Source organism: Vulpes vulpes, chromosome 4, assembly GCF_048418805.1.
Source record: "Vulpes vulpes isolate BD-2025 chromosome 4, VulVul3, whole genome shotgun sequence".
NCBI lineage: Eukaryota > Metazoa > Chordata > Mammalia > Carnivora > Canidae > Vulpes > Vulpes vulpes.
In genome coordinates, this window is record NC_132783.1 from 10,960,897 (window position 1) to 11,032,985 (window position 72,089).

Sequence of the window (72,089 nt, forward strand, 5' to 3'; positions counted from 1 at the left end):
CTGTGATTGCAGAATGTGATCCATTAGGGCTTGTGCACTCTTCAATTACTTGGAGTTCATTGATGTTGTAGTATGACTTGGTATCATTCAGCCTAAGTGCAGACTCATGGAAAGAATATATATGATGGTTCAGTGAAAAAGGAAAAGAAAAGAGAATTCTGTATGTAATCCTAGGAAAAATGTAACTATAGGATTAACAAATATGAAAATAGTAAGAGAAATTAAATTTGTCAGGATCTCAGCAAAACCTGGTATTTAAGGGGTATACCAGGAAAGTAAATGCATCTGCAAATGACTTGGAGGAAGGAAAAAAAATCACTACATAAATGCCTTACTCTCAGGACTCACTTTCTACTTGAAAGAGGAAACCACTTGAGAGAAGAACTGTGTTTTCTCTTCCATTCCCACTATTGTACCAGTAGAAAGGTTAGATAAGTAAGTGTATGCACAAAGGAATAGAAGAGATGAAAGAAAGTGCACACTTTTAGATATGTTAATAGAACATTTCAAAGAAATCTGATTTAGAAACCAGAGTCTGATATGGTATATTGATAAATACAAATTTGCAGATTTTAGAAACAAAATGACTCATCATTTCCCACTTCTCTATTTCCAGAAAAATAAGAGACATTTTTCAATTTTTTCTTCATGGTGCTAAAATAAAACCATTTAGGAAAGGAAAATCCATGAAGAAAGAAGTATATGGAGGTAGATGAGACTTAATATATTAGTTTATGTTTTAAGGTTTTGAAGTATTTCATTTTGCCCTGTGATGCATTTTAATTTAAGATAGATCAATGATATAAGAAGTGACCCTTTTGTCTGAAGCAGAGATTTCTAACTTCTCAAAGTAAGGCTGAGGAAGCTTTCTCATTTGGTAACAAATACATGCACATTAACAAAAAATAACAGCTTCTACTATAATTATGATATATTTGTATTTAGGTATAACATCAAAAATTTTTGAGATTATTCATCTTTTAGTAACTGAAAGATTGGCTAATTATAATCTCAAAGCTCTTCCAATAGGTAGAGAGTATAAAAATAATTCTTGCTTAGTCTTCATAAATGAAAAAAATAATACAATTAAAATATAGTTAAATTATATACCCATGTGTTTCACTTCTTCTCATATTTTAATAATCTACTTGTTAAAGAATATTTGAGCAAATATTTGAATATTACAAATTTAGTAATTATATGCATTTATTTATAGTTTTAAATAAATCTACATCTTTTCATCCCCACTGTTACTTACCTGGTCCAGGCCATCATCCTCTCTGTCCTGGAATATCGGATTGGATTCTAATAATGAACACTTTTGATCTACTTACCATATCACAGAGAATACACTTTCTAAAATTGAGGAGCAGTCACTTTAGTCTTTTGCTCCTTGCTTAAAAACATTTACTGGCTTCCTATTAGCTCATGGATTAAGTGTATAAACTCTTGTTAGCATGGACTGCAAGGTCTTGTTCTTCATTGCCAATACCTGGTTGCTGCCCAGGGTTCTCTTTACTCTTCCTACTGGACAGTCCAGTTTCATCAGCACACCTGCTATTGTTAGTATGTTCAATATGCCAGTAATACCTGCTACTTTGGAGTGTTTATTCTGAGCTAAATTCTCCTCTTCCTTGAAAGCTTAATTTAGATGTCATTTTTCTGTGAAGCTTGTGAGCTGTCTCATCTATTCTGGATTGGGATCCTTCTTCTGGGCCCCCATGGCACTTTAGTTGCTTATATATTTCATGGAATTGTCCCACTAGGAAGATTGGGATTGTGTCTGTCATGTACCCTATATGCATATCAGATGACTAGCATAACATAATGAAACTACATCTCATGCTGTAGATGTTTAGTGAGTATTTATGCGACTAGAGACAGTTACTGAAATCGTAAACACTAAAATACAAACTTCAGTTTTTTTCAACTTAACAAGATTAAATTCTAGAATGCTTAATTTATCTTCATCTTAAAATGACCTTTTTTTTTCTTAAAAATTTAGATCTTAAGTTTCTTTCACACAAAAGTCATTTAAAAAGTTCTCTGGTGCTCTAAGTAATACCCAGTACAATCTTGAAAAGGAATAGGTACCCGGCTTTTGACTATATGAAATATATATATATATATATATATATATTTAACATTTAATATTTATTTGTATCAGTCAATTATATCTTTCCTCACCCACTGAAAGTACTTCATTCTATTTTACATGGTTTTTACTATAAACTTCACATCTTTATCTTTTTTTAGGATACTCCTTTTTTTATATACCAAAGTACTTTGAATTGTTTTGCTATTTTTTAAAATGATTTTACATAGGAGAAAAATGGTTCCTCATTTATTGTCATCTTAATTAACTTCTTCACATGAATTTATTCTTAGGCATATTGGATTAATGATGATACAGAAATGGCTTTAAATGTTTTATGAAGTATATAGATTTTTCATAATGATAACTGAGAATTAACAACAAAATTAACTCCAAACAATTCTATAGCAATAAAAAATGGGAGATGCTTATAAAATACATCATACTGAAATCATAAATGGCATAAACTTTACTTTTAGTGTAGTGGGGTCCATGTTTTTGAATAATGTGGTGAGATGAAGAGCATGAAGTTTAAGGACAATTTGATACATTATTAGGGACTTGCCTATGGAACTTCTTATCCTTTTTGATTATAAATATCAACTCAAATAATGTTATTTTGCCATAATATTCCTGCAAGTTTACCAAAATAATGTTATTTTGCTGTAATATTCCTAAAAATTCACCATGTGTTTTCATCAAATAATTTCTGATCTAAACATTTGTATCAATTAAGATAAAAGGGAATAAATTATATTTTCAAGATTATTAAAATGAAACATTATTTTGCCTGCATAACTCAAAGCATACAAAATAACTACGGTCATTTTGCAATTATTCCTGACTTTAAACTTAAACAGAATGAATTATAGAGCATTTTATTTGGAGGCTTCAAAGGAGCTCAAATTGATACCTGGAGCATCTAGATAATTACTTATATTCCCTGTTTAATTGTTCCTGGAAGAGGCATCCTTGCAAAGTTTAAAGTCTAGATATTAGCATGTCTTGGTATACTAAGGGATATGAAGACATATTCTGAGTTTTGCACACAATCTTAATTGAAACTTACCCAATGAAAAATAAGTGTAGGGATCCCTGGGTGGCGCTATTGTCAACACACACACACACACACACACACACACACACACACACACACAGAGGCAGACTTGTCTTCGAATAAACTGATTTTGAGGGATGTGGAAGCTGAGTGAGGAGAAATATATGACCACGAGGTGGCAGTAGCACACAACAAGCTTTGTTTAAATTGTGTTTTGATGAGTTTGCATGGGGTGGGGGGTGCTATCAGCATCAGACCTCCAGAGGCAATAGCATGGGGGCCACTATCCAGAAAAGGAAGAGAACCAAGAACTCCCAGGAGCAAAGAATATCAGAGAAGGGACTCACCTGTCTACATGGTTATCTCTTAACACAATGATAGGGAGTCTCTAGGTCAGAGAATTCAAAGGCAACAGCAGCTTGAGGTCATCAAAGCCCCAGAGTTTGTCATTTCTAAGGCTAGCAGATCTTGGGCACAGTTCCATGGGATATGCAGTACTCATGGTGGTTTCAACATGGCTAAAATATCTGCTAACTTGAGCTATATTTAAAACAACTAGGTGTATAAAATTTTGAGTTTGGCATTAGCAGCCTTTGAACTAATGGGTCCCAGCCTTCTGTGGAGTAGATAAAGGCCAATACACAGGGATCATCTTTGACTCATTTACGTAACAGGTAGCTAATGTCTCAGACCCCCTACAGTTTCTGACTTAAGATACCCTTAACTTAAACGTGGGTCTGCTTTGACCAACAGAAAACAGCAAAGGGGATGCTATGGGGCTTCAGCTACCAGGTTCTAAAAAGCCATGTGCCTTCTCCCTTGGTCTCTTGGGAAGCTTGCTCTATTGACATTCCCACTCAGGATCTCCTTCTCAGAGCCAGTCACTACACTCTAAGAAGCTCAAGTCAAATGGACAAGCCTTATGCAGGTACTCAGGATGGCAGTTTCAACTGAGTCCTGATTTTGAGGCATATCAGGCAATGCAGCCAAATCAGGAATGAAGAAGCCCCCAGATGATCTACCCTTTGGCTATTTGAGTGTTCCAAGTTGTGGCCTCATAAATCATATCACGAAGGGCAGACAAGGCATCTCCATGGTACCTGTCAGGACACTTGCTTCACAGAATCTGTGCATATCATAAAATGGTTGTTTTTGATCCACCAACCTTGAGTTATCATGTTATATAGTAATAGATAACTAGAAAAAAAAAAGGTGCAGATTAAATTAAATCTCTTTCGTGAAACTATGCATAAGAATTCCCTTCAAATATGTTTTTAATGGTTTTTAAACTTCTAAAGCACCTAAGTGTGGTTTCAAAAACCATTCTCCACTTATTATAGCTGCTGTTTTACATGCGCAAATGCCAAATATCTCTATTTATATTATACATTTTCAAAGGCAAGACTATATTAAATAATTACACTGAACTGTACCAATACTAAATTGTAACAGTACTATAGGCTAATTCAAATAACAAGAAAAGACTAGATCATGCATATAAAATACTACGTAGAAAAACAGAGATAGAAAAATTAAAAGTGTATATAAAAATATGACCTAAGTTAACCTTTAGTTACTGAATGACTCAATGCATTAAATAATCTTATGTATTTGATAACATCAATGCAAATCTTTAAAATACATATTAATAACATGTAAATAATAGAGAAGTATGAATTAAAGCCTGAGATGATTTTCATCATTGCTTCTTTTACATGGCACATTATAGGGTTTGAAATTATATGTACTTAGCTTTTGAGAACACAGCTATTTAAATATTACTGTGTTTCATAGCTCACAAATGGCAAAAATGGATCTTTAATCCAGTTTTGAACCCCTAATTCATCCTTTCAATAATGACAACTTATATATAGAAAATAATCCAATGCTTAAATTATTTTGGTCATTTTATTTGTACTTAAAAATAAAGGTTATTTTCATTCTTTACCAAAAGTATTGAAATTCAAAGAATTAATGAAAAAATAAATTTTAAAGTCACTAAATGTTAGAAAGAAAGTTAAACAGTGAAAGATTTCAATATACCACCAATCTTTGGGAAACAGGATGATTTGATTTGACTCTCCGTTATTTTTTAATATTCTCCTTTTTGCATCTATTCAAATGTGTTTTGTTTTGATTTGTTATTTTCTCCCATGTCTGTTTGTACTATGAAATTATATTCCTTTCTACTTAGACAATTAATAGAAAAGGTATTCACTGGCTCATTTAAATAAACCTCTTTTGAACTTATGTTACATTAAATGGTGGCTCTTTTAAATAGGCCATCCCCTTGAATTCAAATGGGAGTACAGATAAATTAAGCCTTTTTCATTTAGACTCTATTGACCTGATTCTACTATAATGTATTTTCGTAAACACACATCTGTTGTTTATCATGAAAGACTAAAAGTGTATTATAATTAGAAATCTGCTAGTAATTTATTTGCTTCTTAACCACCTGCTTCACACAGGATCATATTATTTTGTGATATAACATCCTTTTATTATAAAAATGAAGTCTGTATATGAGAACATTATCCCATGTTTTGAAAATTATCTTGGTTTTAGCATGACACTTATTTTCAAAAAGTGCTTTTGTATCACGTTGGCAGTGATCTTGCAAGCAGAGACTATTGTTTTTTTGAGAATGTTCAATTACATTAGCAATGTCTTAATTATATAACAAAACAATGATCTTGGCCAATCAGAAGGCTCACTTAGTCTTATTATTTCTAAAATTATACAGTATATCTATCTCTCAAAAACACAGTTTTCTAACGTTTCATCACTGAAAAATTACCCTATTTATCCCCAAACAAATGATTATAATTCTATCATTTTTGTTCTGAGTAGAATCCATTCCTAAGTTAATATATCAAAATGTTAATGGTATTTTTAGGGGACTTGCTTCATAGAATTGGCATTACCATTGAGTTTAGTTTGCTTTTAGATTTAATAAAGTTAAATTATGAAATAGGTGGACCAAGTACGCTTAAGATAGCAATATATCAGTGGATCAAAAATAAGAAAAAATAATATTTCAAAGATAAGGAGAGTTTTAGGATGCCTGGGTGGCTCAGGGGTTGAGCATCTACCTTCAGCTCAGGGCATGATGGGGGGCGGGAGGCTGTCCAGGATTGAGTCCCGCATCAGGCTCCCTGCAGGGATCCTGCTTCTCCCTCTGCGTGTGTCTCTGCCTCTCTCTCTCTGTCTCTCATGAATTAATAAATAAATATTTAAAAAAAACAAGATAAGAAGAGTTTCAAAATTTTATATAACCTATCTAGACTAAGTAATCAGTAGAAACCCATGGAGAATAAATTTGTCTCTTAAAAAAATTCAATTTGATACAATATTTGCATCATTTACTAGATGTCGCTTGTCTGGTAAATTATACATAGCTAGACAAAGATGAGAAGACATTTTTGGAGTTCTCTTTAAAGACACTTCAAAGATATTTGAGAAAATTCAAATAATTAAATGAAGAGTTAAGGAGTTAAATTTAGATTATATTACTTTCTATTTGGATCTGTAATTTGACATGTGAAGGTGAGAGTGAAGACCAGAAAGCTTCATTATTAAGTAACAAGAGGAAAGCAGTAATTCAATAAAAATATACCAGGGATTGTTTTCTAGATATGATTTCTTAGAATTAAAGACTGGGAATTCTGAGTTTAAAAATCTTTACTTTCTGGGGCGCCTGGGTAGCTCAATGGTTGAGCATCTGGCTTCAGCTCAGGTCGTGATCCGAGGATCCTGGGATAGAGTCCCTCATTGGGCTCCCTGCAAGGAGCCTGCTTCTCTTTCTGTCTATGTCTCTGCCTCTCTCTGTGTGTCTCTCATGAATAAATAAACAAAATCTAAAAACAAAACAAACAAAAAAAAAACTTTACTTCCCCATTGGACTAAATTGACACATTTTTTCAGGGACCATAGATATGAGGATTTATTTGTGGACTATCTATTCTGTTTCAATGAAATTTATTTCTATATTTACATCAATATTACATTGCACTAATTATGGTAGCTTCAAGATTTAATCTTGTACTCTGATAGTGTAAATCTTCATACTTGTTTTTTTTCTAATTAATTATTTTAGTGAGTTTTTGCATTTTCATATGATTTTTAGAATCAGCTTTTTAATATACTGAAGAGATTTTTATAGAAATTATTGGATTACATAAATTAATTTGGGCAAAATTGGAGTAATACACTTTAATCTTCTGTATGAACACACCATAACCTTCATTTCTTGTGTCTCCTTTATTTTTTCCTCAAAGTGTACTTTTCAGTGTGAAAGTCCCACATGGTTTTACATTATAGTAAACAATATAAATATCTTACATATTACAGATAACATTATTATGATCTCTACATATTACAGATTGCATATTAGGCCACAAAATAAATCTTAAAAAATTCCAAAAAACTGAAGTCATACTTTGCATCTTTTCTGAACATAGTGCTGAAAAAAAATCAATCACAAGAAAAAAATCTGGAAAGAGCACAAATATGTGGAGCTTAAATAATATCCTACTGAACAATGGATGGTTCATCAAGAAAGAGGAAATAAAAAATTACATGGAAACAAACAAAAATGAAAACACAAAGGTCCAAAATCTTTGAGATGCAACAAAAGTGGTTTTAAGAGAAAAGTTTATGGCAATACAGGCTTACCTCAAGAAGAAAGAAAAATCTCAACTAAACAATCTAATGGTATTCCTAAGGGAGTTAGAAAGAAGAAAAGCAAAATCCAAAAACAGTAAAAGGAAGGAAATAATAAAGATTAGAGCAGAGATAAGTTATACAGAGACTAAAAAACAATAGAACAGATCAATGAAACCAGGAGCTGGTTCTTTGAAAAGATCAGTGAAACTGATAAACCTCTAGTCAGACTCATAAAAGAGAGACAGACAGAGAGACAGAGAGAGGACTCAAATAAACAAAATCATTAATGAAAGAAAAGAAATGACAACCGACACCACAGAAATACAAATAATTGTAACAGAACTTTATGAAAATTTTTAAGTAGGGTCTATGCCCAGTGTGGGGCTCAAACTACCTAGTGAGCCAGCAAGGTACCCCCAAATTGGACAACGTAGAAGAAATGTATAAATTCCTAGAAACATATAAACTCCCAAAGCTAAAGCAGGAAGAAATAGAAAATTTGACCACTTTAATTACCAGCAATGAAATTGAATCAGTAATCAATCAACTCCCAAAAACAAAATTCAGGAACAGATGGCAAATTCTACCAAACATTTAAAGAAGAGTTAATACCTATTTTTCTCAAACTTCCAAAAAGTAGAAGAAGGAAAACTAAATTCATTCTATGAGGCTAGTATCACCCTGATACCAAAACCAGATAGACACAACGGCAACAACAAAAACAAACTACAGGCCAATATCTCTCATGAATATAAATGCAGAAATCCTCAACAAAATATTAGCAAACAAATCCAACAATATATTTTTAAAAAATCATATATCACAATCAAGTGGGATTTATTCCCAGGATGTAAATAAGGGTGGTTCAATACTTGCAAAACAATCAACATGATATGTCATAGCATTAAGAGAACAAATAAAAATCACATGATTATTTCAATAGTTGCAGAAAAAGCATTTGATAAGGTATAACATCCATTCATGATAAAAAAAAAAAAAAAAAAACCTCTACAAAGTAGGTCTAGAGGGTTTAATAAAGACTTTATATGAAATACCCACAGCCAACATCATACTCAATGGTAAAAACTTTACAGCTTTTCCTTTAAGGTCAGGAACAGGACAGGGATGTCCACTCTCAACACTTTAATTCAACATAGTGCTGGAAGTCCTAGCCACAGCAATTAGACAACATAAACAATTTTAAAAGGCATCCTAATTGGTAAGGAAGAAGTAAAACTCACTATTTGTAGATAACATGACATTACATATCTATGTAAATACAGTGACACCCCAAAAATACCAGTTGGTCTCATTAGACATGTCCTGTTTGAAGAACTGCATTTTTGCACTATGGCAAAAGAAAACAAATGGTTACCACACTGAGCAGTTCCGCTGGCCACTGATGTCCAACTAGAGACTGAAACTCCAGTTAAAAAAATTAGAAGAAAAGCTGAGACAACGTGGGAGAACAAGATAATAAATTTGCAATCTTAGCACGCGGGTTTGCAAAGCTAGAAAGGTACAAGCTGCTGTAGAATAAGGTTCCAGCGCCTGTGACGAAGCCTGATTAGTACACTAAGAGGTGGAATGCCTGGGATAGTGATGAGAATGAAGAGGATGCTGCTGCAGTGATTGACAGTAAAATAGATGAAGTGTCTCAAGCTGCCCACCCCCTAGCGTGCCATCCAAACCCTACAGAGGAATGCAAAAAAACAAAACAAAACAAACAAACACACACACAAAAACCCAGCAACAACTTCAACCAATAGGTCAGCCCCTAGATGAGGAAATGTTCATGATGAGAAAATATACTGACATAGCTGCCAAGTTCCAGGAAAAGGGGAGGAAAAGTATCTTGGCGTAGTTAGTGTGGGGTGATGGCATTTCTCTCACCAGTCAAGAAGAAAAAAAAAAAAAAATGTGAGCCAGATCACAACACGCCCTGCCCTCTGGCAATGCCTGCATGCATGGCACTCAGAAAATTATTCTTACTTCCTTATAGTAATTATTCTAGGCTACACAGAGGCTTGGATCAATGAGGAGGATCTCCCTGGGTGTGTGGGACACTACAAATCAACAGAGGAGATACCATAAATTCTTAGAGAGTTGGGAATGAGATAAGCCATCTATGCCCTGTGTTTGAAGGCCCTGACCCAGCCACAACCACTGCAGGAATGAAAGCTAAGTTAGTCTAGTACAGAATGCATTAGAGAATGCTGATATCCACGCTAATCCTAGTTGTGGACTAAGACCATTTATGAGGTTGGGCAGTCCATTGCTAATCTGAGAAAAACTAAAAAGTCCTGGGAATGGTATGGGCTGTGGGGAAGACTCTAGACAGACAGGAAACTGGAGAAGCCAAAAGGCTATCGTAATTGGCTATAAAGGGTCCGGAAAAAGTAGCCTGAAAGCAAATATTTTTGACCTCATAACTGCCAGAACTCCACCTGGAAAGCTAGACCAGCAGCTCAGTGCTATGTTGATTGGTCTGTGGAAAGCCCCCCAAATGGAACAATAGTTCAGGCCTGTCCCTACTCTGTCTAGTGCTCCACCTGCTCCAACAGAGGCCTCAGGGATCCAGTTCTATTTTGGGTGGGTGCCTCCCAAGTCCAGGTATAGGATGCAGGCCAAGACTGCCTCCTGGCCACTGTGGGCGACTAGAGTCCCCAACAGAGAGCTCACTATTCACTGGTTCCGTAGAAATAGACACAAAGTAATGGATATTGGAGCCAAATGTACTCTAATACATGGTAATCCTGGCATTTCTTGGGGTTTCTTGTCCTCTTAGCACCATCTATGACTATAGAAGTCAAATGGTTATGGTCAGAGAGGTCCCTTTGTTGTAGCAGATTGGGCATTCTTCCTCATGAGAATATGAGGAGGTTTTTATTTCCCCAATATCAGAAAACAAACTGGGCATTCTACAAAGCCAAACTTTGCAAACCTCTATCAGTGAGTTCTGCCTCCAGGTAAGAGTCATCAAATCAGGGTGGAGAGGAAACACCAACCAAGAAACAGGAAGCCTACCATCCTGGGAAGAGTGGTAACTGTCAAACAGATATATATTACCTGAGAGTCCTAGGGAAGTAGGAGAAACTACCCAAGAACTGAACTGAGTAGGTACTGTAGTCCCTGCTCATAGTGCTTTCAATGGCCTGTTACAGTTGGTACAAAACCTAGATGGCTCATGATGGATGACCATGGACAACTGAGAACTGAACAAGGCCATTCTTCTCATCCATGTGTCTATGTCGCAAACTGCCACCATCTTAGATACCTTGACCATGATCCTAGGAGTGTGTCATGATATCCTGGACTTAGCACATGTTTTTCTCAGAATACCCCTGGTTGCTAAGTCATAAAATTAATTTCCCTTCATGTGGGAGGGACAACAATGGATCCTTCAAGTGTTGCCGCAAGGTACACACAGCCCCAGAATATGTCACGGGATGGTAGCCCAAAATCTGTCCTTGTTCTCTTTCCCCATATCAGTAAAATGGGCCCACTACATTAATGATATAACATTGACATATGTAGACTTGCTTCTGCTTTGGAACATTCTGAAGACTTTACTAGAACATCTGCAAAGGAAAGGATGATTGGTGAACCGGATGAAAATTCAAGGCCCTGTATCACCATAAAGTTTCTAGGAGTTGTATAATAAGATAAGATATATGTAGACCCAGAAGTTGTCAGTAAGGAATAAACCTATCTAACCACTAAGAACATGACAATGGTACAAGCTTTTGTAGAAATTATGGGTTTGGGATGACTTTTATTCCCCACCAGGCACAATGCCTCCATCCCCCTATACCACCTGGTAAAGAAGGGGCACGCATGGGACTGGGGATCAGAGTGGCAAAATGCCTTTGAAAAAGCAGAAATACTAGTGAAGTAGATTAAAGTTCTGGGCATCTCCCAAGCAGGGCTACCATTTGAGTTAATTATACCTGTGACTCTAGAAGGTACAGGTCAGGCACTGTGGCTGAGACAACACAGGGAGAGAGTACCCCTAGGATTTTTTGGACCAGCTTTAGAAGAAGACAGAAACCCCATTTACCCACATAGAGCAATGGTTCCTAGCAATGTACACCATGTTCCTTGAGAAAGAACCTCTCACAAAGAAACAACAGATGATATTAAGACCTTCCCTTCCTCTCGGGGGTGGGTGAAGAACATGACCACTTCTGCTATGGCTCAAACTCCCACTTTGACTAACTAGCATGCCATTACAACACAGGAGCAGCATCCTGGCTGCCAGGCCGCTGTCTTTAGAAATGCAAGCATTACTAGGTTTTGTAGAACATGTAGATTCTCCAAATGCCCCTGCCCCTATTCCTCTGGTAGTCCCTGCAGCCTGTAGAAGGGGAATGGGGGAAATTCCTGCTGATGCCTGGTATACAGATATGTCTAGTTGGAGCAATCCACCCATATGGACTGCAGTTGCTATTCAGCCCTGCACTGATACAGTCTAGATGGAAACACGAACAAACCACAACTGCCAGTGGGCTACACTCGGAGCTGTTTGACTGGTGATCACTCATGAGCCCTGGCCATTAACCCTTTGCACTGATAGCTGGGTTGTCCTAAAGGGATCAACTCTATGGCTTGACAATAGGATAGATTATTATGAATAAGCCCCTTGTGGGGTCAGGAATGTGAAGAGATACTGGGGTTCACCTGCAACAGTCCTCACTGTTTTCCACATCCCAGCTGATAAGGTCCTGATACCCTCTGGCAATGAGGAAGCTGATGCCTGAATTCAGGTACAAGCCCTAGCAACTTCAGTGAGACAGCAGATTTGGTGCATGGGAAGAGAGGTCACTGTAGTGCCTAAGTGGGATGATGTGTTGCCAAGGATGCCAGACCGTCCTTGAAAGACAGTGACTTGGTTCCTGCAATAACAGTATGTCCTATGTGTTTTAAACAATGCCCAAGACAACTGCCAAAGGAGCCCGGGGCCATCCACCAAAGTTCCCAACTAGTAAGGGATTCACAAATTGAGTATATTGGCCCCCTCCCTCCAAGTGGGTTTTCTGAAAATGCCAGACTTTAGGTGGATGCTGAATCTGGCCCAATATAAATGTTCCCCTGTCCCTATGCAAACCAGCCTGCCATCATTAGTGGATTAGAGAAACTGAGTATAATGTATGGATAGCCTTGTTGGATAGATAGTGATCGGGGGTCACATTTTATTTGTTATGATATGCAAGACTAGGCAAAAAAAAAATGCCATGGAATGGAGGCTCCATCTCCCCTATGACTCACAGGCAGCAGTCTTAATAGAAAGGAGGAATGAAATATTAATGGAGCGGATTAAATTAGTAACAAGTACAACCACTTTGGAATGGTGGGTTAAAATACTATCCCAGGATTGAATATATTTGAATGATTAAACATGGGGCTATTGCCCCATTTGCCACACTGGGGACACCTGCTGAGATATCCAATACCATGAAGGTATGGAGTCAAGAGAGATTGCCATTGCCCTGACTCTCCTGTGGATCAATATTCTATGCTGCTGAGAATACCAAGGCTCATCACTCCTGGGAGAGGCTTTATGTAGTAGCATTTGCAGTGAGACATCCCACTGTGATGGATGAGTTACCTCATAACCCTGGGTGAGGGAGAATTATTCGATCTCCACTGGGATCCCATTGTCCTACTATAAGCCCGACTTGTTGAAACACATTATACCTGGAATGAAATACACATCATTGAAAGAGGGGAAAAGGGTAGGAGTCCTGGTCTGGCATGTCTTGTCTCCAGTCTATCTTCTCCTACCTAATAGCACTGCCTCCTCCGCCAACATGTATGGTATAGACAACCAAGTCAAGCTACAGCCACATTAACATGTCAGGAACAGGCCACAAGCATAATTCTTATAGAAGGGGAAGACTCATATAATTTCCTACTAAATGCTTCTCTTTTTGCTCTTAGACTTCTGTCACTGTTGTGGTGTCTGATGGACAAGATGGACATCTGATGGAAATGCCTTTCTGTGGTGGGTCCACTCATATGTCCAACAAGGGAATCGATCCAACTATTGGGTATATCTAGACAATTGCACCTTTCTGGTTTATCAGGATTGTTATGGTGGGTAACACTACTCCAGGAAAGGTATTAGAAGACACCAAAGCAGTACATTAAGGAAGAACGAGCAAGAACTAATACTCTTAATTCATCTGATACTACTGATATGATCCAAAAATCTGGCCCATAGTATATACTCTGAATAATACTGCTTATAGGAAAAAAAATACTGCGTATAGGTATTCTTTTCCTGTCAATCGAACTACACAGACAACCTATCAAACTACTGACTGGGTCCTGAAAATGCCATCATCAGAGACATGAATGACTACCCTCAGATTTGGGATTGGTTTATCTAGGTTACCTCAGGTTATGGACATTTGAGTACTCACACACCCCTATGCTAAGAACCAAGAACTAAAAAGACAGAAACAAAAACAAACAAAAACCCACCTGAAACACAACCAACCAAGTTATACCAGGGAAATGAGATGGATATCATTGGAATGATTCAGTCATTCTGTTGTAATAAAGGAGACCAATCGGTTGACCCTGACTGGTTGTGCCACCCAGGTTTTTACTGAGTATCCCTGAACAGGACCCAGTGCTTGTGTGGCACACAGCTTTAGCCATGGCTTCAACCTGGGTGGTTGGGCTACTGCACCCTGGGCACAGGGGAGAATCCACCCCATGGTAACAGAAATTGCCAGCCTCCTTTTCTTCAAGGCCAGATGGGCATGTTCTCTTTTCCACTATTGCAATTTGTGTTCCTTTGTTCCCTCCATTGGCCTGCAGGATATTACGGAGCACATTGAAGCCTTTACTAAATTCACTCAGCAAGCACTCAATGATAGCTGACAAAGCCTGTCTTTACTGAACACTGAAATATCTCTAATTGAGAAAAGCTGTCTTCCAGAAGCGTGTGGCCTTCTTTGGACATTACCACTGCCTTGCGAGAAGGCACCTGTGCTACTATTGAAGCAGAGTATTGTGTCAGTCCCTGATGAGTCTGTTAATATATCAGCCTTATTAACATAAGGACATAGTGAATGCCTTGAGTAATCTGAACCATAGCCTAGGGGCCTTAATAAATCAGTGATTTGAATCATGGGGCTTTTAGTGGAAAAAAAAATGTTACTTATTTTGGGAATCATTACATCAATCTACTTTTTTTCTTGCATGCACCTATATTGTTGCTGTGATATCTGTCTCCAGTGCGGCCAGACAGCTACCAACCAAGTCATCCCCATGCTAACAGAACCCCTTGCTGACCACTCAGAGTACACTATGTAACACAACAAACATGATGGGTGTAACAATGCGAGAGATGAAACTTGGAGGAGGTCATGGAGAGAATTTGACTGTCAGGTAACCTGAAAGCTGGACACAGGCAATCAGAGGCTCCTTCTCCCCCCTTCACCTTGGAATGTATATCCAAGCTACTATTCCCATACTAGCTGCCATCTCAAAGACACAACCTTGAGACAGTAATGTGATACTGAGACCATCCAAATGGTATACAACATTAAACTCTGTTAAGGCATCTATATAAACTCCTAAAGTTTAGGTGGGCAGTGTGGGGATCTACTCATTTTGTGGCTGCCCATGACAAATTTCATGTTGAGTTCCCTTGCTTATTAGAGCTGCCACCAACCAAAGCGCAGTGCCCTGCGACTTTCTTTGCTCTCTCCTGCCCTCTTAGTATAGAGACCAGTTTCAAATTCTCTCCCCCAGGTACTCAAGATTGCAAAACAACAACCCTCCAAATGCGTATGGCTATTTCTGCTTAGAGGAGGCCAGGTCAACATTGGCACTGAATTAGAAGTGAGTCTGGGAAATGTAGTCTTTAGCTTTATAACCTCTACCACGAAGAAGTACAAGATACAATAAAAGTAGAATGGTTATGAATAACCCACTCTACAATATCAGCCTGTTCAGTCTATTATAATAATTTATAATAAGTGCTTACTTTTATAATCTGAATCTAGCCTATGATTCCAGGCTTTTATCTGCACTATTGCCTTTACGAGACCTATATTCTACTGAAACTGCCTTTTAACTACTCTGCACATATTCACTCAGTTATCCAGACTACCTATTTCCTATCAGTGATTTTGTTCTTGGTTTTATGCTTTTCTGTTACTTCCTTCCACTCAGACTCTACTAACCAATTTAAAAATACTTCCTTTAAAAAAAAACTTACTTTTAAGACAACAGGTTAAAACACCATTCCTGATTTATTTAATTATCCTAATAGAAAATATCATATTACCTCAAGTTGTATAGATTTTTTATACTTCAATTAATATAATTCATCACATATTTTATCTTCCTTCTTAGAGAGCAAATCTCTTAAAAAGCACCTAATTTTCTTAAATTTCTTAAATTTAAGAAATTTTAAATTTCTTAAATTTAAGAAATTCTAAATTTCTTAAAAAGCATTGATGAATGTAAGTTTGTTGAATGAACTTATAAAAATTATTAGCAACTGGTTATTTTGAGGATGCCTTAACTTTATTTGCTTTATTAAGTGAACACATTTATTTATAAAAGTTCAACATTTATAAAGTTAAACAGCTTATGACACATACTAGCAATACTTTAATATATCTGAGTATTCAAAATACTTTGAACTGAACAGTTAAAGCAAGAGCTACTTGGGCAGCCCCGGTGGCTCCGCAGTTTAGTGCCACCTTCAGCCCAGAGCACGATCCTAGAGACCTGGGATCAAGTCCCACGTGGGGCTCCCTGCAGGGAGCCTGCTTTTCCCTTTGCCTGTGTCTCTACCTCTCTCTCTCTCTCTCTCTCTCTCTGTCTCTCATGAATAAATAAAATATTTTTTAAAAATTTAAAAAATAAAGCAAGGGCTACTTATTATTTTGACCATGACCACACAGCTAAACCAATAATCTAGAAAGCTATTAATGAAATAAATAATACTTAATGTTTAATAAACATATTTTAAAACATTAAAAATAATAGTCCTCAAATATTTGCATACTACCAGCCAATTGTCACAGATTCTTCAATGTGGAATTTAAGAGCAAATCTCTGCTAACTTATCCTCTTGGTCACAACATATATGACTCTTATGTGGTGATCAGAGTAGGTCATGTTCCCATATTTTATATTTCTAGAGAATACAAAAAATTCTATTGTGGAAATTTTAAAAGGCCAACCACATGAGAACAAAGAGAGGATATTGATTCAGTGATTACTATAGCAAGGGAGCCTGCTACCATCACCAAGATGGCAGGCATGGAGTGGCAAAGCTTTATAGTGAAAAAACTGGAAAGCTCTGTGTATGTCCTGATTGGATGTTGCTGACACTGGTTTTATTTGTTTTTTTTTTTGTTTGTTTGTTTGCTTGCTTGTTTGTTTTTTTCTGAGTTGAAAATGGGGGCAAAAATATGAAATTTGGCAGTTGTTCACCAAGTCTTGATTGCTCTAAGTACATCATGGCAAAGGTTGTGATTTGGTCTCCTGGACTTCTAGGTCAGAATTCTATTGTCATAGATTGTCTGGCTATTGTTTATTTGTATATTCAGTCTCTTGCTGTCATAATTACATGCTCTAATATCTGATTGTCTTTCTTCCTTTCTTATCTTCTCCTTCTAACATTCATTCCCTTCTTTTTTTTTCTCATTAAATTTTTGTTTTAATGGGTCTCAAAATTCTGTGACAGATTTTTACTCAAGTTGTTCCCATTAAAAGTACTGATTTTAAAAACTAATAAATTAAAACTGCCACACACACACACACACACACACACACACAAACCCAAATGGTCCACAAAACCTTCTCCTTTGCTTCTGAAAGAATGCAGATGCATTTACACTGCATTGTTATCATTAACCAGCCTTTTATATTAAACTTAAATGGCCAATTGACACAAACAGTTCTAAGACCGTTCTTCCACCATTGATTAAGACTGGGGTAGCAGGTATTGGAGATAATACTCATTTAGCCTTCTGAGCTTTCTGGGCAGACTTGGTGACTTTGCCAGCTCCAGTTGCCTTCTTGTCCACCACTTTGATGACACCCACAGCAACTCTCTGTCTCATGTCAAAAACAGCAAAACGGCCTAGAGGAGGACAAACAGAGAAGCTCTCAACACACATAGGTTTGCCAGGAACCATATCAACAATGGCAGCATCTCCAGATTCCAAGAACTTGGGACCATCTTCCAGCTTTTTTCCAGAACAACGATCTATCTTCTCCTTCAGTTCAGCAAACTTGTAAGCAATGTGAGCTGTGTGACAATCCAGCACAGGTGCATATCCAGCACTGATTTGGCCTGGATGGTTCAGGATAATCATCTGAGCCATGAAGCCAGCTGCTTCCATTGGTGGGTCATTTTTGCTGTCACCAGCCATGTTGCCACAACAAACATCTTTGACAGATACGTTCTTGACATTGAAGCCCACACTGTCCCCAGGAAGAGCCTCAAAGCTTCATGGTGCATTTCAACAGACTTTACTTCAGTTGTAACACTGACTGGAGCAAAGGTGACCCCCATGCCAGGCTTAAGAACACCAGTCTCCACTCGACCCACTGGGACAGTACCAATATCACCAATTTTGTAGATGTCCTGGAGAGGCAGATGCAAGGGCTTATCAGTTGGACGAGTTAGTGGCAGGATGCAATCCAGAGATCCAAGCAGTGTGGTTCCACTAGCTTTCCCATCTTTATGGGTGAATTCCCATCCCTTGAACCAAGGCATGTTAGCACTTGGCTCCAGCATGTTATCACCATTCCAACCAGAAATTGGCACAAATGCTACTATGTCAGGGTTGTAGCCAATTTCCTTAATGTAGGTGCTGACTTCCTTAATGATTTCCTCGTGTCTCTTCTGGCTGTAGGGTGGTTCAGTGAAATCCATTTTGTTAACACCAACAATTAGTTGTTTTACACCCAGTGTGTAAGCCAGAAGGGCATGCTCACGGGTCTGCCCATTCTTGGAGATACCTGCTTCAAATTCATCAACACCAGCAGCCATAATCAGGACAGCACAGTCAGCCTGAGATGTGCCTTTAATTATGTTTTTGATAAAGTCTCTGTGTCCTGGGGCATCAATGATGGTCACATAATACTTGCTGGTCTCAAATTTCCACAGGGAGATATCAATGGTGATACCACGCTCACGTTCAGCTTTCAGTTTATCCAAGACCCAGGCATACTTGAAGGAGCCTTTACCCATCTCAGCAGCCTCCTTCTCAAATTTTTCGATAGTTCTTTTGTCGATCCCACCACATTTGTAGATCAGATGGCCAGTAGTGGTAGACTTGCCTGAATCTACGGGCAATGACTACAATGTTGATGTGAGTCTTTTGCTTTCCCATTTTGGTTTAGGTTTAGTGGTGGTTTTCACAACACCTGTGTTCTGGTGGCAAACCCGTTGTGAAAAAGCTCATTCCCTTCTTTTTCAACCAACAAATATTTATAGAGCATTGTGTCAAGCAGTGGCTATATAATGACAGCTTTCACTTCACAGAGCTTATAATTCACATGAATTGTGTGCAATTTTTTTAGCTAGCCAGACATGGGGTGGGGAGGACATTAGTGTTAGCAGTCTGGACTCAGATTTGACCTCATAACTGGAGGCTAAAGACCCAACACATTTAGCTAAGTGAAAGGCATTGGCTCAATGGGCAGCCCTCTGAACAGAGAGCAGCCTATTTGAAGGACTGCAATTGAAAACTATTTTGTTCCCTGGAGTCAATGTTAGATCACTAGTGTAGGTAGAGTATGGTGGCTTAAAATGAGGATTTGAGTTAAATAGGGTCAGGTCATATTTGTGGAGAATTTAAAGAACTAGCTATTTAAAACAGAAGCAAATCTTTTAAAAGGGCTCGCATTCAGATTTTGCCTAGCTAAATGGCATCCCCCTGCTGTGAGGAATAATAAGTAACAGTAAATTCTGCAGGTTACATACCCTTTCTCAAATTCAAATGGCAGAGCTATTCTCAGATAAAATTAAAAATGTGGACCAGAAATGTAAGAATTGATAAAAAAAACCCATATATTTTTCCACTGATAATGCCAAATATATGTCTATGGAACCTTCCTAGAATTCCAATACTGGATAATTCTATTACCGATTTTACCCGTATTTCCCCAAAATATTGGTGCCCTCAATCATAACCGACCTTTGGTGTTCCTGGAGCCCAAAAGTGTAAGCAAATACTACATTATTGAATAAAGTAGACTTACACTTTCACATGGGCAGGATGCTGGAAATTAGGCTTATATGAATCTACAATGATGAGGTAAGGTCTGATAATTCAACATCTAAATCGGCATTTTGTCCACTAATCAGGCCATTTCAATTGTGGAAGTGTGCTTTTTTACAGCCTGATTTTAACTATGAACCTCGTGATTCAGGATGTGGGTAGAATACTTAAAAAAATTACTTAAAAACTGGGGGATCCTGGATGGCTCAGCAGTTTAGCGCCTGCCTTTGGCCCAGGGCATGATCCTCGAGACCCAGGATCGAGTCCCACATCGGGCTCCCTGCATGGAGCCTGCTTCTCCCTCTGCCTGTGTCTCTGCCTCTCTCTGTGTGTCTCTCATGAATAAATAAATAAAATCTTTAAAAAACATTACTGAAAAACTCCCAGGTAGGAAATAGGAAAAATAAGATGACAGAAAAAAACAATATATCCAAAGTCACTATAACCACAAATGAAATAACAGGCAACTACTAACAAGAAGTAGGTAGATATATTTAAAAATTTTGAAACAGGAATGTCTGATATATGACACAGAAGTATATGGGTAGTCAAGTTATAATTTCACTCTATACTGTCAAAATTTTTACTTTGTACGTATATAACTTCCATAATTAAAATTATATTATGAAAAGAGAAAAATGCCACAATTGAAAGGTATTTAAGAGATATATACTAATTCTGAAAAGTACACACAGAATAACCTGTTTTGTGTTAAAATTGATATCTATGTAGACATGCAGATAGGTAGCTCTGTGTATATATAATTGAATATTTTCATGTAGATATAGTTGAATATATATATATGGATAAAAGATATAGATCTAAGCTTAAGAAAATGGACAATTTGATCATGGTTACACATGGAGAGTAGAAGTATGAAATAGGGAACGAGACTGAGAATGAATATTTTTAAGTCTTTAAATTAGTATTATTTGGATAATATTTAACAATGATAATGTTCTATAATGTAAAATAAGCAACTGCGTTAAATGAGCATTGAAGGAAAGGCATAATGTGATTAATTATGCAAAATTGCTGACTAGAAAGAGAATATATAGTTTATTCAAACAGACATCAGTGAAACATTATAATAAGGATTGGGACATAAAGAAGTAAGAGATGAGGCCATGGTGAGATTAATTAAACTCTATCATTGTGTAGAATTTCAAGTGTGTTTATTAATTTTCTAAAAGAAACTATTCTCTTAAGATATTATAATGATAAATTCTCATCTTATAAAGAGAAAAACCTCTCCCTGTGGTGTAATCATATTTATGCTTTTGTTTCTGTTTGATTTTGTAACATATTCTTTAAAACATTCATGTATAAGACACGGTTGAAATAATTCACTGCAGTGTTTGACCTTGAACATACAAATAAAACCCAAGATATGCCATCTCTACTTGTACACAGGGAAACAACTGATCATATTTTAGCTATTCTAAGGAAATAATGCCATGTAAATACCCTTTCTTTTTATAGAAAACTACTGTATATGGATTTTTTTTTTTTGATATCGTACTATAAGCTCTGGTTGCTTTTGTAGTGAAAACCCAGCAATTCATCTGAAAGGTCATTCAGGACTAGGCACAATAATTTCAGCTGATCAAATCAATTATTTATACAATGAACTACAGTATGGTTCCTGCTAGAAATTACCTTATTATAGCTACTCACTCCCACTGAACTCTAAGAAAAGTGACATTTTGAAATACAAAGCTTATTCTCTTCAGTAAGCTTAATACGTATCGGCATCTCTCTGCAGCTCTTTTCTCTATTGAATAGCTGTCAGTCAGCAAGAGAGGGACCATTCCCTAAGCACACTGCACAGTAGGTTTTCTTGACATGATGGAAAATTTTCCAGTTGGCAGAAGTAAAGATTGAGGGAGGTAAAGCTTTGGACTCAGCATGAAAGGTAATAGAGCTATTAGCCAAATACCAAATTCAGAGATGCTGGTACTGCACAACCAGGCAGCTAAGAAGGAGTTTTAATGTCCCATGGGGCACAAGTTTAGGAGAGTGTTTGGCAGATTAAAGCATACAAATAGAGAGCAGAACATCTTTGAAATAGAGCTTTTGGTATGGAAATCAGTGTGACTTTAAATTAACAATTATACTTAGATAGATAAAGAAGCATTTGGACAAAGTGGACAAGATATCAGCATCCAGTTAATGGTATAATTACAAAAATAATCTCCTGCCCACCATACACTCCAGCTCTAATAAAATAATCATACCTATGACCCCCATGACCCCTACATGTTACTATGCTCTCTGGTGATGTATTTATTTATTTTAACCACACTGACGTGCCTAAAACTGGCACTACAGTAATCAGTAACATTCAGGAGAATTTTACATCCATGTTCATTTAACTTTTTATGCTTAGGTGAAACTAGAGAGTAATCAAAGGACCTAAGTTTTTTTAAATGATAATTTAAGAAAGAAATGTTTAGACAATCACTGGAGCAATGCCGTATTATGCTATAATATACACAATTGCCTTGAATTCTAGTTATGTGGTCCCTAGAGTTTAGAGGACACCACGTGTCCAGCTAGCTCATTTTTGTATGTAACAAAAATAAGTGACAGAAATGTCAAGAATGAACATTGGCATCGGGCAGCCCCGGTGGTGCAGCGGTTTAGCGCCGCCTGCAGCCCAGGGCCTCATCCTGGAGACCCGGGATCAAGTCCCACGTCGGGCTCCCTGTATGGAGCCTGCTTCTCCCTCTGCCTGTGTCTCTGTCTCCACCTCCCTCTCTCTCTGCATCTCTATGAATAAATAAAATCTTTATAAAAAAAAAAAACATTGGCATCATCCACAATTCACTGTCAGGCACATGCATCAAATTAATATATGCATCTACTCATATCTGTTTATATATTAGACATCACTGTTATTAGACAAAGTAACATAGGCAAAATGCATTATAGCCTAAAAACAATGGAAACAAAACCAACACATGCTTATAAACTCAAAAATGTATAATCCTTGGGGTGACTGAGTGGGTCAGTCAGTTAAGCATCTGACTCATGATTTTGGCTCAGTCATGACTCAGGATTGTGAGATGTACCCCTGCATCGGGCTCTGCATTCAGCAGGGAGTCTGCTTGAGAGTCTCTCCCTCTGCCCCTCCTCCCTGTGTGCACTCTTTATCTCTCTCTCAAATAAATAAATAAAATTTTAAAAATGCATAATTCTGCAATTCTTTAAGTTGATTTTACTTTTATTTAAGCTATTTCAAATAAAAGACTTTGGTAGAAATTCTTGACAAATAATAGTCTAGAATATATTGTGTTGAAGAAAGCATTCTCTAAAGTTTAGTCAGCACCAATTAGCATTTCTGTACATTATTTATTAAGTAGTTAATATTTCTGGTGGTGAATTATTCATACCACTAGGAAATTAATAGAGATAAAGCTAACAGCTTGATCTAATCACCATCATCTCTATCTGGTCTCCTGTTTCCATTCTGTCCCACTTATAACCCTACACAATATGGCAACTAGAATGATCCCACAAATTGATGTCAGTAATGTGTTTTGTTTTATTTTGTTTTCCCTTAGAGTGAGATAAGAAGCCACTAGTTAAGCGTCCAAAGGCTCATTTCACTACAAGGAAAAACAAAAGTCAATGAAGTGATAACAAGAACCTGCAAAATCTAGTACCTGCTATTTCTCTAACATATTTTATCTTGTTCCACTTTTGGCATTCTGCTCCAGACACAGTGGCCTATTGGGCAGGGACAGACCCTTTTTGTAGATGCCTTTGACTAGAAGACCTGCATAAAGTGACAGAGCAAGACATGCCACTATCTTAGAGGAAAAACATTCCAGGCAGAGGAAAGAGGAACTATATAAGCCTGAGTTAATGCCACTAACTCACAAACACAGCAGGTTATGGAAAATTAGACCATTACTGAGGACAACATTGTTTCAAAATTTTTAAATTAAATTTTTTAATTTCATTGAGATATAACTCTCATACAATGAATTACATATATTTAAAGTATACAATTTGATAAGTTTTGACATTTGTATTTCACTTCCTTTCCATCTGGATATCCAAATGTTTCAGCACAATGTGCTGAAAATGCTATTTGTCCACCAATGAATTTTCTTAGAACTTTTGTTAAAAGTCAGTTACTTATGGTCTATTTCATAAATCTCTTCTGTTTCATTAATCAATTTGTTTTTGTTTTGATGCCAATTCTACTCTATATTGATTTATCAGGTGTCTTGAAATCAGATGTTAGCCTCTTGTATTCATTTCCTATCACTGCTATAATACATTATCACAAATATAGTCTCTTAAAATGCAAACTTATTATCTTAAAGTTCTAGAGGACAGAAGTCTGAAGTGAGTATCACTGACCAAAAATCAAAGCATCAGTAGAATTCTTAACTTTTCCAGCTGCTATAGATATCAATTACTCTTTATTAGCACAGATCTAATGCTGGATTTCTTGTCTTTCCTGAAATTTCAACTTTATAATTTCAAAGTAAGTGAGCTTCTGGGCTTTACCTGGGTTCCCCTCCCCCCCCCCCAGGTGCTATCACCTGGAAATTCCATAGGCCGAATCCTAAGCCAACTCCAGGAATCACTTCATTTGGCTTATATTCTATCACTATCATTGTTTTCTTGGCTATTATTGAATATATGAAAAGAAAATTGCCTTATTTTTTTTAATCTAGTATTTATTTGTTTGAAGCAGAAGAGTGAATCTAGTCACTTTACTCCATTAAGCTGGAAACAGGAATCTCTGTTTATGCCTTCTTCATATCTTGACTTTTTACTAGATCCTACTACCAACTAAAAGGAGCAATCAAAATCATAATATTTATTATTTAATATCTATTCTATTATTTCAAGTTCCTCAAAGCCCTCCTATTCCAAATACACTGTTGATTTTCTAGCTGGTATTGACTATTTCTGGCACCATTATCTGGCAACTCCATGTTTCTCCAACCTAATATTTTTGTTGTTGTTGTCCTTTGCACACATAATACTCTATGTTCATAATAACAATACACTTGCAGTGTGAACGTCCTAGCCTACTTCAGGCTTTCTCTTGTGCTCCTTCCTTTATTGTTAATATAAATATCTCCCCACAACGTTGATTTCTTAATTACTTAACATGTATTTTCTTAATTAAGAAATAATGTCTATGGCCCTTTCTTTCTGAATTGGTTGTCTATGTTTTTATGTTCCCATTCTTCTCTAAATTTTGTTAACACTGCAAAACTTTTTTTCACCTCCCTAACTTGCTGTTAGATTATAAATCACTTCATGGGGGTGGGGATCCCTGGGTGGCTCAGCAGTTTAGCACCTGCCTTTGGCCCAGGGCACGATCCTGGAGTCCTGGGATCGAGTCCCGTGTCAGGGTCCCAGCATGGAGCCTGCTTCTCCCTCTGCCTGTGTCTCTGTCTCTCTCTCTCTCTCTATCATGAATGTATAAATAAGTAAATCTTTAAAAAAAAAAATAAATAAATAAATAAATAATCTTTTAAAAAATCACTTCATGAAAATGGTCACGCTTGTTCCATTTCGTTGTCCTCCAGAGCAAAGCTCCTGATACAAACTAAATTTCAAAATATGCTTTAAGTGAAAAAAACTAGTTAAGTGAAAAATCATTGAATGACAATGAACAAATAATTGGATATTTTCATTGCCAATGACATATTTAGTAAGGTGCAATAATCCTTGTCAGTATGTTCTTAGGTTAAGAAGACTAACATGGGTTATAGTGAAAAAATGTAAGTAGGTAATTTCTCAATAAGCTGTAATTATGAATTTAATTAATTCAGACAAATTCTATGAAATTTATGATATGCATAGCTAAGTCAAAACTGATTATTCCCCTATCTGAAAAGGGAGTTTTTTGGTGAAAAAATTAATTATACATCTGAGTACAGTATTAAAAAAATTTACTTAACACAAGAAAAGTCTGATAAAGAAATCTATGCATAAATGGTGTTGATTTTTTTTAAATATATATTTTATCAATTCAAATCCTAGAATCATGTCCTGCTAAATGTTTATTGATAAAAATATATTTGTTAAAATGTATAAAATATGAAGGAAAAAAGGATCAGTCGAACTTACTTTTTTATAAGCCTTTTGTATGTAGTACATTTGCTAAACAAATACCTCTAGAGATAAAACTCTTTAATATATATACAAAAGTTTTTTCCAGTGAAAAACAGTAAATTTCAGTGCAGCAAAATAAAAACTTAAGACAGTAATTCATATTTACAAGCCTACCATCCTTAGTATAATTAGCACAATGAAGGAATTCAGAACATGTCTCCCCCAAATGTGTCACTTTGGCATGGGGACTATTTGGAGCTGAAGGTAATCAAGATTTCTGCAGCCTCTAGAGAAATTCTGCTTCTCCCTTAACTATGTAGAAGAATTTAAATTATGATCTTTTCTATAATAATGTTATTACCAGAGATAAATATTATCTGAGTGACCCATCTGTATGGCAGAGCAAACATTTAATTACCAAACATCTGCTCTTCTTTCTATTGCTCTATGAATTGCCCTCCTTTCCTTTGAGAGTTCCTATCCCATTCCTTAGCATAACATGGAATCTACATCTCATTCTACCTTCCTGTGCTTCATCGGTCATGTATGTGGAGTTCCTATGCAAACAACATTATATTAGAACTTTTCCTGTTAATCTATGTCAATTTAAATCTTGCCAGAAGAACATTTAAAGGGAAGAGGTAAATTTTACCTCCCCACAATATCCTTTGTCTTTTTCAAAAAATGATCTTCACATTTACCATTCCTGACAGTGGCCTTTAACATGGATAATAATTTTGATGGATGACCTGATATTCATCATGGAATTTTCATTTAAATATTGATTTATTTTTTTTAAAGATTTTATTTATTTATTCATGGAGACACAGAGAGAGAGGTAGAGACACAGACAGAGGGAGAAGCAGGCTCCATGCAGGGAGCTCGACGTGGGAATTGATCCCGGAACTCCAGGATCACGGCCTGGGCCGAAGGCAGGGGCTAAACTGCTGAGCTACCCAGGGATCCCAAATATTGATTTAAAAAATATATGTGAATTATACAGGTCCAGTGTCTATAAGAAATGGATAGCTTGCTGAGGAATACCAATAATCAGAAATATACTTTAAAAATAAATCATAATATCAATAACTTGTTTTTTAATATCAACATTATTATGATTTATGTCTTCCTCTGGGAAACAGCCAAGAATCAGGGTATCATCAGATAACTATTTAAACAATAATTTGCACACTAAACCAATAAAATATGACAAGTGAAAGTTAGAAATAAAAATAGCATCAAATACCCCCTTTACTAATTGTTCACATTATTTCTATAAACACATAATTACTTAGTATTTATATTTTTCTTCATAAAGTTTTATCTTCTTATTTATATATTTATTTTTAAAGATTTTATTTATTTCTTTGAGGAAGAGTGAGAGAGAGAACACAAGGAATTTGTGGAGCAGAGAGAGAGAGAAGTAGACTCACTGATGAGCAGGGATCCCAAGTAGAGCTCTTTTCTAAGACTATGGAATCATGACCTGATCTGAAGGCAGATACTTAACCAACTAAGCCATCTAGGTGCCCTGTTTATTTGTTTGTTTGTTTTACTTTTTAAATTTTAATAGAAATTTAGCACGTAATGATCACTACTGCTCATGAGGAATGCTCTAGCAAAAAGCATGAATGCTGTACTGTGGATATGCAATATTAAATGCTTCAATGTGATTTATTTTTATGATTATAGAGACATTATAACTAGAAAAAACTAATGAAAATTGTTGGATTTGCTTTAATAATTTAATAAGAATTGTTTATATACATAAAATAGGTTTTCATGGATTTTTGCAAAACTACAATACTTAAACAAAATTCACTATTTTAGGGTAAATATCCGTGTCAACAATCTGAAAATATAAATTTCAGTCAAAAATTGGCTGAATCGGCTGAAATTATTGAATTACTAGAATTGGATGCATTTTATTCTAATAGAAATTTGCATGCAATTTTCTCTTTTGTAAATAGGTCAAATAACAGTTACAGCATGTGTATGAATATGCAATTACTTTAATTTTCCTAAATCATAGTAGGATAATTTAGTTATCTTGTTTATACTTTTATGATTATTGTAGAGAAGTGTAATTTCAAACTTTTCTGACAACAATCTACCACCTATATTCTCTAGTCTGGTTCCAGAATCAGTATATTTTACATTTTTCTTACTTTTTGAGCATTTGGGGGGCAGAAACCTAAATTAAATGAAAAAGATTGTTTTTGTGCTATAATCTTGAACTTTAAAATCAATTGAAATGTACATTTAATTTAATTATTTGTCAAGTTCAGATCTAGTCACCTGAAAGGAATCTTTTCACCCGATTTCTTTAAGATAAGTATAAAAGCAAAAATCCCCAGAGTGTTTTATAAAGAGTAATTAGTAATTTATTCTGTAAAATTCAGTAGACAGTCTTACCCTACACCTTGTGACTTCTGCTATTGCTAACACCATTATTTAAGAATTGTTAAGTAGAAAGTAGATAATTAGTTCCTATTTCATCTATTAGAAATAATCAGAATTTAACTTCTTAGTTATCACATTACTGTCACATTTATTTGTAATTAAGCATTTTATGCTAATTCTGAATTCATAGCTTGCTGTTATTAGCATACAAATGTAAGCCAATAATACATTCACAATTCTCTTTAAAGGATTAAGTTAAACTGTCCATAAACTAATGAGTAACAAAAAAAAAATCATGCAATTTCAGTTACCACAAACTTTTCTACAACCGATGCATTACTGGAATAGAAATGATCAGGAGCTCTTTTGTATTAGAGAAATTGTGAAGGTATGAAATAGCCAAAAGGATAGTTAACATAGAAAATCCTATAAAATAAAAAATAATGGAATGTTTGGGACACCTGGGTGGCTCAGCGGTTGAGTGTCTGCCTTTGGCTTGGGGTGTGATCCCAGAATCCAATCCAGGATCAAATCCCACAACGGGATTTCTTGCAGGAAGCCTGCTTCTCCCTTTGCCTGTGTCTCTTTCTCTCTCTCTGTCTCTGTGTCTCTCATGAATAAATAAATGAACTCTTTAAAAAAAAATAATAGGATGTTTATTTTAAAACTGAAGCTATTGTTTAATATTTAAAATTAGGGAAAATGTGAAGAAATTTAAAGGAAAATATGTCTTAGAATTGATTGAACATGATTTATGAAATGTGAATTATTCAATCAAGCCATTTAATCCTAATTTTAAACTTGCTTTTATCTAAATAATTGTTCACCCTTCTGACTCCTAAAAAGCTTTATTTTCTAGAGGTTTTACTTTTTTAAGTAATGTGTGTGTAGTATTTGTGTGTGTGTGTGAGCTTTATTTTCTAGAGTTTTTATTTTTTTTAAGTAATGTGTGTGTAGTGTTTGTGTGTGTGTGTAGACATGTGTTTCTTTCCATTAAAGGATACCAAAGAGACCAGAATTCTTTCTCATTGAAGTCCATAAGAGCATTTCCAATTTCCAATAATAGATCTTGACATACCTAGTTTAGGTTATAGGTTAACCCAAGAAATTTCCCCTCCTTGGCAAAACAATTATATCCATGTAACATACTGAATGCATCAGTCCTTGACTAGATGCTGATCTAATCATATTTTCAATATCTGTGCCTTACCCACTCACTGAGTATTGGGCCTCCTTATGAAGCTACTAGTTCACAGTAGAAGATAAAGGAGAAAAAATTTTTAGCAAGCACTCCACAAAATACCTTTCTATTTGCTTTTTATAATGAATGAGGTAGAAAATGGCCATTCCATAAAGACTCTCCCTGCCCTGCCTCCTAAAATAGAAAAAAAGAAAAAAAAAAGAAAGAAAAAGAAAGAAAGAAAGAAAGAAAGAAAGAAAGCCAGTCCACTTCATAACACATTCCCATATCAGCTAGGCAACAAGAGGTCACTTTTTGTTCTGTAAGAATAAAATTGAGTCTGAAACAAAATCTTAAAAGGTTGTTTACTCATTAAATTGAGACAAAGGAACTTCTCTGCCACCACTTAAGTTTCATCAGGGAAAGGAGAGTTATGTTTTATAAAGTTAAAAGATGAAACACAGACCGTTTCAGTTTGGCAAGTATCCTATTTTGGTGGGAGTTTGAGAAGTGAAATTTTTTTAGTTACATTTGGGAATCCTAGGTTGCCACAAGGGGTCAAGTGAGCAGTCTGGGTACCCCGCAAGAGAAGAATTATTTAGTGTTTAGGGTGGAGGGTTTTCTGTATCCAGCTATTTTCTGGAACAGTGGAGGTCACTGGGTGCTTTCTGTGTGTGTGGTCAAAGTGCCATAGTTATAATGGTCCTTATTGGGGGTGGCTATGATGGTAGGCAGATTTTCACACAGTTGTCTTTTATTTCTAAGCATTCTTCTTTAGGGACAGTATTGCATTATGTTAAGCTCTGAAGGCACACTGTATTAAAATCATTAATAGTCTATTTCTTTTACTTTCTTGCACAAAAGAGATTAACAATTTCAATCTATTCAGGTAAATACAGGATTGTAGAAAGATGGAAATAGAATGTTAGAGGATTCCCAGTTTCCCCCTGACTGCCACTACTGCTATTTTTTCTTTGTTTTTTCTTTTTTTCAATTCATCTCTCCTACCTTGTAAACTTTTACTAGCTGATAATCCTCTCAGACTGACACAAATATTTCCCAAAGAATACAGATTTAATGGTTTTCAGCAATGTACCAGAGATCTTAAGCAAAAGACATGAAAATAGGACCAATTTCCAAATGTAAGTTTTCACTAAAGCTGAAAACCGGTACTTAAACCAAAATCATAAAGCCAGGTACCTAACTTTTCCTATGCTATGAAAACCCTGATCCTTCAAAGGGGCGTCTCTGGGTCTTCAAGTATTCTCAGATGCACATCAGCTGAGCAAACCTTTTTTTTTTTTTTCTTTGAGCAAAACTTTTAACCTCTATTGTAGCCACTTAAATCAATTTCTTTCTGATAGTTACATAAACTGCATCCTGTTCTTTGGGTAGCGATTTTAATTGAATTGCTCTCCCTGATGTAAAAAATTTTGTCCCCATTTGCAATTTACCTTAACGTTCTTTTTTACTTCATATAAATTTGTGCTGTTTTCACTTTTTAAGTTAGCTATAACACATGCTTATTCCCTCATAGTATATGAGTAAAAAAACTAGATCACGTGAGTTCATTATTATACTGTATGCAAGCCATGATTTTATCTTTAAAAAAATCTTTTAACATATTTTGTGACCGTTCTAAATGGATCAGAACAGTGTTTGAATATATAAAAGTCTTATTTCTTTAAACGCATTTAAAGGATCATCTTATATATGAAATTCCTGTACAAAAGCAAGGATGGGAAACAAAATATGAATGCTTATGGCAGAGTTTATTAGACTGATACAAACATACAAAGGGACAGAGTATGTTACAGTAATTGGCAGCTCTTAGATCCCCTGTGTTTCCTTTATTGATTCCCTGAAAGTTAAAAATATATAGTTGAATAAATAGAATAGAACTCTAATAGCCTATAGTCATACAAAACAGATAAACGCAATGTAGGGAGAGATAGTTCATAATAGTTCTGCCTCATGTAACAACTATGAAGAAAAAAACAATTGTGACCAAAGTAGATAGAAAAAAGATAAAGATATGCTTGAGAACTAGTTCTGAGATCCAAAGAGTAGGAAGGAAAAGGAATCGCTTCCGTTTACATCAGACTCATATCTCCATTGGAAACTATTTATTTTTCCAACACAGAATGTCTTTCACAGGGAAATACAACCAACCATTGTCATTCTATTGATGTCTATTAATAGCAATTTCCTTTTCTGCTAAACACAAAGTAAGCGGTAAGTTAAGCTACTGGACACTCTTTTCAATCTCAGGTATCTGAAGAGTCTTTCCAACTCCTAAAATTTCATAGCCATGGAGAAATATTAAAATGATGAATCTTAGATTCATGTACTAAAGTTTAGTCTGCTGTGGAATTGATTGTAACAGACTTTGCACGTGGTTTGTAAGGAAGAGTTTCATCATTTTGACTCATTCCTATCAGTATTTTCTCAGAATTTACTTCAGTATAAAAATAGAGTTTGCATTGTGCTTACCAACACTGATGGTGTATATTAAACTATTCAAATATGATTTCTCTTACCTCAAAGAATGTTTGTTATCAGCTTAGAGCCTAAAGGTCTCTGTTGCAAAAGAGTTCAAGGAAAAAAAAATAGAGATGAGTTACAGGAAAGAGAAGAAAAGGAACATATATATAATATATTATATAATATATGATATGTAATAATATATTATATATAATAATATTTATAATATATTATATATAATCAAATACAATATATTTTTATATCATATATAATATAATTATATATGTAACATATATTATATAAAGGATATAGAGCATATTTATAATAAACACAATAGCAACAACACAACTGGGGATCCCTGGGTGGCTCAGCGGTTGAGCTTCTGCCTTAGGCCAGGGTGTGATCCTAGAGTTTCAGGATCTAGTCCTGCATCGGGCTCCCTGCCTGAAGCCTGCTTCTCCCTCTATCTGCGTCTCTGCCTCTCTCTGTGTGTCTCTCATGAATAAATAAATAAAACCTTAAAAAAAAAAAACACAAGAAAGTATGTACTGATCCATAGTTTACCTGAATTATAATTAATTTTCTTTGGTTTGCATGAAAACTCACAAATAGAAGGAAAAATTATTCAGGAATACAGGAAACTTATATGCTATTTTTTTAGGTTCATGAGAATGTATGATTTCATGTTTGTTGGTTGGCAGACTTTGCAGAAATAGATGATTTGCACAATTCTAATTAGAGTACACTGATATTAGCTTAGCTCACTGAGATACTGAAGAGTTTGAATCATTTTCCTGTTTTCAAGGGCACTCCAGAACTCTATCCAAATTCCACAAGTGGTGGTAAATAGGCTTTCGACAATTTTATTCCCTATAATCTACTTGGTGTCTATTCTGAATAAAATAGAAGAGGGAAAATATTCTGAAGAGTAAAAATCCCTAACAATGGAGACAAACTGCACCAAAGGTCTGCCTAAGGTATAAAGGATTGATATCATCTTCTTTTCTGTTCTTAAACACAATAGCTAGATCTATACCTGTTTAAACTACTCCTTGTTTGAGAATTACTATCTCTCTTTGCTTTTTATCTCATATAATCCACCATTAATTCAACAATTATTTACTTTGTATCTATTATGTTATAGGCAATATGCTAAACATGGATGAGGAACAATATAGCTTTTCAAGGACCCTAAAGGGCTAAAACCTATGGATTGCAGCCTTCAGTCATTAGGATTAAGTACTATGGAAACAAACAGGAAGAATGGTTATTGGGTAAACACACTATGCACATTCTCAGATTCCCTCTATCAACTACCTCTTCTTGTTTCTTGCCTACATGAAACAAATCACCCATTCCCCTCTAGATTCAGATGAAATGTCCTACTGTAGAGTATGCAGTTTGGCTTTTCATCCAACCTCTGAGAGGCAAGATGATGCAATCCGGAGTGTTAGTTTCCTATGTCCTACTTTTACTAACAACCTTGCCAGATAAATTCACATGCTGAGTGAGCATGCTGAGCTACTGGGGACCAGCTTGCTGTGCCTTTCTACAGTTCATATCTAAGCACAGACAGGTAAGTAAGGTTATAGCACCATACTGCTGCATTTCCTTACCTTTTTTTCTCATTTTTCTCATCTTCACCATCCTAGCATTGTACTTTCCAAACCATTAACACTTTAAACTTTGCCTCTAGCTTTGTTTCTAGAATATCTGAGACAATACACATGGTTCACTCTGCTTAAGGATGATCACGGTTTTATGATATAAGAAGCAAACTGTATTTTGCCTACAAGTCAGATTTAAAAAAAAAAAAAAGTGTTACAATATTGGCATCATTTTTAGTCCAAAGAAGAACTGTATTCTTATAAAGTCAAAGTGAGCCATAGTCAAATAGTATATCTAGTAAGGCTCAATTATGGAACAAATCACATTGAGGGCAGTATCTCTGCATATAGTTATAAGGTTGTATTTCACAGTCTCCAAGTTTATGCTTAAGTACAGTATAAAATCTAGCTTCCATCATATTTGCTCAATAAGCCATTAGCCCTGATTTGGAGCTACATCTTCTCTGATACATTATATTAAATTTACTTGATATGGGATATGGACAGCCTTATCTACAGGCTTTCCTTTTATTCACCTATATTGTTATGTGAAAAATTAAATGACAAATAATTATGACAAATAATTCCAAAGAAGAAAAGTATCCTTTGGACATCTTGTCATGTCATTAAAATGTGATTTAATATATTTATAAGATAGTCAAATCAAAATAGTCAAGATAGTCAAAATCAAAATTTGGTTACTGAAGACTATAGCCCCATACTTTAGTAAGAAGAAGAATGAAAGCAAGAGAGAACCTTTCATCAAAACATGGTGTCTCAATTGTCCATAGAAAGACATCTACTTCCAATGCTTATCAAAACATAAACAGTTTATCACAGAATGTCTGACATATAACAAATACTTAATTGGATGAATAAACAAATTTTGACAGATCAACAGCTTACAGACCAATAAATGCAGTATTATTACAAAGAAGAACTAGTTTTGTGGCACATCTTACCAATTTCAAAAAATGCAACAATCTTTGAAAGCTTATAATCATGTCAAGTAAAAAAACTAAAATAATTTAATAACAAATTTGATGTCCTTGAAAAGGAAACTAATCCTTGATTTGGGAGAGTAGAGTGCCTCAAATCCATGAAGCACTCTTCCCAAAAGATTTTGGGCAAGAGGGAGTTTTTTGGAATGTGAGAAGAAACAGTGTAGAAATGGAATGATTGGCTAAGTCAGGAATTTCCTTATAAGGTGAGCAGCTAGCCAAACTAGAGTTGGAGAATTCTGATTGGTGCATGTTAGGTTTCCTTGACAGGTGTTTCCAGGACGTGTTGGTTGACTTAGGTTTAGATGTGTGATATGGGCCAGGCTACATGGGTGGCCTCCATTCTGTGGATCTTGATATATGAATTCACTTCATCCAGAGTAACAGACACTCAGCCTTCTTTCTACTGTTTCTAGCATAATAGACCAGTAGACTATGAAAGGCAATTAAAAGACAGATCTGGAAAAATCACATCAAACACAATATTTCATATATTGCCTAGCTTGGCACAAAGTAAAATAAATATATGCTACACCCCCGGTCCTGATTTGATCGGCATGCTTTGTTCTTCCAAATTTAAGGCTATCTATAATTTCAGTTATATCAATTCATCCAGAATAATTTAGATTCTGAAAGAATGACTTTGATCAGCCAGATTTTGAGAAAACTGACTATTGAACCTGTCAGGGCATACAGCTACTAAAACAGTTTCTACTCCCTCTCTTAGTAATCGGCTTTCTGGAGGTGATGGGGTAATTAGAAATTTATGTGGTGTTTATAGAGTTAACATTCTGTGATAATTTATCTGATAATAATAAATACTCAGAAGTAATTCCTGGATTATTCAAATTTATAACTTTATTCTTTCTTTGGCTAGAATATCCTTACTTGCTGCCAACTGGGAAAGTTGGAAAAATATTAAATAAAATTTCTCTAAGATTATAGCAGGATTTCTAATGAAGAGGAATGATTGAATTACAAATGCATGGGGAGAAGTCTCTGCTAGTGGGTGGTATTTGTATTTTAAGAGACAGCATTTCATGGATCATAGGTTCAAGCAAATACCCATTGTGCTAGACATTAACCGCCACTTAGCAATAGTGATAGAGAAGTAGAAAACATCTGGTTGTGGATAATGAGCCAGAGCTTCTCAGCACCCTTGGATGCTAATAGCATGGGGCAAAGGTCATGGTTGAAGGCCATCTGGCTCCCTGTGTAAAGATATGTCGACATCTTTCCTATCATTGCAAATCACCAGCATATTTGTAAGAAGCAGGTAAGAAATGCTTCTAAATAGTAAATATTTAACCACCAATTTTAAATATCTGATATTAATATGTCTCATTACCATTGTGGCTACTAAATATTAGATTTGTATTATAAAATACTTCGTATATTATCATGACACAGATCATATTAAAGTATTTTCGCAAAAATATTTATGAATACAAGACAAATCATTGTTCGTAGAATGTAGTTATTCAGGCAGCAGAGCTGTTCACAAAATTGTAATTTAAAAGAGATTTGCTTTCAGTAAATACTATTTTCCCTTTCTGATTTTTCTTTAATTCTTACCTTCATCACACTTCTATCAAAAATTACTTAGTGAAAAGCATATGCTATCATTCATATGAATGTAAATATTCATTTCTTTTATAATCAAAAAAGAAAAAGTATGGAGCATCTATTACGTATGAGGTGGCATGCCTAGCATGAGAACTCAGCAAAATTAATGCCCTAAAGAACTGATACTTTAGTTATAGGAAAATATTACAGAAATGTTTACAAAAAACTATTTTGTGATATAGCATTATACATGCTTTAACAGAAACATGCACCAGCTCTTATGGGAGAATGGACATGGAAAGTTTCACTGAAGAAATGTTACCCACGATCTGTCTTGTGTGATGAGTAGGCACTGACAAATATTCTTTGCTTGATCAAATTTTAGTCAGGTTCCTGAATCTTCTCCTAGGCCCATCTGTACACTTTCTTGTAAAATACTGTTTTCACAAGCATCCTAATAAGTGAGTTAAGCAAGGATCCCCCTACCCTTGAGATAAATCACCCTTGATTTGTAATTAAAATTTCTCACTCCCCAGCCTTAGAATCTAACCATGCCTGGTCTGCCTTCAGTATGAATCATGTTGGGTATGTTTAGCAGACTCAGAAGGTAGTATCCACAGAAAAAAACTAAAAATGCAAAATAAGTGTCATTGCAAAAATGATTAATATATAACCAGAGGACTTTAAAAATATGTTACTTTTACATATAACATGGGAAACCTGAAATAATATGACTTCACTGATAATTTGAGGAATTTGAAAAATTAGATTAAATGTATATTTTTAAACTTAACACTAAACATCCTATTAAACAAATATGTTAAAAAATTCCATCTATGCCCATCAGAAAGTAAAGCCAAAGTAAATAGTGGTGTCTATAAGTAAATAGCAGGCAGATGAAAAAAAAACAAAGCATAAAAAAACAGAAAGAACAAACCGAGGTAACAATAATATATCTCAAAGTGATAATAAAATGTATCCTTAATATGTAAGAAATTGAATTTTCAGGTAAAGATGACAAATTAAAAATTAGAGCAAAACATATCCTCATCCAAAATTTAATAAAATGCATATAGTGTGTATGTATGTATTTTTTTATGGTCTTCTTTTTTTTTAAGATTTATTTATTTATGATAGACATAGAGAGAGAGAGAGAGGCAGAGACACAGGAGGAGGCAGAAGCAGGTTCCATGCCGGGAGCCCGACGCGGAACTCGATCCAGGGACTCCAGGATCGCGCCCTGGGCCAAAGGCAGGCACTAAACCGCTGAGCCACCCAGGGATCCCCTGTATGTATGATGTATGTATTTATATATACATATATATGGTGTAGGTTTGTGTATATATATATAGGCATACATATATACACACATATGTAATACACGTGAAACATACGAGCAACTCTAAAATTGAGAAGAAACTAATATGATAAACTTGCAACATCTCTGTCAGAGAAAATATGACATTCCCGTGAGTTGAAACTCATTCACATATCAACTAGAGGAGCAGAAAAATATAGCTTTGTCATTTATTTAATTTTTACAGAATCACTTACTACTCACTGCATATCCATTAGCTTTCCAGCATTTCCCATTCTCTTCATTGGTAGGCAATTCCCTGGGTCTAGTTGTGGGAAATGGGTTGTGAATGAAAGAATATACATTTATCATTTCTAAGCAGAAGCATGTAAAACTCATTATGCAACACCCCTTCCCTTTAGCTCTTTCTCTGCTGTGTAATTCAAGGTCATCAAGGATCACATACAGTGAAGCTTGAGTTTCTATCAATTTGGGTTCTTGATCAACTTGTGGGGCATAGTTCCCATTAATCTGTGATAGACAAAGCATTAGTAAGATGTAATAGTCTGCTGTATTAAGCCATTGATTTTTGTGGGTTGTTATACAGTAAAATTTAGTTTTTTCTGAAAAAGGCAATGATAAATATATCACTCTTTGTGAGCTATTTAGTTGTTTTCTCCACCACTCAACCTTTTGTAGAACAAAAGCAGTTATATACAATACATAAACAAGTAAGTGGAGCTATTTTTTTTCTTTAAGATTTTTTTTAATTTAACATTTTTATTTTTAGAGAAAGTGAGTGAGCGAGACAGAGAGAGAGCATGAGCAGGGGCAGAGGGAGAGGGAGAAGCAGACTTTCCACTGAGCAGGGAGTCCAACACGGGACTCAATGCCAGGGCCTTAAGATCACACATTGAACCAACCACTCAGGTTCCCCTGGAGTTGATTTTCAGTAAAACTTATCTACATAAACAAGCAGTGGAACAGTTATAGCCCAGGATATAGTTTGCTGACATCTGATCTAGACTATACAAATAAAAAAGTAACATTACCTTAATCATGAAATCTAACTTGCTGGATAGCAGAAATGTAAGGTTTGGTTCTATATGGTTCAAAATTTAAAATGCTCTATGGAAGTAGTTCATTGATAGATGAATGGATATATAAAATGTTGTCTAAATATACAATGAAATATTATGCAGCCATAAAGAATAAAATCTTTCCATATGCAATAACATGAACGGAGCTTGGATGCCTGGGTGGCTCAGTAGTTGAGCATCTGCTTTTGGCCCAGGGTGTAATCCCAGAGTTCCAGGATCAAGTACCACATTGGACTCCCCACAGGGAACCTGCTTCTCCCTCTGCTTATGTCTCTGCCTCTCTCTCTGTGTCTCTCATTAATAAATAGATAAAATCTTTTAAAAAATGAATGGAGCTAGAGAGTATAATTCTAAATCAAATAAATCAGTTAGATAAGAATACCATATAATCTCACTCCTATGTGGAGTTTAAGAAATGAAACAAATAAGGAAAGGAAAAAGGTAAAGAGGGAGAGAGAACCAAGAAACAGACTCCTAACTATAGAGAATAAACTGATAGTTACCAATAGAGGTGGATGGGAGGATGGATGAAACAGGAGATGGAGATTATAGAATACACTTACCATACTGAAAAAAATAAAATTAAAGAAAGAAAGAAAGGAAGGAAGGAAGGAAGGAAGGAAGGAAGGAAGGAAGGGAAAGAAGAAAGAAAGAAGAAAGAAAGAAAGAAAGAAAGAAAGAAAGAAAGAAAGAAAGAAAGAAGAAAGAAAGAAAGAAAGAAAGAAAGAAAGAAAAGAAAGAAGAAAGAAAGAAAAGAAAGAAAAGAAAGAAAAGAAAGAAAAGAAAGAAAGAAAGAAAGAAAGAAAGAAAGAAAGAAAGAAAGGAGTTTCCTAACCAGAAACCTGGTTTCCTAAGCAGAAGTGCTTTCAGTTTCCTAACCAGAAACCTTCACTAGGTGGATCACCTCCAGTCTCAACTCAGAGATCACATCACCTTTTACTTTGAGCACTGGTCATGTCTAGGACTTTCAAGTCACCTGCTTTCAAAAAGCCCTTAAGAGATTTTAGATAATCCCAGGCTGAATATTACTAACAAGATTATTTTGTTATTATTTTATCACTGGATGATCTGCAGATGATGAGATCAAAGGATTATACTTACTAGATGCAACAGAGAAAATCTTTCTACCCAATGTTCCCCATACTTAGGTAATAATATACATCTCTCTCCAGGCCAAATCTAGAGACGGAAATTTATGAAACATTGAGGTAGCTTTTCTCTATATTTTCTTCTTATTCCTTCAAAATGTCCTTGGTTTCAGAATGAATAAGCCTTTCATTTGTTACTTAATGTTGTATTAACCTTTTATATGACAACGGTTTAGGTCAAAGCCTTAACAATGGACAGCAAACCTTCTGTAAATAATTTTGTCTTCTTCAATATAGTTTAATGATCACTAACCATTCTGACTGTTCAAATAATGAAAAACAAAGTTAGTTCTTCAGTTGCACTAGTCATATTTTAAGTGCTCAGTAGCAACATGTGACTAACATATTGGATGGTGCAAATATAGAATATTTCTATCAATGGCAAAAGTTCTACTGTATAGTACTGCTATAGACAAAATTCAATAGAACTGTCTACCATACAGTAGATATTGTCTTGGTAAAGAGATCCTGTAGTGCCTCTGGCAATAAATCTTTCAGTTTGAGAAGCTTAGTTTAAGGGACTCCTTGGTGGCTGAGCCGTTGAGCATCTGCCCTCAGCTAAGGGCGTGATTCTCGGGTCTGGGATAGAGTCTCACCTTGAGTTCCATGCAGAGAGCCTGCTTCTCTCTCTGCCTATGTCTCTGTCTCTTTCTTTCTCTTTGTGTCTCTAATTAATAAAGAAAGAAAGAAAGAAAGAAAGAAAGAAAGAAAGAAAGAAAGAAAGAGCAGCAGCTTGGTTTAAGAGGTGAAAGGTTGGTTACTTGGATGCCTCAGTCAATTAAGTGTCTGCCTTCAGCTCAGGTCATGATCCTAGGGTTCTGGGATTGAGTCAGGCATTGGGCTCCCTGTTCAGTGGGGAGTCTGTTTCTCCCTCTGCTCCTCCTCTTTACTGCTCATGCTCTCTCTCTCAATAAATAAAATCTTTAAAAAAAAAAAAAAGAGATGAAAGGTTGTGAGGGAAATGGTTTAATCAAAAATCCATCATTTTAATAGATGCAAACAATGTTATTCCTGACACGTAATAGAAAATGCTACAAATTTTTATCTAAACCATCACAACCTTTATAAATGAAAAGTTTTTGTAGTAAGAGAAAAATTGAATAGGTAAAATTCTTTAAAATATGCATTAAATATATCTTCTCCAAATGGAAGAAAGGAGATATAACAGAGGCAGATAAGCAACCTGGTGGGTAACATTAGTGAATCACGACAGAAAGCACAATATCTAAAAGGAGAAAAGTCTCTTCCTATTGAACAGATGCAATAACAATCACTGACCAACAACTTCCAATATCCAACCTTTTATTTATCCCCCCTTGGTTTCCTGAAAAAGCCCTTGTAATGAGACAATAAACCTGGAATCATAGTGCAGAGCTAATTTTCTACAACAACAAATAGGAAGTTAGTGAAGACAAGAGAAATGTAAAATATGGGAGGAGTCACTGAAGGAGAGTGGGCCCCAGGGAAAGATGTTTGGAAAGTGTCACACACCACCAAACATTAAGAGTGACATATCTGAAACTCATACGTTGTATGTTGTTTTGTTTTATTCTTTTTTCTTTTTTTTTACAGCCCTGGAGAACAACTTAAACAGCTATGTAGCAGTAATAAATCTGGGAATAAATATCCACAAATGCTGACAAACCTTTCTCAAAATGAAAGCTTGAAGCTTAAAGACAGCCGCCATGTAATGAGATACAGATGCAATGTGTGGAGTTGTTTGGAAATGTTAGTAAAATTAAACAAAAAATTAACATAAAGTAAACTGTACTGAGGCTGAGCCATTGCTTTGCTTCCACTTACTTATGGAGAAGAACACTGGCTACAATTACCCACCTCTTAAATTACATGTTAGAAGAAAGTCACTCAGGGCATAAATGAAGCCAAGAGGTAGTCCAGGAGAATTCACCTTTATTACATATGGATGAATAAATGACAAAGAGCTACCCATGTCTAACAATCATGGGTAGGACACTGTTAAAAAAAGGGCAGGGGAAGGAAAAGAAAAGGGGAAAAAAAACTTCTACAGACAAAAGAAAAGAATGAAAAGAAACAAACATGTAGAACAAAGAAAAATTTTAGAAAAATTATTTTGCAAGTCAATATCCCACCATAAGAGACATATTCTGCAATAAATATTTTGTGCCAATGTTGAAAATGAAAATAATATCTTCTCTATGAAGACAATCAAAATGATACCAAAAACCAACAGAAGGAAATGAAAAGGAGACTGAAAGAAAAAATAACAGAGAACAAAAGCACAAAGGCAATGTCATCACAAAAGTATTACCTAAATTAGAAACAAAAAACACATACATAAACACACAAAACTACAACTGAGAAACAAAGAAAAGAAATGTAAGAATATTGCAGAGAGTACATAGGGAAGAAAACATGAAATAGTTAAGAGAAAACCTCATCAACATAGAGGACTAAAAGTAAAAATTGAACACACAGATTTTTTTAAAAAAATCAAATATATAAAAATAAAATCACAAATCCCAGAAATGGAATGAAAAATATGCATTTGTAAATAGAATAAGGATGCTATTTTCAATTAAAATCTCTAATTCCTAATAATACTAGACATAATGTGGAAAATTCAATAATAATGATAAAAATTCTTAAGATATATTTTAAAAACAAACAAAAAAAGTCACCCATTATAAATACAACTGACCTCAAACTTCTCCCAACAAAGATTTTTCCCCAGAAGTTAATGTAACAAGATCAATAATTCTTTTTTTTTTTAATAAATAAAGCATGACGTAAGTCATCAGAGTATGAAAACAACAGAAAGACATGGTCAAAGATTTAAGACCGGAAGAACTATTATTATTATTTTAGTATTTTATTTATTTATTCATGACAGACACTCAGAGAGAGAGAGAGAGGCAGAGACACAGGCAGAGGGAGAAGTAGGCTCCCTGCAGAGAGCCTGATGTAGGACTGGATTCTGGTACTCCAGGATCACGCCCTGGGCTGAAGGCTCAATTGCTGAGCCACCCAGGCGCCCCAAGACCTGGAGAATTCTGATCATACAAAGAAATTCTAATAACCAAAAGACAAATCAAAATAAGGACATGTTATTGGGGAAATACAGCATTTAGCATAAATAAGCAGGTAGTAAATACTGGATTTCAAACTTAAAACATATGTGATATAACAATGGGGATGACAGTTATAAAATGATGCAAACAAATCCATAGACAATAAAAAAACATAAAAATAGTTAAGATTACTAGAATGAATTGGGGAAAATTGCAATTCTTACTAGCAAAACGATCCTAAGTTGGACAGAAAGCACATGAGTTAGGAAGAAATGTAACTGAATTAATTTTATGATGTCTTTCAGTGTGGGAATCACTAGGTAGTTTTCAACACCATTGAGGATGTAATGGTTACCACCTTTTAACTCTCAGGTTACTAGTGGTAAACATAGAAAAAAAATCAACCTAGAAAAAGTATTAGAAACAAACCCCAAAATTGCTTTATCTCGGATGACACAGTTAGGATGTAAGTTTACATTGGTTAATATAGATTAGATGTACTTACGTGATAAGTGTATTCTTTTTGTGTTACATTCAAACACAGTCTTTGTTTTGTGGGGTTTTTTGTTGTTGTTTGAAAGATTTTATTTATTTATCATGAGAGATGGGGGGGGGGGGTGGCAGAGGGAGAAGCAGGCTCCCCGCAGGGAGCCCAATGTGGGACTCCATCCCAGGTCCTAGGATCACGCCCTGAGCTGAAGGCAGACGCTCATCCACTGAGCCACCCAGGCGTCCCTGTGGTTAGTGTTTTTAATGACTCAGAAAACTGGATAATAAAAATATAAAGACCATCAATTTACCAAGAAGGAGCTGGCCACACGTGGGTTGGTATCAGTTTCACATACATGATCAACCACTCCCCAAACCGAGACCCTTCTTATCTTTTTTTTTTTTTTTTTAAGATTTTATTTATTTATTCATGAGAGACACAGAGAGAGAGAGAGAGAGAGGCAGAGACACAGACAGAGGGAGAAGCAGGCTCCATGCAGGGAGCCCGATGTGGGACTTGATCCCGGGCCTCCAGGATCACCTGGGCTGAAGGCAGCACTAAACCGCTGAGCCACCTGGGCTGCCCCTCTTCTTATCTTAAACTCAGTCTGAGAGCACAGTTTTAGCACAGAAACTTAATGGCTTACACAGGGAATCTGCTTTACTGCTTGTCCTCTTCCAAAGTCTTCCTGCCTGCTAGCACACCTACTCACCACACACATGCCTTTAGCTGTGTCCATGACAAAACCCTGTCTTGCACCCTGTCAGAATTAGAGAGCTAGTTAAAAAAAAAAAAAAAAAAAAAAAAAAAAAAAAAACTACCTTGAAATTGATACTCAGTACTAAACTGAGTACCCATAATCTATCATTTTTCTCTGGGAACTTAATACTTAAATATGAACATGAATAAAGAGATAGAAACTAAAATAACTTTTGCAAAACACAAAGTTCAGTATTTAGCATGCAGCAGCAGACAATAAATAAATGTTGGTCCTCATGGTTCATCCCAAATCCTTTATTCCTACTGAGTTTCTTCCTTTCTTCTTCCTTTCTCCCCAGAGCTTAATCATGCTTCTACTTTTATTTATTTGTTTTATTTATTTTTTTAAAGATTTATTTATTCATGAGAAACACAGAGAGAGAGAGAGAGAGAGGCAGAGACACAGGCAGAGGGAGAAGCAGGCTCCATGCAGGGAGCCCGACGCGGGACTCGATCCCAGGTCTCCAGGGTCACTCCCTGGGCCAAAAGCTGGTGCTCAACCGCTGAGCCACCCAGGGATCCCCTTTTAAAGGAAATCTTAATGCTTCCATCTCTTTGCCTTCCTGACAGAGTTCATGAAGGGAGCATTGTCTTCCAACCCTCACACATCCCTGTGCTTTACCCCCTTAAATACAGGCTCTCCCAAGCCTTGCCATCCCTAGTCTATGCCATCCCACTGAAAATTCAGCTTTTGTGAGTATATAGGTGAGGAGGTGTAAGGGTAATAGTGATTTAGATGATTTTAATCCCTTGTAAAATAGCATTCAATAATAATGATCCCTACGTTGGGGAACCCTGGGTGGTGCAGCGGTTTGGCGCCTGCCTTTGGCCCAGGACGCGATCCTGGAGACCCGGGATCGAATCCCACGTCGGGCTCCCGGTGCATGGAGCCTGCTTCTCCCTCTGCCTGTGTCTCTGCTTCTCTCTCTCTCTCGTGACTATCATAAATAAATAAAAAAATTTAAAAAAATGATCCCTACGTTGCTTAGGTAAAGATTTATAGAATCTTTCCCCCATTTAAGTATTATTAGAATAGAACACTTCCCCGTTTAAGTAGTACTAGTATTAGTATTGATATCAGTATCAGTATTGATAAGCACTATTCGTATGGGATACTTCCCCATTTAAGTCTTATTAAGGTAAGTGTATTGGCCCTTCTATTTGCTACAACAAAGCATGAGACTTAAACTTCATGCTTGAAAGACATTACTTCTTAAAATTGCTATATTCTTTAAAGCCTGTTAACTTACTGGTTTCCCCCGAAACCTTCCTTCATTTGTCTGACATGAAAAAAATAAAAAAAAATAAAAAATAAAAAAAAATCGAAATCAACTGCCTTGTCAGTATAGTCGAGATTAACATAAATCGCAGACTTAGAACATACGTATACGAGTGATGGAAAATACTTGTCCTAGACTCATGTCAACCTGCCCTCGGGGTGAAGAACGTTCCGGAATCAGTTTGCCTCCGAGAGTAACGGGGGAGAGGGGGGGGACCCACCTGCTGACTGAAAAAGAAAACTTAAACGTGAGCCATACAAAGAGGTAAAGAGGTGATCTAAAGCTCGAGTCCGAGTCCGACCAGATGACGCTGTAGAGTTTTCTCATACCTGGAATTCCTCAAAAAAAATAGGGTATTTGGCCAGTGAGTCGAGGTGCGCAGGCGGCAGGGGCGGGGGCCCGAGGGACGACCTGGGGGCGTGGTCTGCGGGGGGGCGGGGTCAACGGAGGGCGGAGTCTGCGGCGGGGGGCGGGGTCAACGGAGGGCGGGGTCTGCGGCAGGGGGCGGGGTCAACGGAGGGCGGGGTCTGCGGCAGGGGGCGGGGTCAACGGAGGGCGGGGTCGGCGGCGGGGGCGGGGTCAACGGAGGGCGGGGTCTGCGGCAGGGGGTGGGGTCAGCAGAGGGCAGGGTCGGCGGCGGGGGGCGGGGTCAACAGATGGCGGGGTCGGCGGCGGGGCGGGGACAGGACGTTGGCGCGGTTGGCGGGGGCGGGGTCGGCGGGGCAGGGGCGGGTTTGGCAGCGGGGGCGGGGTCTGTGGCGGAGCAGCGGCGGGATTGACGGTGGCGGCGGGGCAGGGTCGAGGTGGGGATCGGCTGTGACGAGGTCGACTGTGGGGCGGGATCGTCGTCAGCAGGGGCGGGGTCGCGGGATCGACGGGGGCGGGGTCTGTGGCTTCGGGGGCGGGGTCTGCAGTCGGGGCGGGGTCTGAAATGGGGGTGGGGTCGGCGGCGGCAGCCGACTCCCGCGCATGCGCCCAGGCCCTCCCTTCCGCCCGGACCCCTCTTCCTCCCTCCTTCCCGCCCTTGGGTGGGGCCTGCATAGCCGCCGCCTCCTTCCTGCCTGTGGGCTCCCTCCAGACCCCTTAGCGCGAGGTGAGAGGAGCAAACAGTAATGTGGGCATTTAATAAAATAGCACAAATTGCCTATTAGCTTTAAGAACATACCTGGCGTGTTGGGGGGAAAAATTGGGTTCCGCTGATCTGTGAGACCGCCTGAGGGATGCAACGTGCATAAAATCTAAGAAGCGTGTCACACTAATCAGTTATTTATTTTTTTTAAGATTTTATTTATTTATTTATGAGAGACACAGAGAGAGAGAGGCAGAGACACAGGCAGAGGGAGAAGCAGGCCCCACGCAGGGAGCCAACGTGGGACTCGATCCCGCGCCCCGGGGTCACGCCCTGGGTCAGGGGCAGGTGCTCCTCCCGGCCTGCGGCCTCCCGCCTCCCGCACCAGTCGGCTATTAACGACGGCCCTGGAGGCTCTGGCATAGGGACTGGACCTGGAAGGGTGGAGAGTCAGAGGGAATTGGGAGGAGCATTTCGGCAATCCAGGCCGAGTCATGAGTTGATGATGGGCAAGACCGTGACATGAGAATTGGGCAAATGGATGGAGAGACATCCTGAACAAAACAAAGCAAAACCAGCAGGCCCGCCGTTCTGATCGGCTAGCTGTAGAAAGGACCAGGGAAAATCCGTCTTTATGTGGCAAATGTGTGACCTGAAGGTACCTGAGGGGACACAAATCGAGAAGTGAGGTGCAGCCGTTCCTTTGGGGAGGCGGCATTTGCCCTGCGCACGCCAGGCCGCGCTGCCAGTGACGGGGGCGTTTGCAGGAAGAGCCCAGCGAGTGGGCAGTGAGGGAGAAGCCCCGGGACACTCCTCTGCGAGCGTTGAAGGACCCTGGGGAAGGAAAGGGTGGTCGAAGAGAAAATGCACGTTCCACAGAAAAGGTAAAGCAATTAGCCAGTTGTCCCCAAGGAAGCAGGGAGGCCTGGAGCATCTGCCTTGGCACTTAGCCCCGGAAGAGCGATGCCATTCCTAGGTTTGGATTGGCCTGGAATTGCCCAACTGCCTTACAAAAGTGTCTGTACCACTCTACGTTCCCACCAAAGGTGAATTGCAGCTGCTGCATATCTTCCTCCGCATTTGGCGTCCTCAGTTTTGGATTATTGGCCCTTCTCATGGGTTACGAGTAGTGGAATCTCATGGTTTTTCCTAAAATGCATTGCCCTGGTGATTTACGCTGTGGATAATCTTTCCAAATCTGCTTATTGGCCATCTGTAGATCTTTTTCTTTCTTTCTTTTTTTTTTTTTTTTTTTTTTTCTGGTGAGGTGCCTGTCCTGGTTATACCCATTTTTTTTTTTTTGACAGAGTTGTTTGTTTTCTTTCTGCTGAGTTTTAAGTGTTCTTTATGTAATTTCGGATAACAGTCCTTTATCATATATACGTTTGCTGTAAATATTTTCGCCCAGGGTGTGGTTTGTCTTTCATTCTCTTAATGGTGTCTTCCCAGAGAGCAGAAGTTTATTTTTTTTAAGGTTTGATTTATTTATTTATTTATTTATTTATTTATTTATTTATTTATTTATGAGAGACACAGAGAGAGAGAGAGGCAGAGACACAGGCAGAGGAAGAAGCAGGCTCCATGCAGGTAGCCAGATGCGGGACTCGATCCCAAGACCCCAGGATCACACCTTGGGCCCAATGCAGGTGCTAAACCACTGAGCCACCCAGGGATCCCACAGAAGTTTTTAATTTTAATGAAGTCCAGCTTATCCATGTTTTCGGTTGCAATATAAAAAGTTGTTGCCAAGCTCTAGATTTTCTCCTGTGTTGTCTGGTAGGAATTTTATACTTTCGCGCTTGACATTAATGACGATGATTCATTTTAGATTTTTGCGAGACTTGTTTTTGTTTTGTTTTGTTTTTTGCATGTGGATCGCCAGTTGTTCAGCATTATTTGTTGAAGAATATACTTGAATATATTCAAGGATATATCCTTTCTTCATTGTGTTGGTTTTGCTCCTTTACCAAAGATCAGTGGATTATTTGTATGAGTCTGTTTCTGGGGTCTTCTCCATTGATCTCTTTGTTCTTTTGCCAGCACCACAGTGTCTTGATTATTGTTGCTTTTATAGTAAGTCCTAGAGTCAGACGGTGTCAGTCCTTAGACTTTATTCTACCTCAGTATTGTATTTGCTATTCTGGAACTTTTGTCTTTCTATATAAACTTTACATCAGTTTGTTAACATCCACAAAACTATCTGCTGGGATAATTGGACTTATACTGAATCTACAGATGTGACACACTTTTAATTCCCCTACCCAGTTTGATTGATTTCATATCGAATTTTGGGATTTATTTAGTTGGATTTATTTATCATGAGTGCAGAAAAAACACTATGAAGTTTTCCATCATTCAAAGCAAATGAGTTAACTAGAGTCTGCATAAAAAATACATCATTTGTGAGGGAATTCATTTCTTCCATCAACATTTGAAAGTTAATTTTTCTCATAGGACTGATGCTTAATTGTATATCTCTCAGATTTTACATGTTTTAGATATATTTATAATATGGCTGGGATAGATGAAATAATAGTCTTTCAATGACATCTATGTCCTAATCCTCAAACCTGGGAATAGGTTACATATATTGCCAAAGAACTTTGCAAACGTGATTAAGAATTTTGAGGGAATCCTGGGTGGCTCAGCTGTTGGGTGCCTGCCTTCGGCTCGGGTCATGATCCTGGGATCTGGGATCGAGTCCCACGTCAGGCTTCCTGCATGGAGCCTGCTTCTCCCTCTGCCTGTGTGTCTGCCTCTCTCTCTCTCTCTCTCTCTCTCTCTCTCAGTCTGTGTCTCTCATGAATAAATAAATCAATCTTAAAAAAGGAGAATTTTGAGATAGGATCATCCTGTTATCTAAGTGAGATTATCTCAAGGATCCTTAATAAGAGGGAAGGCAGGATGATCACAGACTTTGAAGGTGACATGGTAATGGAAACAGAACCAAGGGATAGAGGGAGATGTAAGACTGAAACAGAGGGTCAGAGAGAAGAGAAGATGCTGCGCTGCTGGATTTGAAGATGGGGGAAGGGGACATGAGCCGAAGAATGCAGGCAGCCTCTGGAAGCTAGAGAAGGCAAGGAAATAATTTAGAACCTAAAGCAGTGCCTTGCATCATCCTGATTTCAGCCATTTGAAACAGATTTCTTTCTTTTTTTTTTTTTTTTTTTTAAGATTTTATTTATTTATTCATGAGACATACAGAGAGAAAGAGGCAGAGACACAGGCAGAGGGAGAAGCAGGCTCCATGCAGGGAGCCAGACATGGGACTCGATCCCGGGACTCCAGGATCACACCCTGGGCTGAAGGGAGGCACCCAACCGCTGAGCCACCCAGGCATCCTGAAACAGATTTCTGACTTCCAATCTGCAGAAATGAGAAATAAATGTGGGTGTTTAAACCATTAAGTTTGTGGCAATTTGTTACAGCAGCCAATGGGGAACTACTGTTGTAGTTCATTGTTATCTTCTTCAGTTTTCTTCTATTTAAAGTGTCCCCACTGGATTATTTGTATCATGTGTTGTTAATAAATTTCGTGATAAATAACTGGAAGCAAAATCCAACCAACTCTGTATGCGTATGTATGTGTGTATACATATATCTGATTTGATGTGCAGTTACGTGTGTGTACAAATATATATGCACACCTACATATGTATAGCTATACATATAGCTGGAAAAAGAAACCTGGAATTTCATTTAGTCAACTATTCTGTCTTATTTAAATATATTCCGTAACTCAGCTTTCCAGTATATTATTTTTTAGTGATCTGGGAAATCTCAGATATTACTTGGAATTTAATTCTATGTATTTTTAGAATTCCTTTCAGCTTAGTTAGTAAAAAATTTTGAATATAAATCCATGCTTAATCTAATATTCATTTCAATCTGGTGGTTCATTTTAGTATTATATGTGCAAAGCATGTTTTAACAAGAAAGCTAAAATGTAAAAATAGGTTGATGTATTTCACTAAGGATTTGAATGGGCAAGTGATTCAGTCTAAAATGTCTCAAGATTTTTTTAATACAGTAAAATAATTTTGCTGTAGTTTATAAAGTAATAAAACTGCATTGAAAATAAAATTATTAAAGAAATGAGACTTTGAATTAGTCTATCATAAATAATAGACGTAAAAGATTTCTGTTCATATCCTTTCTCAGTAGCATTTAAAATCTTTGGAGAAATGCATATTTGTATATATATATTTTTTAATTTTCTTATTATAAATTTCCAAAAATCATATTAAATCGATTTATTTTAAATTAAGAATTTTTATAGTGATTTTCCAATAAATTTTGTTTGTGTGTTACTTTAGAAGTTCTCTGATATATACTGTAGAAAAAGAATATTAGAATTGGCAGCTGCAACAAAGTTACACCCAATTGTATATACCTCAATGACTATGACAAAAACTAAAATTACTTTTTGACCTTCCTTAACCATTAAAAAATTTTTGTACAGTATAAAGGATATGGTGATAAGTTGCACTGTTGATCTCAAGTAAAAACATAATATTTACTCATTAATTATGCTGTTTACTAAAGGTCTTTTTTTTAGGTACACTTTTTACATCAAGGATGTTCCTTTGTTAGAATATACAGTGTTTGCCAAAATATCCTTTTTGATCCTATGAATACTGAAGCCAATGACTAAGTATTGTGATCTCCGGCAGAGCATTTGCTTTGGCTAAAGGAAGCTGCCTGGCCTAGAGAAATGTAAGATATTATTTATACTCCCTGTGGTGATAGACGACTGACTAATATGAAGATTGAAGTCAACCGTCTTGCTTCAAGGTAGAAAAACTGGTTTTGCTATTTATATTCCAAAAGCTACCTGTTAATAACAGTAAAGTTAACTTTGGCCAAATATCTCATTTTTGCCTAGTCTTTTACCTAGCCTTTGTTTCTGTCTCCTTTCCAGTATTTTCCGGAAGAATAGATTTTCCAAAAAAAGCATATGCACATGAGTCTCTGTCTCAGGGATTCTAAGCCCTTCTCGGGAACCTGCCCTAAGACAACTTCTATTTCTTATTTACTATAATTTCGCATTATGAATTGACAATGGATATATGTATTTCCTGTCCTGATCCATAATGATAATTACACTGTTTTCTTTTTTTTAAGGAGTTAGCAAACACTTTAATTTTTATGTAGATTTATTTACATCAAAAGTAGAGGTGACTGTTGAAAATGATCAGACAAGCAGACAAGCAGACAAGGTGTACTGCTGTGGAGTGTTTTACTCATATTGAATAATTTAAAAATATATCTTATTTTCCTGTTTTCTGTTTTCCTTGCCTATTTCATATTAAGCTGTCATTCCTTGTCTTCTTTTGGATGAATTATTTTTGTTATTACATTTTCATCTTCATCACTTTGTTACACATTTTCTTAAACTTCCTTTAATATTATATTGAAGATTAAAACATTTGCCCCACTTATTAAAATCCATATAAATTAGGATTTTTAATCACTTTCAGAATATGCTAGAATTTTAAAACATTTTGAATATATTTCCCTTTTATTTTAGTCTATTAAATATATCTTCTCTTTTAGAGCAGATATTAAATACATCTTTTCTTTTACTCTGCTGCCATATTATCTTTTCATCCTCTGTGTACATTTCAAACTTCATGACACATTATTATTGTGATTTTGTATAACTGTGATTTGTTTAGCTCTATTCACATATTCACCCCAGCTCTTACTTTTTGTTACTTCCTTATTTCTAATCTGCTGTGGGGATAATTTTGTTTTGCCCTGAACTCCCTTAATCCTAGTTTCATTGTGATGAATTCTCTTTTTTTCTTAATATTAAGATTAAAAATATCTTAACATATTTACTTGTTAGAGTATATTATTGTGTATTGCATTCTACCTTCACTTTCATGTTGATCTGTATTTTAATTTGTGATAGTCCTTTTTAATTATTTTTGTTACTGTTGATCCTTAGAGTCAGTATTTTTTTTTCTTTACTTTATCTTCACTTTTTAGATGTTTTACTCTTATATTACCCAGTGATGTTTTCTTTTAATTAGTGCTCTTTGGAGTACATATAGTCCACTTCCTTCTGCTCAGGATCTCAGACTTTTCTACAGAAACTTTAGAATTGGCAATGCCTTGCTGATGTTCTGACTCACACAATAGCCACCATTCCCATGTGGCTAATGAGCACTTGACACTCTGCTGGACTGAAATGTGTTTTAAGGGTGAAACGCATACATTTAACTTTGGAATCTTTTTGAATACTTCATACACACAAATATTTTTTTCCAACTTTTCCTGGTGTTCTCATCGGAAATGTTGATCAAAAACATGGAAGCCCACTGATGTCTAAAGCAGAAGTTTCTAAATATGTAAATACTTAAAAATCATACCAATTAAGAATTAGCCTCAAAGGTTAAAGCCGTAAGTTTAAAAAATTATTTTTAATGTTTTCATATGCACGTGAAAACGGTTTTAATAAACCATTTTTAATACAAAATGTCTAGGGCAGATTCCAACATACTTGATTTAATATAGCCCCTAAATTCAGCCCTATCCCAAATTACAAAGATCATTGCTCTAAAAGAAAACTCTCCTGCCCCCAAATTTATGCAGCTAATAAAATTAAGAAAAGCATGTTATAGGCACACAGTATTGAAGTTTGGTTTTATATTCCATAAACATGAAAAATGCATCCCTAAATCTAAGGAATATAAAGCAGTATAAATGGTATTTACAGACTTACACTAAGAGCAAAAGGTCCTCATTAGTTAATTTTTCTTTTCTAACTCTATTGAAAAAAAAATCTCAACATCTGTTCCACCTTTAACTGTGATGTTTTTGCAGAAGTTATACATTTTGATACTTTTTCCCCACAGTATGGGGCTCATCATTCAAAGTATTGAAACATTTTTATTTTACTATTTCTATCATATCCAAAAAGTAAGATCAATGTTGATGCTTGATGTGGAAGAAATTCATTTAAACTTTCTTTAATGTATTCAGCTTAATGTAGGAGAATTGAAAATGTTGACTGGTAAATAAGTATTTTTCATCAACCCTTTGACAATTAAAACTTCATCTTTTAAAAGTCATATGGTAGCATTCTGATGTTGGATTCTCAGACATTACTTCTCACACACATACATACATACATTGTCTCATGGAGAACAGGATATTTGGATGTGGAAGTCCACGGTATCTCTTTAGTTGACTTCAGCTGGTTTATTGCTTACTCCTTTATAAGAAATAATCTCCCTTTCCTTCTATAAAAGTTTACTTCCATTTTTACCAATAATTGCTACTAGAAGTGACTCGGAAAGCACATGTAAAAAATAGTTTTGCCTGCATTTTATTTTTACTTAATTGTACTAAAAAAAAAGAGATATTAACATTATTGTTGTTTTAATTAAAAAAATGAATTCCCTTTGTCCTCCAATAGCTCTATTGGAAAGTCTTTTTGGTTATACCCATGTGTGAAAATAGACATATTTTTCTTTGGGTGAAGTATAAGAATTTTTCTTTTCAGTATCTTAAAAGCTTGCTTGGCCCCATAAAAGGGAATCTTCAGACAGAAGACTGATGGTTCTTGGGTAATAGTTTCCAATATGGGAAAATAATGTGGGATTAAGGAGCAAAAAGTGTAAAGTGCCAGCTTTGACTGGGAGAATGGACTCTCATTTGTGGCCTGCGATTAAAGTTATCTTTCAGAATCAGCCACTCTGTGGCATGGTTCTGATTTAGAACAATAACTACACATGAGAATATGAAATAAAACAAGTATGTCTTTAACATTCCATACATGGAATAGTGACTGTGTGACGGGACACCCTTTTTATAGCTCTTTCTATCCCCTCCCAAAGCTCTCCGCTCACTCATCTGGTTAACAGAAGGAACTTAGAGCACTGAAAATAACATTTACAATAGCTTACTTCTTACAAATCTTCTTATAATTTAGGGAAGAGAACATGAAATCTTTAGTTGTCTCATAAAAGAATTCCTTTGCGTGGCTTCTGTGAGTATCCAAAGGGTGACTGCTGGACCAAACCCACACACACAGCCACACAGGAAAAGACACTCGCGAACCAAGATCAACCTGCAGAAACATCACGGTCCAACGCCTTAATGGAGGCGAAAACTTATTTTCTGTTTGTGACACAATATGCATAAATTATCTGGACCCACAAGATAGATAACCCTTGAAATTTCTGTTAAGAAGATAGTTCCTGGACTCTTGTCTCAGTTTCATATAGTGCCTCAGGGAGTAAGCAGTACGTATAAAGCAGGACATAAAACCACTACATAAGAAAGAGACATCTATCCATGGATGATTAGCCTTATCTAAACCAAGATTCACGAGAATCTTTATAACTTCTTATTTCTTTATTTTTAAATTAACCTGGAGGCATGATGAAAATCTTGCAAAAAATACCTTATAATCTCTATGAAATAGAGTAAGAGGGAGTTTGAGGATTTAAGTTCCTCCAGTCTAAGCAGTTGCCCTAGAGTTAGAGAGGAGAGAGGATTTGCTCTTCTCTTACTTTTTGCATTCAATAGTGGGAAGAGAACCTATATATTTTTCAAAATATCCCATAGAGCCAAGCACAAATCTTGGGCCATAGTAGGTATCTATTTGAAAGACAGCTATTTAGATTTTCATTTAAAATTAAAAAAAAAAAAATAGGATGATTTGGAATACACAGGGAGTTAACACTATGGAACAACAAGCAAATCACATGGAGATAGTAGCAGTAACAGACACTATCAAGAAGGTTGTACAGGGCAGGGAGAAGAGCAAATAAAAAAGGAAGAAATTGATGAAGACCCAAAAGAAGATTAACATCCCTTGTGAGCACAGCCCTGCAGCTGATAGTACAACTCTGATGTGAGGGCTGAAGAAGTGAGAGCTGCACTTATCACTACCTCCTGTGTACTCTTGGGATCTCTGGAGATGAAAAACCAATAGGGGCACTAATTTATCTTTCCTGGAGGTTTCACTTATCTTTTAACGAAAAGACGGACACAACTTTTTTCAAGGTTTGGGATACTTTTTGTGTTATGTCACCTACAGATAGCAAAATAAAGCTGCATGCATTATGGAGCATGTAAAATATAGGCCGTATCCTCATTTCTATCTCATGCAGTGGTGGTCAGTCATTCAGGAGGAAATGGAAACAGACAAAAAGCTAACATGACCATATTTTTAAAAATATATGGGTATTTCCTTAAAATACACAAATTAATATCCATAAAATATACAAATTAACATTGGGGCATCAATATCTTTACTGTATAAAAATTCTACATTATTGTAAATTTCTTAAATTCCATATAAATATATAATTTTATTATTTATATGTTGCTATTTATATATGTATCCGTTTCATTAAGATAAAATTTTACTGTAGTAAATGGAAGAGAGGAAGGTCAAAGATTTAAAACTTCCACAGGCCAAGAAAACCACCAGGAGTTGGAAAAAGAAGTGGGTATGAAACTTTACCTGTCAAGACAAAATATATTAGAGTTCTTCAGAAAACAGAACCAATAGTACACACACACGCACGCACACACACGCACACACACCCATGTAATCTTAATCTATGAAACTACTCAATATGTTAACTATTGTCTATTGTGTAATAGCAAATTGGCAAAATGTAGTACTTTCTTTAAACATAAACAGTTTTAAAGGCTATAAATATTCTTTTAATGTTTGCCTCAAAGTTTCAATACACTTTTACAACTAATCAAAGTCCACCTTTAAATGACATAATAGTGATTCATGGTAGTACAGGCATCTTATCACAGAGTATTTCCAATTCCTCGCCCCCATTCCTTATGTTGCCTACTTTTTCCTTTGGAGCCCTTATCATATTAATCATAAATATTTTAAATTGTCTGGTAACTCCAAATTCTGTATTATGTCTTCAGATTACGAGTTTTTCTTTCCTTTTGGCATGCCTTGTAAATTTCAGTTGAAAGCCATGTCACATATCTAGATAATAGGGACTGAGGAAAAGGTCTAAATATGAGGTTTTAAGTAAATTGGGCTCTTTCTACCATGTTTAATGCTTGTTCCAGTTGTAGCTGCAAGAGGTTTCAGTTTCTTGTTCCTGTGCTCTTCAGTTACCCTAAAAACTCCTTCAGAGTGCCCTGTACTCTCTCAGCTATAGTCCACAGCTAGGATGGTGGAGCCCTGCTGACATGGTGGTCATGTGCAGGTGAACTGAAGCATTCTATAACCTTCTGACTAAATCTGTCCTTTAGTGAGCCTGTGTCCTTAGACTGTGGCCTTGACATATATTTTTACACTTCCCCTACCATTTTCATAGAGACAGGAAAGATAGAAGGGGCTGGAGGTGGGGAAACATCCTAGGCCAAGAATGAGTTAGGCTCGTGGTAAAGTCTTTTTCCCTTTGATATGGATAGCACGCTGGGTATATTTCAACTGGTTACTTTTCCCTTCCTCTGCCAGAAACATGAGGTTATCTTTTTTTGGCTTTGCACTCCCTTTTACCTAGAGGTAAAAATCCATGAACACGGGGGGCCCCAACCAAGTCTGTGGCTCAGAAGCTTCTCATGCTGGTCCACATTCAGCCTCCAACTTTTTGTCAAGATTACTGTTTACGTGTTTCCACCATTTCGTGGTACTCAAGGCTTCTGCTCCAGGTAGAGAGAACTCAGCTAGGACTTTGGATTCACTTGATTCTCAAGAGATTGGGTGGCAGTTTCTCCTGCAACTTCAGTTCTATGATGGGTTCAAGAAAAGTCATTGATTTTCAGTTTGTTCTTTTTTTTTTTTTTTTTTTAGTTCAGTTTTATTGATGTTCTCGTAAGGATGGGAATGACCACTTTAACTCCTTTACCTATGGGAACTGAAGCCAGTACTGTAGATTTAAATATTTGAAATTATTTAAATCATATAACATGAGATATATAATATTGTCTTCTACTTAACAATAGGATAACTGAGTCACAGACAAACTAAGTACCTTATACATGGTTTCAGAACTAGTGTAAGAAATAGGATTTGAACACATAGTATGGCTCTCACATAAAAAGTGAAAGGTGGACCCAGGCATCCTGTGTCTCCAAACACAGCACTGTTATGCATGGGTTCAGGTCAGGTTATTGGTCCACATGTCTAGTATACTCTAGAATGTCTGGATATTTATCATTATATGTGCTTAAATTTACACAAAATTTCCCCATTTAAAAATTCTGTAGAGACACCCAAATTAATATTCTATTTCAGTCACCCAGTGTACAATGGTGATATCTTTCTTTCTCTGGCACTAATATCTAGCATGTATTGAGTGCTTACTACATGCTAAGTGATATTTCAGTGCTTTTTGTACATTAACTCCTTTAATTCTGATAATTTTGTGAGAGCAGAGGTACCATGATCTTATTTTAAGACATAAGAATACTAGATTATAGAAAATGTAATTTCCTAAGTTTTATGTTATCTTTTATTTAAATTACATAGTTAATATTGAATTATTTTTACATGCTACAGTGATTGACACATGAAACTATGAAGTCAGTGAGACCTGCATTTTAATCACAACTGTGCCATTTATTAGTGTGACCTAGTTAAATTAATAAGCTGATGGACCCTAGAAAAAAATTCTAAGAAAAAAGGGGAGTTTGCATGCTTATATTGAAATATTTCAGGAAAATAAGATTTTAAAATATTTTCCAAATAAATATATTTCCCCAAATTGAGCAAAGAAGAAGCATAATGGCTCTAAGCACAGTAAAATGAATCGAGTTTTACTGCTCAAAAAAAAAAAAATGTAAATTATAGTATGATAGAAGTTAACTAATGTGTGCTTGTCAGTTGTTACACAGTTTCTATTGGTATATCTTTAGGCTCACTGATTCTTTCCTTGGCAATGTCCAGTCTACTGATGAATCCATCAAAGGCATTCTTTTCTGTTATAGTGTTTTGATTTCTAGCATTCCCTATTGATTCTCAGAATTTCCATCTTTTTTCTTATATCACCCATTTGTCCTTTTTCCATGAGAGCTCTAAATCTATTAGTTATTTCAAATTCATGTATGTTGTCAATGCACACACACACATATATATATAATAATTATATAATGAGAAAAATTATGTAGTATACATATAATCCAGTGAGCTTATGTGTTAACAATTATATATCAACCTTTTTGAATAAGCTTTTTTTTAGATAATAATAAAGACAGTTTAGGCACATAATTTTGAAATAACATTCAATACCAGAAGAGCATACAAGATTATAGAATCACTTCAAAAATAGTCTCCTAAAGGCCTATAATACTGCTTACATTGTGTTAAATGTTAAGTCTTTTGCAAATTTAATGCCCTATTATTTTATTTATTTAGTATATTAATAGTTAAAAAAAAATTACACAACCTGGGGCACCTGATGGCTCAGCCAGGTAAGTGGCTGACTTTATTTTGCCTCAGGATATGGACCTCAGTGTCCTGAGATAATGCCCTGCTTCCTCTGGCTCTGTGCTCACCAGGGAGTCTTCCTGAGGATTCTCTCTCTCCATCTGCCTCTTCCTCTGCTGGTTCATGCTGTCACTCTCTCAAATAAATAAATCTTAAAAAAAATTACACAACATGAAAATCGTTTCTCCCTTGTATTAATGTTTTCCATCATTTGTGTAGCATAAAAGTTAAAGCAAATAAAAAAAAGCTACCTCCTTACAAGTAGAACCTTTCATGAATCATCTGAGAGATGTATTTTTTAAAGATTTTATTTATTTGAGAAAGAGAGCACACACACATGAGCCTGTAGGGGCGGGGGACAGAATGAGAAGCAGACTCTCTTCCCTGCTGAGTGGGGAGCCAGACACAGGGCTCCATTCCAGGACCTGGGGATCGTGACCTGAGCCAAAGGGAGATGCTTAACCAACTGAGCCACTCAGGTGCCCCACTGAGAGAAGTATTTAAAAATTTAAAAAGCAATTGCTGGAATTATCCATTCATTATGGTATATATGGTAATGTATGAACAATATCCATGTTTGATTCAGATATTCAGCATAAGAGGCAAGGTCAGAATTCTCTCTCCTCTCTAGTGGTTGCACACTGACACTACCATATAGATATTGAGAGGTACGTGATTTGGAACTTGGTGCTATCAATCCATCTCTTTCTAGTGATTCCTCCCAAAAAGTGCAGGCAACTTAATACATTACTTTGTCAGATTTATCAAATAGTAGAATTCACAGTTTCAACTTTTAGTATCTATAAACATCATATTCTGAGTCCACATACCATTTAGTACAAAATTAATCTGAATCAAAAAAAAATAAATTAAAAAAATCTGAATCATTTATACAAAATTAATAACAAAGGACAATGGGACAGGACTTCTGTCCCAGGAATAATTATTTGGATATCTAATGCAAAGTAATTAAAATCTTAAAATCTCCATCTACACATACCATCCCTTCCTTTCATAATTAGGACTGTAGACATGCCGAAGCATGCCAACCCAGACACAGAGCAAAGCTAATTAGCCTTGAGAGATTGAGGCTCCTCAACTAGTTGTAAATTTTTATTCAGCTGGGTGAAAGGCCTCTGGAGAGGTCAAATGATGCTGCCATCCAACCAGCACATGGAAAGAGAACCATACAGAATGGTCAAAGAGGTCATCAATGATAATAAGTACGGAAAAGTTCAAGTTCAGGACCAAAATATTGCAGAGTGATGAGTTGCACAATTTCTGAAAAGGCAATTAAGTTTGAAGTACCTCTAATTAACTGCAGGGGTGAAAGGAGCCATAGAAAGATAGTGGAGGAGGAATAAATCATGGGCCTCTAAGAAAAACATTGTTTTCTTCATTAAAATTCTTTTACTTAAATTTTCTTTTGTAGAGTTTTAGGGATGGCAGGAACCACCTAATTAAAAATTCACACATTACCTATTAGTCATTTTTCAATCATATTATAGAATGCCCTTGGAAAAGAAGCTTTTGATAATAACGGATTCTACCAATTAAAGTAACCCAGAAATTTCTTGGACTTAAAGAAACTGTACTTGGCAATGAAAGCAGAACTACTTGATTTGCAGTCTCTAAAACAATTTCAATCATTCTGTGCTTCCTTTAATGCCACTTTCTATACCTAAATTGGGTATATCTTTATCAGGAGAGCTTATTAGAAGTAATTTGAGATTATGACTAATCTAAGTGAAAAATACCTATTAAATGTATGATTTGTCTCATTTTCATTACATTCTTATTTGAAAAGCTTCTGTTTTCTTGGGAAAGGGTAGAAAAGATAAATAATTGGGATTATATGTAATAACTAAAAGCTGCACTATATTTCAAACATTTTGCAGCTTTTAAAAGCTTATAGAATTCATCTAAAATCTCAGTGATTGAAAAGGCATTTTCCCCCCACATCATCAATTTGCCTAACTCATATTCATTCATACTGTTGAGAACATTTAGATGATTTTAATCAAAATATTAATAAATTAGAAAAGTAAATGTGTACCATTTTGCAAATGAGGAATACTTTGAAAAGCTGAAGTTTAAGGTAGCTGCTTCCTTTGCATAATTAAAAAAATCAATTAAATTCAATACAATATTCGAGTCTACTTGAATTTAAAAAAAAAAAGATTTCAGGATAATTATCTTGAAATGAGTGAGATTATAACAGTCAGAAAGAGAAAAGGACATCCCAGGTTAAGGAAAGCAGGGGCTTTTAAAGAATGGGGTGATATAGCATAAAAGTAGGAAACAATGACTGAAGACCTCCTAGATCTGACTTAGGCATCATTTTGATTTTTGTCTTTGAGACCAAGGCTTTATATATTTCTTTATTTCTCAAGGATTAAACAATTTTGACATTTTAAAAATAATAAAAAGAAGACATAAGACCCTTTTCTTTGTATTTCGGGTTTTTTATTATGTATGATTATATAGGCACATTGAAGGATTAAGTTCAGTTGAAGAATGGAATAGATTTAATGGCATCATGGAAACTGAGGCCAGAGAATTATTGTAGAACCATATTGTGGAGGGGCATGCCAGCCTGAGTGAATGTATAATCCTGTATATTAAGTGAGACAAAATTTATTTATTAGCACACCCTGTCAATAGAACCAATAAAATTTTTATAATGAGAAAATCATAATGATAGTTCAAGGTGATGCTTTTCATACTTGTATTGATGTGCTCCTAGCATCAAAGAATATTAAGCCTTAGTCCAAAGGAGCCCTCTGAAAGTGACGTTTTGTTTGTTTTTAATGTTTGGATTTAGCTTAAAAATTCATGAGGCCTTCCACTGTGTACCATAGTATATTCAAATTAAAAAAAAATGATAAAATATTCCAAATCTTTGAACCTCTAGAAGCGTGCTTCATATCCCATCTCAAACTTCTGGAGATAGGTCTGTTTAGGCAATAGAGGTCTAAATTTTGTGTATGTATGCATCTATAGGTCTTTATGTGTGGTTGTGTCTTTGTGTGTATGTGAATGTATATATATGTATGAGCATATATACATTTGTGTATATACCAGTGTTTAATTACAAAATGAAACAAAAAATGTAAAATAAAGAACTCATAGTCACTTTTATATACCTTATTATCTTCTTTTAGGTCCCTTTGTTGTGTTATACGAATGTGCTAGGTCTTTAGCCACAATTTTAAAACAAGCAGTTTTTCTTTGCATTAGCACAGCGCCAAATTATACAAGACACAAACTGATGTAGGGCCACATTTTTAGCAAATGTGCTTAACCAACAAATTTCTAAGTTTGGCTATAAATTCAAAGCTTGAATAAAGAAATAGCCCAAGTTGAACATGGCTAAATATATTAACAGAAAAGGAACTTATAGGTCTTAATCATGAAAATCAAATTAGCTCATCATTTATTGTTTAAAGATTTCAAGGCAGTAGAAAAATAGTGAATCAAATTAGTCAAAGTTATAGGTATATACATATATATATATATATACACATACATATGTTAAAATATGTATTAAGGGACATTTAAAGGAAGTTTATATAAGTAACCATTGCTCCTAAAGTAGGATTTTTCATGAAAGAAATCTTATTTATAACAAAACTCCATCATGAAATAGGTCTCTCATGCATAAAGGGAACCATAATTTTTAATACATCTTACATTCTCATCAGATATTAAAACTTTAAAATGTTAGATCATAGTATGAACTTTGGACAAAGAAGAGGAGTGATAGATTTTTTTAAATAAGCTGTTAATAATCCCAGCACCAAACTTTTATAATGAACTTTAAAAATATATATATTTTATTTGTTCATGGAAGACACCGGGAGAGAGAGAAACAGAGACAGAGGCAGAGGCAGAGGGAGAAGCAGGCTCCATGCAGGGAGCCCGATGTGAGACTCGATCCTGGGACCACGAGTTCATGCCCTGAGCCAAAGGCAGATGCTCAACCGCTGAGCTACCCAGGCATTCCTATAATGAACTTTTAATTTGAATTTAAAAGTGTTTCCAAATTGTGTGAGAACCTTCATGTTTATGGGAATTTAATATAAGGTGGATTTATTGTAAAATCAGAAAAAGTAATTATTTATTGGACACTTATGTGCCATTGATTTTCCTGGCATATTCATACATGTTTATCATTAAAACTCACCAACTCTCTGAATGGTAATATTGTACTCATTTTCATGATGAGAAATTGGACTAACATATGTATATAAGTTACCTACATTCACCTCCCTCTAAAAGAATTTCGGTTGTCAAATCTGTTTGAATAAAAATTCAAGATTTTTATTCCCACTATACTTTGCTGCCTGTCAAACTAATATTAAAAATATTAATATGGAGGGAATTCTTTTTATGATCTGAAATACTGAAGTGATGTGTCTTGGACTGTGGATGATGGAAATAATCTTAATAATTTGCCTTTGGTCTGTCAACAGGCTGCTTCCAAAGCTCTGTATATCCTACACATGCCCTTTTTCAGATGGTAGTTACTCTGGAATAAGACCTTTTCATAGGCAAACTTATGGTTGTCTCTCCAAACTCTAAGTTGAAAGAGATCATGCAACTTCAAATGTAAGACTTTCACAGATCCTGTTCCAGTTTTCCCAAAACATAATTATGAATAAATCACTGGGTAAGGAAATGGTGGAAGTAAAGGAAAGGAATGGGAGAGGTAATTCAGTCTAATAAATCACTGTAAATGATACATATTCATAGTAATGCGTCAGTTTCTTCATTTTTTCTTTAGATTTTTTTCTTAAATCTCAGTTGTCTTGAGCATCCCTTACAATATGAAATTTCCTGGATATATATAGAGAGGTCTCTATGTTTTATAATGGGTAAGGTTATTATTTCAATAATATTAACTATTAGAAAATCATACATGAAAATATGATTTCTAGATATCTATGCAATTTCTTCCATAAGGGAAAAATGTGTAAAACAGTAAGACAATAGATACTCTATAAAGATAGCAATGCATTAAGCATTTTTTTACATTCTAAAAAGTTTTATTTTTGGTAATGAAAACTGTATGCTGTATATTGAGCAGATAGCATAGACTCTAAAATGAAAAGAAAATTTGTTTTCTGTATTTGGAAGAAGCTCTTATAAAAATATTTCCTCCATCTCTAAATAAGTATCAATTACTACCTAGACCATAAAAAAAAAGAAAGTGGGTATGGATAATGATGGAAGAAGAAGAAAGAAGAAGAAGAAGAAGAAGAAGAAGAAGAAGAAGAAGAAGAAGAAGAAGAAGAAGAAGAAGAAGAAAAGAAAGAAGAAGAAAGAAGAAAAGAAGAAGAAAGAAGAAAAGAAGAAGAAAGAAGAAAAGAAGAAGAAAGAAGAAAAGAAGAAGAAAGAAGAAAAGAAGAAGAAAGAAGAAAAGAAGAAGAAAGAAGAAAAGAAGAAGAAAGAAGAAGAAGAAGAAAGAAGAAGAAGAAGAAAGAAGAAGAAGAAGAAAGAAGAAGGAGAAGAGAAGAAGAAGAAGAAGAAGAAGAAGAAGAAGAAGAAGAAGAAGAAGAAGGAAGAAGAAGAAAGAAGAAAGAAGAAGATTGTAAACTTAAATTCTCTGTCCAATAGAACAGGGAATTTCAAAAGTTTGGTTTGGTTTAAAGACCCCTTGCAACTCTTAATTATGTAGAACACCAAAATACTTTTGTTTATGTGAATAATATCTATTTATATTTACTGTATGAGTTGTAAATGTTTATAAAATTCTCAGTCTTAAAATATAATTACATGTTAACAGATTACCATTATTTTTAGAGAGTGCTCATGCACATAGCATGCACAAGTCAAGGGATAGGGAGGGGCAGGAGGAGAGGGAAAGAGAGAATCGTGAGGCTTTATGCTTAGGACAGACCCCAATGTGGGACTCTGTCTCACAATCCTGAGATCGTGGCCTGAGCCAAAAATCAAGAGTTGGATGCTTAACCAACTGGGCCACCCAGGAACCCCAATTTATATTTTATGAGGAAATAACTATTTTATAAAACAAAAGGTGAGAAGAATAGCAGTGTTTTCTATTTTTGTAGATCTCTTTAATTTCTTCCTTAATTGCATCAGCTGGATTATTATGTCTACTTTGATATTTAACTTATTACAATATCACATGTCATATACCCTCTGGAAAAATCCACTGTATATTTCTATACCTTGTAAGTCACCCAAAATCACCCTTTTGAAATAGAACTATAATCTTATTTAAATCCCACTTAGGCCATTAACCTTTATTAGATCAAAGACTGTATCTGTCTTCTAAAGCAATATATACCCAAATTATGAAGAAGCCTTTTCTTGTTTAAAACTTTGCAATTATTTTCTATCCCTATCAAACAAACTTTTTAGTGTATATTATAAACCCTTTATCTGCATATGTGTCTTTAGCCTCATTTTTATCCCTTTCCCCTTACCTTCCACATACATTTGCATTTTGAATCCCATACTTATTTTTTTTTCTAAATTTCTCAACAGTCAAGGTCTACCTTTCCTCTAGGCTTCTTATATGCCATTATCATCTGAGCAACTCTTTTTTTAAATGTATTAGTTGAACCATTAGTTTATCTGTTTCCTTCCCTAGTGCTGTAGAATTCCATCTTACTTAGGTTCTCATGTGAAAGAATAAGTTAAAAATAAAAATTATACTTGATTGTTCTTAATTGCCCACAATCACGATTAACATGATTTTGTAGATAAAACTTTACCTAATAATTTATATACATACTCAGCTTTAGAGGAGAAAGCGACTTTGTATCAGGATGAGAGAATGAACTCTGATTTTAGAAACAGGTATTTATAAATTTTTTAGTTATAAATTGAAGATGCTCTGAGGGGTTTCTTTTTTTTTTTTTCCTTCCTGTTAAGATGCAGAGTGACTTGTGGAGGAGCAGGAGTGAGAAGTGAGAAGAAATCAGATCTAATAGGGGTGAAGGTTTGAAATGGTCATTTCAGGTGGTGGGTAAATAAACCGAACAAACGTGTTTGTCAGTTTTAAGACAAATTTTGAGTTTGGGAGCCATGAATTTTTACCAAAACCAAATCATCCCAAGTTATATGATTATCTTCACTAGGTAGAAGAAATTTAAGAAGAAGCTTGACTTATCTTTAGTTACACTTTTCATAGACAAACACAGTAAACAGAATAAGAATCAAGAGGGTTAAAGTAATAAGAGAATATTAAAACAAGCCCATGAAATCTAAATTTTAGGGGTAGTCTGCAAATAAAAATTTAGAAATATTAGAGGTACCCATGAAGTTTGCAAGTTACTGTCTTTAATGAGTAAGCTGGACAAAAGGAGAGATAATACAGAATATTTTAGGATTTCTGAATCATGGGGAAACAGAGCAGATCAGATTCAGGTGAATGTCAATTTATGCTATAGGAAATGGCTGCTAGAGTGGAATAGAGGGGACATTGGAGAGGATGAGGTCAGTGAACTGAGATCAGAGTATTACATTGGGCCAAAACAATTGCATGGCTCATGATTCCCCTCAGCAAATGAGGAGACAAAATATGGACAATTATAAAGCACATTCAAAATGAGAAAACTGGTAGGCAAACCTCAGTGAAGCATTTTGAGGCATGTGTGCATGTGCACATTTGTTGTTTGTCTCCTTGTTTATACATTAACAGAGACTTGTCAATGGGTCCCAGTAAGAAGAGCATAAGAATCCCACTTTTAGACAGTAGAATGCATAGAATGTTAAAAAAAAAAAAAAGATATGATGGAGCTTTCTTTAACATTAAGAATGGGAGAAGGAAATAATCATTGAAATTGAAGGCGGGATGCATTTTTGGCAAGGGAGCAGGACTTTCAGATAGGAACAAGAAAAAGCTTGAGGGGGAAAAAGAAAGGAATAGAAGGAGTCTTTGGGACAACTGATATAGAGAATATCAAGGAGACAGGGATACCATAAAAACAGGAAGGTGGAGCATGGTTTGTTTAGCCCTGACAGCATCGTGGAGGACATTGCTAGGTCTCTCTTTCAGAAAGAATTGTGAAATTCACTGTGCTTAGATTTTATTATTTGACCAGTTTTAGTTTCTCCATACAGTTTTCTGCTTATGTGCTTTTGGAGGCTACAAGCAGAAGTTTATTCATATTTAACCTTAAACCATATACTTAAGCCTTCTGTTTCCAATGGACACCTGTTTTACACTGAAAATAAGTTAGATTATTCCTTACTGGCAAAACATCTTTATTTTGGGGATTTCACAATCTAATACTCTATGAAGCACACATGCTCTGTTAAGCTGCTTTTTAAAGCCTCACCCCAAGAATAACACAATTTAAATGCAGGATAAGCTCCCACATCTCTCTAGAAAAGTTACTAAATCTCCTGCATGGAGGAAGAAATGAACCCCACAGATACTTTCTTAAAGTAGGAAAGTTATTGAAATACTGAGGTAATAGTGTGAAAAAACAGAAAGGTTTATTTTGCACTTTTCATAAATTTTCTTTTAGATTTTTCAACATTGATTATTAGTTTTATTAAAAATATTTTCACTACTGTTATGAAATTCCAAGAACCTTAACACTTTACTGCCACTTGATTGTACCCTATTAATGCTACGTATTTTCATTTCAAAAATGGTTTTAAACAAGTGAGTACTGTAATCACTGCTATTCTTTACCATGGCCTCTGAGACCTTGATTTGGTGTTCTGCTAACTTTCCACTCTATTTATTTCTCTTCTATATTCTTTTCTAGCCACAGGAGGATCCTTGCTTACTGGCCCATGAAAAGCATGCTTCTGTCTCAGGTCCTTTGCCTTGATCCATCTACTGAAGATTCTGTTCAGCAGAAGAATCAGGGCCATGTATTTTATGCTATCACATCTCTCAGGCCTTTATTCCAGTGTCCCTTTAGCTTCAAGGCTTTTCCTGAAAGCCCTGTACATTGTAGCAGTCCTCCTGCACCTCCCCTAATCTCTATTCTCCATACCCAGTCTCATTTTTATTAACATCACATATTACATATTTATGTGTTTGTTTATTGTCCATCGTTCAGTTATAGATAATAGGCACTAGAATAGCAGACATTGTGTCTCTTGCTGTTATGCCACAGTCCCTAGAATGTGGCAGCCATTAAGTATTTTTTGAATGAATAAATTTGCTATAGTTAATTATAGGTTTATCAAAGTTCTCTATTATATCTGTATAAGCTGAGAAGACTCAGAACAATTTGGATTTATACCTTACACTAGACTTAATAAAAATAATAGGTAAGACTATAAGGGACATTAAGTTTGCAAACTAGCCTTTCTAAAACATCTGAAAGTTACAAAAATACAATTTATCATCCTTCAGTAAGTTAATATATGACACTACTTCTTGGACTTAATGTGTTATCTGCAGTTTATTAGAGGACTTCAAAAAAGTTCAAATCCTACTGGGACTAACTCCCAGCACATATTATTGAGTGTGAGATAATAACATCTCTATCTTCCCTTGATAATGAATTTGGTAAACCAAGAAATCAAAGAAATAATTCACATATAAATAAAATGAAAACAATGGTCCAAAATAATTGAGGCGAAATAGTTCTAAGAGGAAAGTTTATAGCAACACAGGCCTACCTGAAGAAGCAACAAAAAGTCTCAAATAGACAACTTAACCTTACACCTACAGGAGCTAAAAAAGAACAAACAAAACCCAAACCCAGCAAAAGAAATGAAATAAAATTAGAGCAGAAATAAATGATACAGAAATAAACAACAACAACACCACAATAGAATATATTAATGAAACCAGGACCTGGTTCTTTGCAAGATCAACAAAAATTAATAAGCCTCTAGCAAGACTCATCAAAAAGAAAAAAAAAAAGAGACCCAAATAAAACTACTAATGAAAGAAGAAAAATAACAATCAACCCTGCAAAAAAAAATAATAATTGTTACAGAATGTAACAAAAATCTATGTCAGTAAATTTAACAACTTAGAAGAAATGGATACATTCCTAAAAACATAACCTACCAAAACTAAAGCAGGAAGAAACAAAATTTGAATAGACCAATCATCAGCAAGGAAGTTGAGTTAAAAAACTGGGGGCAGCCTGAATGGCTTAGTGGTTTAGTGCCGCCTTCAGCCCAGGATGTGATCCCAGGGTCCTGGGATCGAATCCCGCATCAGGCTCCCTGCATGGAGCCTGCTTCTCCTTCTACCTGTGTCTCTGCCTCTCTCTCTCTCTCTCTATTTCTCATGAATGAATAACATCTTAAAAAAAAAAAACTGACTGGGCTTCCCAGGCACCCATTAAGTGTCTGACTCTTGGTTTCAGTTCAGGTCATGATTTGGGGGTCACGAGATTGAGCCCCATGACAGGCTCTGTGCTATGTGAAGAGTCTTCTTTAGATTTTCTCTCTCCTTCTTCCTCTACTTCTCCCACTCATGCTCACTTTCTCACTCTCTTTCACTACTAGATATTCACCCAAAGGATCTGAAGGGGCTACCTGCGCCCCAATGTTTATAGTAGCAGTGTTCATAATACCCAAACTTTAGAAAGAGCCCAGATGTCCATCAACAGATGAACAGATAAAGATGATGTAGTATATATACACACTGAAATATTACTCTGCCATCAAAAGGAGGAAATCTTACCATTTGCAATGATATGGATGGAACTGGAGGGTATTACGCTAAGCGAATTAAGTCAGTCAGAGAAAGACAATTATCATATGGTTTCACACATACATAGAATTTAATAAAACATGATCATAGGAGATGGGAGGGAAAGATAAAATAAGATGAAATTAGAGAGGGAGACAAAGCATGAAAGACTTTTAACTATAGAAAGAAACAGGGTTGCTGGAGGGGAGGGTGAGGGGATGGGGTAACTGGGTGTTGGGCATTAAGGAGGGCACATGATGTAATGAGCATTGGATATTGTATGCAATTGATGAATGACTGAACTCTACAAATGATACACTATCTGCTAATTGAATTTAAATAAAATAAGATAAAAACAAAAGCAACAAGAAAAACAAAAACAAAAAACCTCCCAAAAAAGAAAATTTCAGGATGAGACAGATTCACAGGCAAATTCTACCAAACACTTAAATAAGAGTTAATGCCCATTCTTCTAAAACTATCCTAAAAAAATGAAGGAAAACTTCTAAATTCATTCTGTAAGATCAGTGACAACTTGATACCAAAACCAGATAAAAACACCACAAAACAAATACAACATACAATTCATGCCAATCTCTCTCATGCATATAGTTGCAAAAATCCTCAACAAAATATTAGCAAACCAAATCCAACAATACATTAAAATAATCATACATCACAGCCAAGTGAGATTATTCCCAGGATGCAAGCAAGTTTTAATGTTTGCAAAAAAAATCAATGTGATGCATCACATCAAGAAGAGAAAGGATAAAAACTATACGATAATTTCAATAGATGCAGAAAAAGCATTCAACAGAGTAAGACACCCTTTCCCGATATAAAACCCTCTGCAAAGTAGATCTAAAGGGAACATACCTCAACATCATAAAGGCCTTACATGAAAATCCCATAGCCAACATCATACTCAATGGTAAAAAACTGAGAGCTTTTCCATTAAGGCCAAGAACACAACAAGGATGTCCATTCGCACCAGCTTTATTCATCGTAGTACTAGAAATCCTACCGACAGCAATCAGGGGGAAAAAAGAAATAAAAGGCATCCAAATTGGTAAGGAAGAAGTAAAACTTTCACTATTTTCAGAAGACATGATAATATATTTATATTTTTATATATATATTATATATATAATATATATAAAATCTGAAAAACACCAAAAAACTATTAGAACTGATAAATGAATTCAGCAAATTCACAGGATACCAAAAAAAAAAAAAAAGATCTGTTGCACTCCTATACACTAATAAAGAAGCAGCAGAAATTAAAATTAAGAAAATAATCCCATTTATAGTTTCACCAAAACAATATCTAGGAATAAACTTAACCAAAGAGGCAATAGACCTGTACTCTGAAAACCATAAAATAATGGTGAAAGAAATTCAGGACAATGCAGTGAAATGGAAAGATATTCCATTTTTATGGGTTAGAAGAAAAAATATTGTTAAAATGTCTATACTACCAAAAGCAATCTACACATTTAATATAATCCCTATCAAAATACCAGCAGCATTTTTCACAGAACTAGAAGAGACAATCTAAAATTTATTTGGAACCACAAAAGACCTTAAATAGCTAAAGCAATCTTGTAAACCAAAGTACATAATCCCAGATTTCAAGTTATATAACGCAGCGGTAATAGTTAAAACTGTATGGTACTGGAATAAAAATAGACTCATAGATCAATGGGATAAAATAGAAAACCCAGAAATAATTGCATATTTATATGGTAAGTTAATCTTTGACAGGAATATACAATGGGAAACAGATCATCTCTTTAACAAATGGCAGTGGGAAAACTGGACACCCACATGCAAAAAAAAAAAAAAAAGAAGAAGAAGAAGCTGGACCACTTTCTTACACCATACATAAACTATTGGGACTACATCAAAATAAAAAGCTTCTACACAGCAAAGGAAACCATTAACTAAAAGGCAGCCTATCAAATGGGAGAAGGTATTTGCAAATGATGTCTGATAAAGGGTTAGTAAAGAATGGATACAACTCATCACCCAAAAAGCAATCCAATTAAGAAATGAGAAGACATGAACATTACTCCAAAGACATACAGATGGCAAATAAATGAAAAGATGCTCAGCATCACTCATTATCAGGAAAATGCAAATCAAAACTACTATGAAATTTCACCTCACACCTGTCAGAATGGCTAAAATCAACAGCACAAGAAACAAGTGTTGGCAAGGATGTGGAGAAATAGGAACTCTCTTGCACTTTTGGTAAGAATGCAATTTGGGACAGCCACTATGGAAAGCAGTATGGAGATTCCTAAAAATATTAAAAATTGAATTACCCTATGATCCAGGAATCTTACTATTAGGTATTTGCCTAAAATAATACAAAAACACTAATTCAAAGGGTTTA

General features: G+C 35.8%; 1 long non-coding RNA gene and 1 pseudogene across 2 annotated transcripts; one reads left to right on the top strand and one right to left on the bottom strand.

Annotated features, from left to right (window-relative positions):
* Positions 1-17,750: 17,750 nt before the first annotated feature.
* On the bottom strand, positions 17,751-19,195 carry LOC112931609 (elongation factor 1-alpha 1 pseudogene; annotated as a pseudogene).
* A 14,538-nt stretch (positions 19,196-33,733) lies between these two features.
* LOC140598432 (uncharacterized) lies at positions 33,734-41,851 on the top strand. 2 transcript variants are annotated; one of them, XR_012000862.1, is made up of 3 exons: positions 33,734-33,819; positions 37,555-37,716; positions 41,535-41,851. It is a non-coding gene; the product is annotated as an uncharacterized lncRNA (long non-coding RNA). The 2 variants fall into 2 exon arrangements; XR_012000863.1 differs by having other exon boundaries at positions 37,555-37,705.
* Positions 41,852-72,089: the final 30,238 nt, after the last annotated feature.